This window comes from Megalops cyprinoides, chromosome 20 (assembly GCF_013368585.1).
Source record: "Megalops cyprinoides isolate fMegCyp1 chromosome 20, fMegCyp1.pri, whole genome shotgun sequence".
Lineage (NCBI taxonomy): Eukaryota > Metazoa > Chordata > Actinopteri > Elopiformes > Megalopidae > Megalops > Megalops cyprinoides.
The window spans coordinates 7,235,274-7,307,362 of record NC_050602.1 but is presented as its reverse complement, the minus strand read 5'-3'; the positions used below and the strand labels follow the sequence as shown (position 1 = coordinate 7,307,362).

Here is a 72,089-nt window from a genome sequence, read left to right as displayed (position 1 = left end):
CTGATGTCACAATGTCAGTGGACATTGACATTCTTCTACAGTGAGAAGGGTACTGACTCTGTTTGGGTTGTACAGAAATGCAAAATGACGATGAAAAGCAGTTTAATAGCTGAAGTGCGTACTTAACATCAGTGTTAACAATTGATACCTTAGCTGTCGTTGCAGTGAAATGTAGCGCCCCCATGCCGCAGTGATGGACATGACCATTCAAACCCTGAGTTTTTTTTTTTTTTCTTTTTAACAATGTATATGCAATGCATGGGCAATGCCCTGAAGGTGGGGTTCTCTTTTTATAGGTTCCTGTCAACTATTTCAATGAACTATTAATATCCCCTCATGAAATGACTAATAACATCAATTATAAAATAGAAGTCTTTACTCTTCAGAGTAGAAATGAATTTACAATAAAATAAAATATCACCAAAGCACAGAAGTTGTTTTCTTTCCTAATTCCCTTCTACTAAAAAAATCAATTTTCTGCTGACTACGTACCAATCTACTTAATGTTTTTAACATGCAACTCACTTTAAACGAACCCAGCACACACACAATACTTAACTGGATAACACACAGAAAATACCAGCTGGCAAATATCACACATCACATTCAATGTACAGCCCAAACACCTGTCCCGTGCATTAAATGAGTTCAAATCGCAACCCCTTTCAGTCCAAGTAAGTCAGTCAACCAAAAGGATAAATGTAACATACGCCGGCAGTAATTGCAAAATCAACCGTGGGGGGCCTGTTACGCTGCTGGAGTACGTTGAGACCACAAACTAAACAGCCGCTTCACTCAACAGACCAAACAAAAAATGGCATGCCAGGTACTTCGCTGCAGAGGGATGGTAGCAGAGTTCCGCCGCGTCGGTCAACGTTGTGGCAGGGGAGGCCAGCAGACGCGTTGCTCCTCGCACACACACACACAGCTCTCTCGGGGGTCCGTCGAGTTATTCATTCTTTCTGCTTAACTATACGATATGCACTGTCACTCACAACGTAGTTATCTACCCGACAACTTATCAGTTACCCTCCACTCCAATAGCCTAGAGATGGATCTTATAACAGTGAAAACTTTCTCTCAACTCCGCAGGATTGAACTAGCCGTGCACTCCCCTCCCTCTTCTTCTCCCCCATAACCTCCACCTCAGCTCCTTCCCTCGCAACAGGTTACGGTTCAGTCATCTCATTGGTCAGATTAAACTTCTGTAAATTTATTGGCTGATAAATCAAAATATTCGAATCTTCAAGAGTCAATTCAAATACAGACTGTAAAAATGAATGCGTTTCGGCACAGTATATTCACAATACATACACAAATAGAAACAAAGAAAAATAAACAAAATATTTGCATGGGCTACAGAAATCTATCTGACCATCTACGTTAGCATTAGGCTACAACAGGTGTCTGTGGGTCTCATCTTTTGCTCTAAGAAAATCTTTCGGAATAACTAACCGTAAACATATTGCCAAACACTGTTCTGGATAAATGGATACTGGTAGTTGGTCATCTTTTTTATGTTAGATGTTAGCATACGCACAAGTCTCTCAAACTGCCCCACAGATATTCTGAAGTAGGTCTCGAAGCGACTGTACTAATGTTAACTACAATCAGCTCTTAGACAAGCTGAAATTCCCTGTGCCCTTGCCTCTTTTTCAACTTGGGGTGGCCCAATATTGTCTGCTTTTTTGTTGCTTGACAGCAAAATTATGATCAATTCGTCATTGCTGAGCATAAGACTCCATTTTATCTATGCATATGAGACGCATCAGATTGAATGGTTTTGTGTGTCAATTTTAAGACAATAAATTTGCATCTGACTTGGTGTGTAAAGTCCTTTCACCTGCAAATGTGCTCTACAGCAAAAAGGTTAATCCAATCCACACATTTAGTTAGCTGTGGATTTGTGGAAATGAAACCAAAAATGCTCCCTCCAATCCCTCCGGGTGGCTGAAATCACTGTTACAGGTGCCCCAGGAGCATTGTTTAACCGTAATGTTCAATCTACCTAACGTATTTGCTGGATAGTGGCGGGTGTTATGCATGTAAATGCTTCTACTGTTTGGCTAAAAAATGGCTGTTAGTAACCATTCCTGAGATAGAATTGGACAAGTGCTATTCAGGCGTGGGTCTTAAGTGTCTGTTGTGGTGTACAAACTGGTGTTTGCCTTTTCCTCACAAACAGGTAAAGTCAGGTCAGTGTTATGCTGCCTTCCGATGTTAAGTGGACAAGCGAACATGAACAGTTCCACATTTAAAATGATGTGACATAAGTACATACAGCACTTGCCAAAAGGTGCTATTCTGGAGTTCATTGACCTTGTTTGTGATAAGTCGATAATCAAAACTTCTAGGGATGGTTTGTCAAAAGCAACATGAGATAAAACATTTATACCTTCTTGTTCTTTTAGTTTTATTACACTAGCTCTCTAATCAACTGACTAGCCAGGTCACTGCCACTACCTCTAAAGAGGTAGGCATTTTTTATACTATCACTTGCTGCATTGATATACATAATAACTACAACAGATGTGACAGATCCTTACAGTTTAGACCTGTCAGATTTGTCAATGTAGCAAAATTCTAACCAAGACCTTGGCACACGTAAGGCTACCCTCTATATGTAAAGCCAAGTATATACAGGCCAATCAATACTCATAATTAAAAACAGATTCTCTGCTGATAATGTGAGAAGACTGCTGCATCTATTTTAGTTGAATTGCTCAGGTATGGCCCCAATCACTGCTGGACTGGGTGATGAGGCACAGGGGTACAGGTATAAAAGGGCAATGATTCAGACAGTCGGGGAACGGATTGCTCAGGAAAAGGAAGGCTCTACTTGCTGGTTTTACGGAGAGAATTGTTTTTGTATCGTTTGTTTTTTTTTTGTTGTTGTTGTTGCTTTTACGGTTATTTTTGGTTTTGGTTTGTTTTGCATTTTCGGCCGGTTTTTCCTTTTGTTCGCGATTACTTTGTTAATGTTAAGTTTCGTTCTTTTTTCTTTTTGGTGTGGTTTGGGGCAAATCCCAGGAGGGGATTTCTTTTTAAATCGTAGTGTGCGTGTGGAGCAGCGCTGCGGACCTGGACCGCTTCCAGGAGTGACGCACGGAACAAGCAACAGTGTTGAAGTTCCTGCTCCCAAGCTGTGTGAGGAGAACAAGCAGCAAACATCAGCATCTGGAGGCAGCGGTCTGGACCGAGAACACCAGCAGCACTCCATTCTTTTATTTTTTTTGGGGGGGGGCGTAAGCAAGGCCTGGCATTGAGGCGTGGGCCGAGTTGCGCCCCACCCATTTTTTATTTGTATGTGTGCATGTGCGCGTGTACATGAGTGGACCTCCTCCTCCCTGGTGAGGGTACCCCCCCTTGGGCAGCCGAGAGGGGTCTCGTGAGGGCTGGCAGAGGAGACGAGATGGAGAGTGGTCATCGTGTGCTGTGTGTGAGTGTGCACGGGGGATATTTTCTTACAGTGTGCCTAGGCATGTGGTGCTGTGAGGGGGAGGGAAGCCTTGCTCCTGGTGCCGGACTCTTATGGTGAAAGGACGGGATGTGGGAAGGGCCGCTGTGGTGAAGAGGGCGGTCTGCAGAGCGTGAGCCATCCGTTTATGAATAGTGGTGTTTTTGTTCAAAAAGTTTTCATACCTGTACTCCCGGTGTCCTGGTTGTCTGTGGCGGGCGGATCTATTGGGGGAACCTGTGCTGGAGTAGCCGGGGCCCCTGTTAGACAGGAGCTCCAGCAGCAGGTGCAGCGGCAGCCGGCCCTCACGTTTCATGAGGTGAGCCGGGAAGCCCGTTTTGTTTTGGGGCCCACCATGACCAAAGCACTGGTTGTCTGTTTATGCTGTTTGTGTCACTGGTACCCACAAGGTGACATTTCGGGAGTCACCTGTTCACTGTCGGTTCTGTGAAGCTGGTCGTTGGACTGTTGCCGCCGTGTCATCATTTTTAATCAAATTAAACAAACCACAACTGAGGACTCCTGTTGGAGTGCATAAGACAGAGCTGGCCCATGAGGAGATCCCCAGAGTCAGTAAGCTCACTTGTGCTGCCCTGGACTAGAAAGTACACCTCTTTTTGAGTTTCTTTGTTTTACACATACTCACACCCACACCACACAAATGGGTTTGGAAAGCTATTCATTGAACAGCCATTTTCATCATTTCATCTTGAGCCAGGGAAGGCTTGTCTTAACAATAGTCATTTTGCTTGTAACACTTTTGTCTGGATAAACAAATTTCACTAACATCTTGGTGCTGCCTATCGGTGAAGCAACCAATTTGAACTAAATCACATGGTGATACTCATGTGACAAGATATGACACCATACAGACCTCCTTAAAGGACCATTACAGTATGGAGAAAGGTAAGTAAGTCTCTTAAATGTTTAACATTTCCAGTCCCTGTTATGTACGCGTGAATTGAAGGCCAGGTCCTCACACAAGTGGCAGAACAATTGCATGTTAAATGATTAGAGAGAACAAATTCACATTGTTCACAAATGATACATTTTATTCCAGAAAATGCAAGGGTCACATTTATTCACACCGTGAGCACCCTTTTATTGAAACCCCAACAAAAAACAAATCTATACAAACATTGTTTTATACTTTTTACTCAGTGATCAAAGGCCACTGATTGATTAGGCATAATATAGACCCTGAGCCCACTCTTGCATGTAGGAGGATGTTAAAGGAGAAATGCTTCTCGCCAACTCCAACGTCTCCCATTAAAAATGCATTGTTTATGAATGAAGTCTGGGAGGTTTTTTTTTTTAATAAATGGGGCATATGTTTTGGACTGACACACTAATTTTATCTGATAAAACTGGACATCATGCAGTGGCATGTACACATTTAAGAGCCCTATGTAACCTCAGCTGGCATAGCCGTCCTGCTTTGTGTTCAAGGCCTCAGCCAGTTCTGGTGTAGATGACTGTGGATTGCTCTGGAACACTCTCTGGTTGTGCTGGAAGAAGTGAAATTTCCTCCGGGGTGAAATTTAGTTGTGCTTCTGTAGGAATAGTAGATAGAGATTGCATCGTTTTTTTACAATTATTCAAAGTGTTGTATTTAAAGTGTGTTGATAAAAGCTGTTGGCAGGTGTTTAAAATGTGTTCTTTAATATTCACCCTGAACGGATATGCTCCGCTTGGTTCCACTGTTTCTCTTCTTGAAAAGGAAAACTGATGTTCCAGTGAGGAATAAGGCCAGTGTTAGAGCCCCCAGAAATAGTATCCACCTCCAATCAACTGAGTGGGGAGAAAAGATAAAAAGTGATTTTAATTATGAAATTAAGTGTTCCTTTGCCTTTCTTATGTAGAATTATTGATCCAATACAATACAATATATTTTAAAAATGTACTAGGAATCATAAAAACCGTTAATTTTGAATGACAAACTTAAGCACAGAGCCAAAAGTAGCAGGGCTGAAACTAAATTTGCAAACTAAAACTGTAAATATGTTGTTAATAATGGCAACAAATCACTGTGCCCTCCTTTGACAGACAACTCCAAGTCCATGGATACTGTGAATGAAGGTTAATATCAAATAGTATTCCAACAATTAATGATGTATTTTTTTAGTCCTGCAACCTCCTCCCCCCCAGGGGGTACTAGACTTGTGGTGTTTTGATGGAGCACACTCCCAGACCTATAGCATCTGCATACTGCAATCACCTGGCATTCCAAGACATTATTTATCAAGATTTACAATGTAACAACAGTCACAGTGTATCCCCCTTCCCCAATAGGTATTTGACTTTACCTTGTATACTTTGGATTGAACACACTCCCAAGTCCACAGGGTCACTGGTGTCTCTGCTCACAGGGTTCTGGGCTGTACACCTGTACATTACTGAGTCAGCATGAGGGATGGAGTTCAGCACCATTGTCTGGCCCAGATGCACACAGTTGTCATTACCACAAGGGGGCAGTGTTTCCCAGCTGTAGGTCACTTCACTGCCCTGACTGCTGGAGCAGCTCAGACTGATGTTGTTCCCCAGACACTCAACTGTGATGCTGGGACTAGATACAGGCTCTGCAATGGAAATTAAGGGAACACTGTGTAATATGTTAAATGCAGTGTGTGAAGTACCCAGTGGCAATCGGGGGGGTCCCCCCTTCCCATACCTGCCAACATTTAGGTTTCAAAATATGGGAGGTTCAGCAGGGCTTTTCTGGATAGTAAAGTAAATACATTATTTTGTGTTTATTTTTCATATGAGTCAGCCCTATGTTGGAGACAATGCAGAAATTTGCTGTGATTTCAAAACCGGATTACTTGACAACACCTTGTCTCACAGAGAAACTATCATCGTAAAGGGTAAGCTGTAAAGCGATAGGGACTTCATGACTTATTCAACCGAGAAGCAGGAGTGTGAAAATGGGTGAAGAAATTAGTGAAGATATTACTTAGCAAAAGTTTGATCTGTCTTCATAACGTGATTACTTTGGTATGTACAAATATGTGACTAGCATCATTACAAAGCTCCAGTTCCACTCTTTCTTGTGATATGTGTTCCATATCTATGCAATGATGAGTTCATGAGTAATTCAAACAAGAATAATGGGTGTGGAGATGGACACAGAAGTGTATGTAGATTGTAACTATGATTAAATTTGTAAATTCAAAATTCTTTTTCTCACCATCACTTTGTCACATAGACAAGCAACTAGCATCATTAGCAATAAATACTTTGTGAGCAATTTGTGAGCAAAGAAGGGATGTGAATTTGGACACAGGCTGCGTCTGTCAGGCTTTAAGGATTAAAACTAAAGACATTTCTAGTGACAATTGCAAGTGACAATTTTTTAAAAAAAATTTCCAGAGACCCCCCAAAATTTTGCTGTTGAGGCTTTAAGGGGGTCTTAAGTGTCAATCAAGGGGTCTCAGACCCCCCAACACCCCCCATATTTCTCACCCTGGTTTAATGTAAATATTTCACAAAATAAATTCCTACATATACAAAGGTTACATTGTGGCATGTCTTTCATAGTACAGTTACACTTGACATTGCCAAGGGTTATACATTGAAACAGGGTTAAAAGTATTAATTCACAGTCAGTCATATATCAAACTGATAAATGAATCCTGGGAATGAAATTGAAAATAACATAACAGGTTAAATAAACATTTGCTCAAAATATATATTCCATCTTATACATGAAAACTATGAAGTAACATTGTGGCATAAGGTTCAAAATATAGGTCTCTATTTGACACTGCCATGGATTCATACATTAAAATACTGTTAAATGTTAACAGTCAAATAATCAATCAACCTGATGAGGGAATCTTTAGAGAAAAGATTTGAAAGTCTAAAATCAAACAATCCACTGGTAATAAAATGCTGTGTTCAGCCTGACAACCAAATACAATATTTATTACTACAACTACTGTAACATAGTAAAAACAGTAGTACTGCAGTTCCAGATACCTTCAAACAAAGTAAGACCCTCCATCTGCATACTTACCAAAAACCTGCAGGTGAAAGTCTGAGTATTTTGGTGGCTTAGAGTCTCCTGAGTTGTACACTGTTTTAATCTGATAAAGCCCAGAATCTGACAGGTGTACTGTGTTCAACCATACTGAGCCATTATCAGCCATGCTGACTCTTTCCTTATACCGGCTGTGAAAAAAAGGCTGTTTTCTTTCAGAATGCCATGTTAATATAGAATTTGATTTAAAAATCAGTTCAACTGTACAGCTGTGGTTCCCCTCAGGTGAGACAGGAAACAGAACGCTCTCCCCCACTGTCACATTGGTGATGGAACCAGCAGCTGCCACTGCCAGCCCCTCACTCCCCCCACACAGGAACCCTGGAACAGCACAGAGATGGGGGTTATACACACTGGAACACAGCACAGAGATGGGGGTTATACACACTGGAACACACAGAGATGGGGGTTATACACACTGGAACACAGCACAGAGATGGGGGTTATACATACTGGAACACACAGAGATGCTGGTTATTCGCACAGCTGGTTCATATAGGGGGGTGTTTTAATATTCTGACCTGTTATAAGAGCAATCACTGGTAAAACAGACCTCCTGATGTTGCCCCTCCATTTGTACTGAAGTGAAGCCATTCTGTTTAAATAAAGAAATGTTATACAGGAAAAGTCAAACCCAGGTCTGTTCTACATTACATCAGTCTCTTGGAGCAGCCTCTTTTGATTAAAAACCCTACCCTTTCACCAAATAAAGGATGTAATTCCATGCTTAATAAAGAAGTGAAGGCAACAGGCCCTCGTTTTTATGTATGTATTTTCCTTTTGTGCCTTTTTCACTTCATTCTCCACCTGTACCGTCTATGTTTTTATTAACATGCCTGCAAGTTATTTCTTCAACAGTTTATCACCCTTGCTAGAAACACGTTGTTTACAATAGGTCAAAATTGAGTCTAAAAAGTGCACCAGTTCAATGTGACAATGTCCAGCGATACACACAAAATTGTGAATAATATAGGCTTACCTTAGAAAAGAGTTAAAGATTTAAAGGTTCATGCTGCCATGCAGTGCTTCATTGGTATTAGTAATGAAAAAATCAGTAACAAATGTAACAAAAAACAAAGTTAGATTCGACTCTAAACTAAAATAATCAAAGGGCAGTGTAACTGAAAAACATAATTAATTTAAATGTTCCTGCTGGAACTTTATTTTTGCTATACTTATAATTTTGTACTGTATAATTTTTAGTTGTTTTGTTTCTTTGTTTTTGTTTAGTTAGTTACTATCATTTTTGAAAGTTAAGTCACTCACCTCACGGTTGTTCCGTAGTCTGTAGATTGAACTGGCCCGTAATGCTGTAGGTGCTACTCCTTTCAGTGGCGTACGGGGGTGGGCCGAGGTCTGCGCTCTCGGTTGTGTTCGAAATGTAAAGGTTAGCGATGTATATTTTGGTTTCGCGAGGTACAACCCCCACACCCTTCACTACTGTTAACAAAGCCTTTGGAGGCAGGTATGTTAGTGATATTACCCCCCCGAAAGTGTGATGTTCTCTGACCAGCTACATACCGACATACATTTTATCCACTGAAAGAGAAAAACTGCATAGGCTACTTAAAAATCTAACTTGATGGTAATGGCAGTACATTTTAAGACAGCGTAGCTGTACTCAGCACGTCTTATTTTGGCAATAATAGTTGTAGCTTGCTTATCATCATACAATACTTAAAGGTTTCCCGAATCTCCCCACCGCAGTATATCTGGTAGTATGTCGTCTGGCAAAGAAATCGACAACCTTTTTATTTTTTCTGTAATATTGTCATTGAAACTTTGAATGAGGTTCAGTATTAATTGCTAATAGCTATCTGCAACAAAATGTTGTTATTATCAAATAATAAATGCACGGAAATGATTTAAATAGTTTAAGGATAATTTATACTGATGTATATCTGCATCATAAATACAGGCTTATCTGAGACGGCAATTTTTGACGTTTTAATACTTATTTTGTTTAGGATGTAAATTTCAGTAGATTAGACAATTTTATGGGATTTGTTGGCAGCCTGCTGGTGAAAATTGAACCCGTATAAGATCATTTCGAAACGCTGCAAATCTTCAAATCTTCGCTCAGAAAGTAAAGTTAAATGGTTTGCGGTTTTGCTGTTGTTGCTTGCCTTCACAGCACGCACGCTTCATGTATATTTGTGAACAGCAGCATCGTCATCATCACTTCAGCACAATGCGCTCGCTTCTCCCTCAAACCCACAGACTTTTTCTGAAGTTAAACCAGGCGTGAAAGACCTCATCATTTCCACCAGTGTCCGGCAGTTATAGAGTAGCTGCAGCCCACCGCTGTTTTTGCACTGAAGCGACCGCTGTGCTCTCTGTGCGAATGACATTTCCTTTCCCCACTCGAAAATGAGATGTCTGTAAGAACGCTATCATCATTTTACCTTACACTTACGTTTGAATACGTTGGAGCTTACAAAGAATGTAAATGTTTTGTTTTTTTTTCTTCATTTTTTATGTAACCGCCCGAGATGCCTTAATCAGACAGAGACATGTGGATCAAAGGTGTCCACATGAAAAAAATCATATACTACATATTTTAGAAATTTGCACTTTGTTTCAACTGTCTGGAAACAGGGCAGCCAAACTAAACGTCGTAGACACATTTGATCACCTCAAATAATACGTGGAATGATTGTTATGCCACTGATTTTCAAAGATCACACATTCAGACCTTACAAAATATTACATTTGCATCGGTATTAATCCCATGGATACTGTACCTCCAGATCTTGATGGAAAAAGTTATCTTTTGAACAGCAGACTATATTTCTGAGATCTGGCTTTGATATGTAGGCTTTGTGGATGAAAGACGATTGAAAACTGGGTCAAACCCAACACATACTGAAGGTCAGAGCTGATATATTTCCACATTTAAATATTCCATATCAAGCAAGCATGTATTTGCCAACGTGATCATTTGTAATGCATGCAGATTGAATATCTTTAAAAATTATTTCCAATATCGGTTCTTTCTTCTTCACATATATGAAGGTAAGAGGATAAAGGTTAAGTAGTGAAAGTGCATCATTACCAGTTATTTAATTCAGTCTGCCTTGTAGAGTGTATTTTTGGGTGCTTGTTTTTCGTTAAACTCAGGCGTATGATATTGGGAATTACAGGAGTCTGGATAGTATTTCAATTTTAGTAGTATTCTAAATAATAAATAAGTATATTTCATGGGGAAATTTGCCTTTAATGGGTGGCAGTGTAGCCACTTAAAAATGCAGATTAACAAGTATGGATTTGTTGTCTGGCAGTGTTCTTAATTGCCATCTGCTTAAAACAAGACATCTAACACCCATTCATATTCTTGTTATTGTAATTAAACTAAATCAGATTTTAATACATTATCAATACATGTTGTATGTATGTATATGTTTAAATGCATGGGATAAATGATAGCAGTAAAAGGTTTTCTTCAGTTGTTGCTAGTGTGTCAGATGTCTGTGTGAAAAGGGTGTGAAGTGTATAACCTCTGTAGCTGCTTTGTTATTTGTGTGGGAGTCATGTTGTTGTTGATTAGGTTTGCTTGTACAACTTGAACTCCAGTATTATGCATGATATGCATTATGTTTTATTTCATTTGCATAGTTCAGATGACCATTTACATATATTACGTGAAGTTTACCCAGTTAAATAAAGACATTTAACTGTATGCTGAGCTTGTCTGTTAGTGTAGCAACTGGTTAACCATGGCCAGCGTGTAAACAGTACAGCATATATGCGCTACGGACAATGGAAACTTGCTAAATGAGTTTATAGCATCATACTCTGCACTCCATTAATAAATGTCAATTTTTCTGAAATATGTGTGACCAGACCGCAACATGCATGTTTAATTATCATTATTATTAAATACAAGCTAAATTTCAAGTACTTACTGATAATTATATATCTTCATGTTTCACATTTGTTTTAACGCATTAAAAAAGATTAGGGCTTAGAAAAAGGTTAAGTATGAACTGATTATTATCATTACCATTATTGCATGGTGATAAAGAGAAAAGAATTGATCAAATGCAAACTTTGAATACACAAGTTGCCCCCCTCCCCATTAAAATGGAGGTGGGTTTGCGTGGGTGTTTCGGTTTTGTTTGAACAGAGCCTTGCATTTGCTGTTGAACCCACAGGAGTATTCACTTGCACAAGTGTATTGTATTAGGTGACCACAAAATGTTCCATCTGACCCCCAACCTTGGGGCCTTGATGGCCTTTGTTTATGTGGCAAGCTGAACAACACCCTGCAACAGATCTCTTATGGGTGTCAGAAGTCAGTGTTATTTATGAGTAGGACAAAAACTACTTCATAACAAAAAGTAATGAAATCACTTTGTTGTTTGTTAAGCTTGTAAACAAACTGATAAACATCTCCACATATTTACAGCAAAATGCAATCTGTTTTAATGAAACCTTTATTGTATCAGCCATTTAACAAAAGAAAAATACAGTGCACTCCTTAAGCATTATTGACACAAGCATTAGCTGCATATTGCAATCAAAAACAATGCAACAGAGTCATGCCATTACTAACAGTTTTAAAATATATTGTATTTATAAGAATAAAATAATTCACTCATAAGAATCCTTCTAGGTTCCCTAACAACATACCATGCTGAGTCAAAACACTTGCATGCTACCAACAGCTATTTTCACACTACAAGTCACACTGTACACTGCAGATGTATGTGTTCTCATCAGAAGAGAGGTGCTACTCTGCTGATGTCACCAGAGCAGCACACAGGCACTTGACAAATCGCAGCGTTTCTGAGAGCAGTAAGGCAAGGGAACCAGGGCCAGTCTATGCACCCCTATCCCCAGCACAGGGAAGCCAGTTTTTTATCTGCAGATTTATATCCGCACTTAAAGGATAAATGGTGCTCAATTTTATTTCATTTCATGAATTTCAGCTTTATTATTCCACTGAGCAGCACATAAATATTTTTCAGTAAAATTCACATTTTGTATATAATACTTTTAAAGAGGACTTACTCATTAACAAGCTTGTTTTCAATTCAGGCCACCATATAGGCTGTGGCTATCTTCAACTCAGCCTCTTTTTCCTAGTGCACTGTGGGACTAGTGGAATAAAGTAGCAGTATACACTTAAATACATTACATTGCATTACAGTCATTTAGCAGATGCTCTTAACCAGAGTGACTTCCAGCACAATAGAACATAAGTACAGGATTGCATTTGCCACGTCTACATGAGACAAGCCTAATGTACAATTTCCAATTCCAAAAGTTGGGTGAAAGTTGGGTGAAAAAGCAGGGAAGAAAAGGAAAAAAATGATAAAAAATATTAAACCCATGATAGTAAGACTGTTATTTAATAACTGCTGCTGATTGCCTTTGTATTCATCTGACTGCAGAGCATCTGAGAAATCTTTTAATGCCCCCAGCCTGTTAGCTGCCTGTTACCCACATATTCACAGGTTGTTATTTGCTGCTGAGGTAAATTGCACAGGGCTGGGTCACGTACACTGGCTCAATGAGGGGTGCTGGTGATGGTTCCTCTTCTGTGCCTGACTGTTCAGTTTCAGCTAAAATAACAAAACATTTCAAAATTCAGTGTCACAAATTGAATAGATTGCAACTTTAAGTAAAATAAAATACATTGCACATACTATCTCAGCCCTTGGTAGCGGAGAATGATCATAACTACCTTCATTTGTTTCCCTTTCACTTGTGTTATTTTTTTTCCTCTTGGAGAGACACATCAGTGCTCCGATGAGGAGTACGGTTAACAGCGTGGCACCCAGGACCGACACCCATCTATGCGCTAACAGACAAATTACAAGTTACTCACAGCCTGTTCAAAATCAATTTTTTCTTGGTCAACTTTTCAATTAGGACAACAGATGTAATACAATGAACAGAGGTAACTAATTATATATAGTTTTTTGCTATATATATGTTTGTGTCCTCTTCATCCAACCTGCCTCTTTAAATCCATTTATGAGCATTTTGCATTCTGGATTGAAGATACAAGTTCATCCAGGTCTAAAGTAAACTACCAATATCCACTATTCAAGAGAAATATTTCTCACCCTTGAATGAAACCCACAGATGGTTTGGTACGATTTTTTGCATACTGCAATCACCTGGCATTCTGAGACATTATTTATCAAGATTTACAATGTACCAACAGTCACAGTGTATCCCCCTTCCCCAATAGGTATCTGACTTTACCTTGTATACTTTGGATTGAACACTCTCCCAAGCCCACAGGGTCACTGGTGGCTCTGCTCACAGGGTTCTGGGCCGTACACCTGTACATTACTGAGTCAGCATGAGGGATGGAGTTCAACACCATTGTTTGGCCCAGATGCACACAGCTGTCATTGCCATAAGGCCAGGGTAGTGTTTCCCAGCTGTAGGTCACTTCACTGCCCTGACTGCTAGAGCAACTCAGACTGATGTTGTTCCCCAGACACTCAACTGTGATGCTGGGAGTAGATACAGGCTCTGCAATGGAAATGATGTAAAAATTATATGTAATACATTAAATGTATATAGTATCCAAAAATATACTCCAAAATATACAAAAGTAAATATGTGGCACATGTTTCATAATACAGTTCTCCAATTAGCACTGTAATGGATTTATACATCAAAACACTGTTAAATGTATTAACACACAATCATTCATCAACCTGGTGTGTGAATCTTTCGAGCAAAGATTTGAAAGTATAAATCAAACTATCTGATGCACTAATAATAAAATGCCTTGTTCACCCTGACAACCAAATACAATCTTTACTATTACAACTAACACAGTAAGAGCAATAGTACTGCAGTTCCAAATATCTCCAAACAAAGTAAGGCCTTCCATCTGCATACTTACCAAAAACCTGCAGGTGAAAGTCTGAGTATTTTGGTGGCTTCAAGTCTCCTGAGTGGTACACTGTTTTAATCTGATAAAGGCCAGAATCTGACAGCTGTACTGCATTCAGCCATATTGAGCCATTATCAGCCATGTTGACTCTGTCCTTATACTGGTTGTGACAATGAGGCTGTTTTCTTTCAGAATTCCATGATATTAACAAAATGGATCTAAAATTCAGGTCGACTGTGTAGCTTTGCCCTCCGTCAGGTGATACAGGAAACAGGACGCTCTCCCCCACTGTCACATTGGTGATGGAACCAGCAGCTGCCACTGCCAGTCCCTCACTCCCCCCACACAGGAACCCTGGAACACACAGAGATGGGGGTTATACACACTGGAACAGCACAGAGATGGGGGTTATACACACTGGAACACACAGAGATGGGGGTTATACACACTGGAACACAGCACAGAGATGGGGGGTTATACACACTGGAGCACAGCACAATAGGTGTTACAGACACTGGTAAACAGTACAGAGATTGGGGGATATTCATTCTTAAATCATTTCACATTGCATAACTGTAGCTACTTTAAAAAAAATAATTGAAATTTAGTGAAACAATGTTGTTAATATTTCAAAATTACCTATTAAATAAAGGAGTGCATTAACAGCAGATGCCCATCTTGATATTTTCAGATGTTCACTTTGATTGTTCATTCTTTATAACAGAGGAGACATTCTGCAATAGGAAAACAGTCAGCTGCTAACCCACATTCACCTCTAATGATTCATAGGACTGTAGTAAATATTTACTGTGACACCAATGCTGGCCTCATACAGAAAGGTTCCATTATGAGATACAACTTCAAATATTCAGTCTCTGAAATCTAATCCAGAAACGATATTTGTCACTAAACATAAAATATACCATTTATTTCCAATTATACATTTATATTTGATGTAGTTATGTATTGTAGAATATACAATATCTTAATATCTTCACATATAAGGTAATTGATATATTCCATTTAATATTAACACATATTTGTAATTAAATGGCACCCTCCATCACATATAAGGTCATTTTAATGAGTTACCACTCAGATATACCCTCATGATATACAGCCCAACTAACTTCCACATGAACTTCGTTAAGAATGGCCAATATTTGAATCCAGAAACTATATTCGTAATTTAAAAAGACATTGCATGTACACGATCGCATGAGTTATTTTAATAATACAGTTGCTCTAAATGTTTGTTGGACATTCCAAATACCATACTACTTGTAAATTGCAGTTTTTAAGTGAAGTACATGCATATGAATAAGTGAAAAAAAGAATCTGAGTTTCAGTAACCTAGTGAATTTTGATAAAATATTCTGGCAGAAAGGGTTAAAGGGTGCTGAAATGAGACAGTAATTGTTCAACTGTTGATCTGGCATCCGGATAGGTTTTTCTTTTTCTTTTGTTTTTTTTTTTTCTTTTTTTCTTTTTTTAAAATAAAAGTCCGTGTAGCTTAATTTGGATAGATTCTTGTCTACAACATTGCTGAAAAGTAAAATTTACATTTAATGCTACAAACAACGGCACGTGAGGTCATCACGACTGGAAATGTATCTATCAGCCATAATATAAATTTACATTTATATTGAAATTCATCTTTACATTATTTCAACATCTAGCAGATGTCTTACTCAGACTGTTCCTCAAGTTCCACAATCGCGCACAAAGTGTATCTGACAACGTTACACGAACAAGTGCCAACACAGGGCCATGGCCCCAACTGCAACGCAATATAGGCTACCCGTATTATATTACACTCATACATTTGTTTCATATATAATTTAAACCAATAGTGTTGATTTAATTGCACTTAAAAGAACTATTATCTTCACTCACCAGACAAATCTCTGTGCCTGCAGCAATTTCAAGTCCTCTCACCATCAAGTCCCTTGATTTGTGAGTTGTTAGTACGCTACGTGTAGGCTATTCGCTTGATCCAAACATTAAACGAATCTTGCGTTATTAGTCCGCAGGGATTCCAGAAACACAACAGGAAATGTACATTGACTGGATATCCGTTACATTGCTTCGTTGCTATTACCAGTGTAATCTAACCTAATCTAATAATGAAGCGATTGTCGTCACTTCCAGATACACGTACCTTGATAAATATACAGTAAACAAGATAAACAGACAAAGAACTTTGGCAAAAAGTTTACCCCTTCGACCGCGCTTTTCGTAGCAGAAGAGTGTAGGTTATTGCATGCAATGAGGTAATGCATAAACAGAAGGAACACGCCTACCGCTACACAAACTCGTGTATCTTATATGACAGCGCAGAGCGGGTTTTTACAATAGACGAGGAAGACCCGAAGTCAAAAAGGATCGAAAAATGCCCTTTCACTGCCTATCATAGCTGTAGTCTATTCATAATTGTTGCTAAAAGATAAAACGTTGATGGCTCATTGTTGATTAAAGATAGCCTAGGTTTGAAGGCAGTTCAGAAATTAATCCTGCCTTTCCGTGTGAACGGGAGAAATCGGTATATTGGAGTTCAATTTGATTATAACACGCACCTCATTCAAACATAGCCCTTACTTTCCAGCTACTGAATCCGAGCAGAGTCCCGAATATTACACACCGATTTAGTCTTTTGAATATAGCTTGCTGACGTGGGCGTGAAACGTAGTTTCGTTATTTTAAATGTAATTACTTTGAAGTATCTCATTATAGATTAGTCGGTAGACAAAGGTATCAATGAAACGTTTAAATGTGTGTAGTTGAAGACATTACGTTAACCCAACCAGAACCTGAGAAAACGTGTTCGTACAAGTGCGCGACGCATGAGTGCGAAACAGGAATGCTCAACACGACAACACGAACACATTAAGTTAATAGTTAAGAAATTAATGTAGGCTATTTATGACCCAATTTACGGCTGCGCGGACTGCACTGATATTCTTAATTGTAAAGAAAGGTTGTAGAACAGCAGCAGCACTCATGAAGAATAATGTCATAAGTAAAGTTGTAGGTTATACTGTGGACATTAACCCAGGCCCGGCACATTAACCAAACGTCTTTTCGTCATGTAGTCGAGCGTAATTTTGCCTCCTCAAATGCTTATCACCCTTTAGAACACACACACACACACAATTCCCAAAAATCATTTCATTGAGCTCATGTAGGCATAGATGAGTTTTAAAGAGGGTTGATATATAGCCTATGTATTCCAATTTTTAAACAAATGTAAGACGAAACGATTGTTTAGTAAGGCTGTGTAATATCTAATACAGTGTAGATGTATTTTATGTAACTGGCTATTTTCTATAGTTCTCGACGAGTGCTGTGGAATATAAACTATAATGTCAGCTACGCGAAGTAGTTATACATCACGCTCTTACAACCTTATCTGAGTTGCAGTGCCACAACCTATTAATGTCGTCCTGTTTACTCTTGCAGTTTTCTCAGATGAACTCTAAGAATATACCTATGAGAGACTTCATGTTAAAGGGAAGTCTCAAAGCGATATAGATGGGATTCACTTTAGGTATCTCAGAAAGAGATGCATTTCTTTGATTCATGAGGTAAATAAGACGTAGCCTACTGGAAAAGCACCACTTAGACTTGAAATAATCCAACAAAATTCTGAAGGAGTTTATGACGCCATCTCGTGGTGATATCGGGAAGCACATGGCCGTAAAGTATACCCCGCAGCTTCCGCGAAGCGGGAGGGGGCCGCAGTCCAAACGGGCCCCACCCCCAAATGTCAACAACAATTATGATAAGAATTTACAAAAAAAGATTTTTATTATTACAATTACATAGAGTGGAGACTGCGTTGGTCAGTGTCCGAGCAAGTTTCGAACCTGAGTTCTCAGTTCTCACTACCAACCCTTTACGGCCCAGCGTCGTTGCCAGTTGAGCTAAAGGCAAACTGCCCATAGCCTACACAGTCGGCAACAACGCTAGTTATCCGTGTCTCAGGGAGTAACGTAACCGCTGCAATCGTTTGGCTACCTGCTACCCGCAACCCGCAACCAAAGCTCTTAAAATGCAGGGCTCACAAGAGATCACTAATCACTACAGCTCTGCCACACTCACCCCCCTGATCTTTGCTGCAGGAAAGGGGCCCACTCAGCGTTAGCTGCGGGGGCGCTTCACGTGTTTGCGTTGCGATGCTGGGGAAACAGCAGCCGAAATCCTGACAACTCCTTTCTTATGAAAAGAATGTCTCGTTAGGCACTCTTTTAATTGTTTACTATCAGCTAATGCTATTCTAAGCGAGTTTCAATCTGGTTTTTGAAAGCAACATAGTACTGTGGCTTTAAAAATGGCATCATACATGTTCTTGACAATAAACGGTTCCATGCTGAATTGTTTTTAAATTTATCCAGGCCTTGATGCTGTTTACCATGGTGTTATGCTACAAAGGCTAATTAACCTCAGTCTGTCTTCCAAAGCAGTGTGAGAACTATCTCTCTGAAATAAGACAATATGTCCAACTTGATCTAAAATTTGAATTTTTCGATGAGCATAATGGTGTTCCTCACGGTTCTAAACTAGGCCTGATTTTGTTTACTATAAACAATGTGGGTCTAAGGATGGATCTAATACCAATGCACAGGTTTATGGAGATAATACTAGTACACGTTTGCATCCTTGCTACACAAGGCTATGGGAGAATTACAGAAGGCTCTTAATGTTGTTCAGGTTGACCTTTATAGCTTGAAATATATTTGCAATACTGATTAAACCATTATGATATTCTGAGGACATGAAAACATACTAACACTTAGCTGTCCACCTTGACTACAACCCCTATTTCAAATATCATATAGCACATTTTAAAACTATGATTTAAATTGGGTTTCTTCTACATAATTAAATCTTGTTTGTCATTTCAGCCCAGAAAGCAATTTCTTTTATTGATTATGAAGAATAAATACTAATGGTTGGGCATACTATTGTTTCTTGGCTAAGCATGCTTGACATAGTCTACCATGCAGCACTGAGGTTTGATTACTAGTTTGATGTCAGAGTGATTGTGTCATATCACATCAGTGAATAGATCTGACATTGCATGCGGAAAACCGATTTCAGTGTTATCACCATTAAGGTCATAAGTTCTTCATAAGTTCTAAGTGACAGACTTTTCCTCCGTTAAAGATATTATGTCAGAGAGGTTATGGACGTATTAGCACCATTATTATTAACACAACCCATACATTCATAGTAATCTTTTAAGTTATTAAGGATGATCTTCAACTTCTCCAAAGTTCATAATTACATCAAACCAAAGGAAAGTTTTTGCTTTTTTCCCTGAATCTTAAAATAACTTTGTTATGACCACAGGGTGGCAGTACAACATAAGTATGACTCAGATACCAGTGAATTGAAGCAACACAAACACAGCAAGACAAAGATCACCAGAGACTGGCTATAGACAACATACTATAATTTATGTTAATTTGTAACCCTATGGTGAGGATTTGCCACTTCACACTGGCAATGTAGAGGGTATGAATATCTGTGTAGTGTAATTTGGTTCCTTTTCCTCAACAGGAATAATAAGACTCCAACTGCAAGATATTAGAATTTTCAGCAATATTAGAATGTAATATTACTTAGGCCAAACAACCTCTTTTACTCATGTTTGTTGAGTCACTGGTTTCCCTACTTGCAAATTTCGGTAGTACACATGTACATGCTTTGAACTCGGAGCAAGACGATCACATAATTATATGACATTGCAATAATATCACATCATATTGCAACAAGAGCATTGTTTTTCCCTGCCTTTTTCACTTCACGAAAAATTCTTTATATCTGAAAAATGTAAAATTTTTAATAGTAAATTATTGCATGCTCTGCACAAAAGACTGGGATACAGAGAAAATTTCACACAAGCACAGTTACACATTTTGTATTAGCCGCTGTGAAAAGAGGAACTAATTTTGCAGCAGCACTTAATAGTTTATTGAATCTGTAAACTGAAGCTGTAGTTCCTGTACAAGTTGTGAAGCTAGCTCATATCTAGGAGCAATTTCAGTGGGGAAATTGATCTTGTCTTTTGAGTTTTGAACATATTGAATCTGCCATTTTGTTGAGAACAATTTCGCCTGCTTGAACATGAAAGAAAATAACGTGCATTCTCTCTCTTTAGTCTATGTGCACAAACAAATAAATGCAAGTCAAAATAAAGTGAATATCTTCATATAAAAATACTTCTCTGACTTCACTTACCTGGCAGAGAAGGGTGTAAAACTGCTCTTTAGGCTCGTCCCCATGTATCCCCACACCACTTAAACAAGGCTGTAAAATTTAAATAATAATAATAACTGTTTATTCAGTTTCATATTACAGGTAAAATACACAAAGAATATTCATCTAAATAACTGACACAATGCATTTAAGAAGCAACAAGCACAACATGCCTCTCCTTATCAGATAGTCAGACAACCTGATGCCTAAAAAGTGAAAGAAGCAATTTCAGAGACAAGAACAAGTAAAAGAAAAAGTGTTTATTAATCAACAGTTTACATTAACAACATGATATGTACTACTTCTTCGCTATATAGAACTTTATCTAATTTTTATTTCATATTGCAAAGTTTATTACCATTCGCTGTAACGACTGTATTAACAGCCTTTCAAGAGTTGCCTTATGCTAAACCTCCTGACTGTGACCGTTGGATGAGATCCTTTCACCTCTTTCAGATGTAATTCAAGAGGATATCACCGAACAAGAGCAACTTCCACTAAATTAAGCCGTTCCTGAATAAAATTCTCTCTCTTATGTGACACCAAATAATCTATACATTTTCTGTATTTTCCCTGTAAACCTTACTTATTATAGCAGTGGTTGCCAGCACTTCTACTCATTTTAGGTCAGCACAATCTTCAAAATTGTAAAAATGGAAAATTGCTTATAGAAGGGAGAGTTCATTTAAAACAGCATAGTGTAAATTTTAAATTTGTATGCACACATGCCAAATATGCTATATAAAAATTTTAGAGGCTGACCCCAATGTTGTGTCATTACATTACACTAAATTCAATTAACATATGCTGTTATCCAAAGCTACTTCCAGCGCAATAGAATATAAGTGTATCCATTCAAGTTGAATAAGCAATCATGTCAGACCAGCCTAAAAACAGACTAGTGTGTGAGCATAACTCTATTCAAGTCTTACAAGTGCAACCCGACTAGACAAGGGAAGCCAAGTATACTACCATCAGTCACTAGATCACAGAATCAAAAACACACAGCAATATTACACATAAAGTAATACAAATAGCAGGTGTTAGAGGGCAGGGATTGAAGTAGGACAACGTTTAGTCAAGCTCAATGGTGCATAGTAAGTGAAGGAAAAGTTTTTTAGAATTTGAATAGTGATACTTACTGTATGCACTTTTGTAAGTCGCTTTGGATAAAAGCATATGCTAAATAAATATATGTAAATGTATAAACTATCATTTTTCACGCTTCTTTCCCTTTGTGCAATCACATTTGGGAATGGCTTATTGTATACTAGGCTCGTCTCACCACAACAACCTCTGCACTGGTGCTGGAGCACTGAGCTGAGACGAATGTCATCCTTGGATACACTCTCATGCAGAGTAAAACAGCACACTATAGCAGAGCGGGCATGAATTGGTAGATAGACGCTATTCAGCTGCTGTCATATGAGCAACTCAAAGGTTCCTGATGAGTTGCAAGATTCCCAAAAAGTACAAGGTGAGGGAAGTGTGGTCGACATACCCATCCCTCCTCCTGGTGGAATGAAGCCAATTTGTTCTGCTGCCATGGGCTTCTGGTCATCATTGCCTGATGATATGGCTGGGTTTGAACCTGAGCCACAGAGCTCAGCATGTGCTCACAGTAAGTGGCTTATCCACTGATCTATTCAGCAGCCCCAATGTAAACTATATTGAGGAAAAAGTTCTATATCAGGGTAACTGCTACTCAAAAATGCAGGAAAAGATATTCTGCCTTAAGAGCAACCACAAAGATACAAATGAGAAACTGGCTATTCCAGTCCACAACATCTAAGATAAATGACAAATAGGATTATGAGGAATGTAGAAGACTGTGAACTTGCAGACACATAAAACTGAGGCTGGTCCATTCAACATCTTTTTATTAATTTGGAAATCACCATTTACTTTAAGGATTTACAAGGGTATCACGACAAGATACATTAAAAAACTATTGCTGGAGCAACCAGAACACAGCTACAGAATGAATCTGCTCCCTCCTTTTCTGTGGCTGTTTACTTCAGGTTCAGCTCTCAAGCCTCAGTACAGGTAAGGTATATTTCAGCCAAAGCCTGAGTAAGTGTGACCTCCTCATGAAATGATCATTTAATTTCAAGGATTTCAACTCCTCATTCCACTGAGTAACTCATGTAGAGGTCTTACACTTACTCATGCAGGGCACCAATTATGTAGGGGACATGCCTATCCTCAGACAGGGAAGCAATTATATATGGAATATTACTACTCCCATAGAGGCACCCGTTATTTGGCAAGGATACTTAACATTCCTCAAAGAATATAAGATAAAATGAGGTCTTTAACAGCTGTTAGAGCCCAGTTTTTCAAATAAAAAACTGACAAAGCCACAATGTGATTAGTAAAACAAGTTTTTAACACAAGGCAATCAAACACTGACAAAACAAAATCAACTATAACAGCCAAACAAAGGAACAAGAAATGAATTAATTCATGAAAGAAGTTTTTGCTGGACAAGGATGGAAAGAGGAGTGTAAAGATAACGCTAACTGTGAGATTGGGCTTTGAGTAGCCGAGTCAAACTACAGGAGATCAAAACATTAGACATGTATATAACTGTACAAGTTCTTATTTTAACATAAGCCTAACAATTGTAAATTAATCAAATCAGTTTCAAAAGGTAATTGTAATGGGAAGAATTAGTGTTGTACAAATCATGCATATGTATGAGATGTATTTAGACAAGATAAAATCAGCTAAGCGACTCACGATGCCAGTATTAAAAAATACTCATCTTGTTATTGAAGAGGGCCAGTCCATTAGATTTAAGGGGATGACAGCTCATTGGTTGTAATCCTCAGCTCGTTTTCCACCACAGGCTTCTGGGCTTGTCGCAAGAGTAGAGAGCCGTGCAGGGGAGATCCGTTGCCCGACTATCGCTGGGAAAACAAACGTGGTGTCCAGGTCCATTACTGGAGGTCTGCTCCTTCTGGTTTCCTTGCCAGACACACATTGTTGACATGGGGGGATGTCAAAGAGATCTGGTCGTCTCCGCATCCATGATACCCGTCTTTGCTGACAGCCTCCAACTTCGTGTTGGGTCACACTCATGCATAAGGGAAAGCACTTCTCATTATCCACAGCGTGGTCTTCTGGCATTCTTGCCAGACAGAAATGTCATTGAAGGAGGGGAATGCAGAAAGGACGCAGTCATCTTTGCATTCAATGACATAGCTGTCTTTACTGAGGGTGCGGGGTTTATTGTCCTGGAACTTGCTTCCAGAGCGGGTTGTGGATTCGTTATGGGATGTATTGGAAAGAGCATGGCTGTCCAGAAGTGAAGATGAGTTCAGCGTCGGTGGTCAAGGAGCCTTCCCCTTCCAGAGCTAGCTTAGTAAAAAATTTGGTGCATCTGTTTCAGGGGAAAAGGGGGGACATCAGACAAAGTACAAAGAAGAGTACAAAGAAGAGCTTTTTCATGTCTTCATTGATTACATGATTTCAAAATCTGCCTGACTGTGGATTAGTGAGAGGCTGAAGTCTTTAGAAATGCTTTTGTTGCCCTTTCCAGCCTTATGAGCCTCAACAGCTCTTCTTCTAAGGTCCTCTGATCAGGACACAGTTCATTTCAACAGATCTCTGCTGTGAAAAGCAGACTCAGTTGGTACTCAAGGTTGTGGGGTTTGTTATAGGGCAGGGCACCTGTAACCCACACTTTAATTTCAACTCATTGAATGGAACACCTGACTCCAATTACCCTAGCGGTTCATATACTTTTTCCAGCCTAGACTGTGATTGTTTAAACCATGTGTTCAATGAAGACAAGGAAAAAGTACATTGTTTTTGTGTTGTTTAATCAGGTTGTCTTTATCTATTATTTTGACTTACATGAAGATCAGACCACATATTAAGAACAATTAATGTAGGAATGCAGGTAATTCCAAATGGTTCGCAAACTTTTTTTTACAGCTACCCTATGGCTGTCAGGTACAATAAGGATTGATAATAATTACCTTGATTTGTTTCACTTTTACTTCTGTTACTTTTGTTCTTCTTGTAGAGACATATACCTGCTCCAGTGAGGAATAAGGTGAACAATATTCCACACAGGGCTGGAAACCATCTGTCCACTAAGAAAAAAATCAGAGCAAGGTGAACTAGTTACATACCAGTTTAAATCCAGTGCTTCATTTATAAACCTTACAGTTAGCTTTTAGATTATTTTAATGCATGTAAAATTATTCTTAAAATATATATTTTAAGAACAATTGAGTGTTACCTAACTTTTTCAATGTTCGAGAGATAAATCCATTATTAAATCGTCATCTATATTGGTGTTGCACATTGCGGCAACGAAACTTGTCTGGTGAAAAGAGGAAACTAAATATATCAATATCTATATTTGCATCATAAGGCTTTTTTCTGACTAAGGTCACATTCGCCTCTTCTCATCTTCATGCTATCTGTCCCTTTTTCATTAATTCTGACTTCTCAAGATACGTTTTGGAATCACAAGCTGATCCAGACCTTAGTTAAACTACAAATATCAACCCATCAAGACTAATATTTCCCACCCTTGACTGCAACACACACATCTTTTCTGGTGCTAGAGACTTAAACTTGTAATTGTCTGCTGTTCTAGCATCTTATCATTTACCTGCAGTTTCAATATGCACTCCTGCCACTTCACCTTTTGCTCCTTGGGTGGAGCACCCTTGCAGGGCCATAGGGTCACTGGAGGCTCTGCTCACAGGATTTTGGGCCGTACACCTGTATGTTACAGACTCAGCTTGAAGGAAGGAGTCCATCTCTATTGTCTGGCCAAAACGAATACAGCTCTCATTGCTACAAGGCGATAGTGTTTCCCAGCTGTAGGTCACTTCACTGCCCTGACTGCTGGAGCAGCTCAGACTGATGCTGTCCCTTTTACACTCAACTGTGATGTTGGGACTAGAGACAGGATCTACACAGGAAATAATGGAAAAATTACACATTAATAATACATTAAATGTATATTGCACAAAGAACACATTCTAACATACAGAAAAGTGACAATGTGGCAAGGGTTTCAAAACACAGTTCCAATGATCTCCAAACAGCATACTTACCAAAAACCTGCAGGTGAAAATCTGAGTATGTTGGTGGCCTAAAGTCTCCTGAGGTGTACTGTATTTGAATCTGATAAAGGCCAGAATCTGACAACCGCACTGTGTTCAGCCATATTGAGCCATTATCAGGTATGTGTACTCTATCCTTATATTGGATGTGAATGAAAGAGTCTTTTGTTTCAGAATACCATGTAACTATAGGAAAGGATCTAAAAATCAGCTCGACTCTATAACTGGGGTTCCCTTCAGGTGAGACAGGAAACAGGACACTCTCCCCCACTGTCACATTGGTGATGGAACCAGCAGCTGCCACTGCCAGCCCCTCACTCCCCCCACACAGGAACCCTGGAACACACAGAGATGGGGGTTATACACACTGGAACACACAGAGATGGGGGTTATACACACTGGAACACAGCACAGAGATGGGGGTTATACACACTGGAACACACATAGATGGGGGTTATCCATACTGGAACACAGCAGAGATGGGGAATATTCACAAACACTGACATGGGATTTATTAACTTAGAGATCTGAAGTGAAATCTCTGGACTCCCTCTCATCTATCTCTTCTTCTGAATTTCATGCTGTTACTGTCAGTCACCCCACTAGAATATGCACTGTTATTTACAGACCACCTCAGATCTGAAAGTTATCCCCCTCTACTTCTCTGACCAATAAATTGCCTCCTTGTCATTACCTCCTCCTCCACGACCAATCCCTGTGCCTCCCTCTGTCACTTATTGCCAAACGTAAGCAACATCTCACCTTCAGCTGTCTCTTCTGCAGTTCTCGCTTCTCCCCCGCCCCTGGATTCTTTCACCAAACTTTCTACTGATTATGTCTCATTTACCCTTCTCTCTCTCTGTCATCTTCCCTTGATTCTCTCTGTTCTCTTACTTCCAGACCGGCACGACCTACCCCACTGTGTCATTGGCTAACGGATTCATTCTCGCACCTCTCTGCTTTCTCTTCAAGTGTGATTTTTGATAAGTCTTCCTTTAATGAAACCATGATTCAAAACTCACTTTCCAACCCACAGAGTCTGTTTTCTACCTTCCCTTCCCTCAATCCTCCCTCTCTCCCCACCCCTTTCTGACCTCTCTGCATATGACTTTGCAGACCACTTCAACATTTGGAACTCCCTCCAGTCACCACAGCCCTCATCTCTCACCTCTTCCTCTTTTTCCTCGCTCCCACTCTCCACCCATCCTTTCTCTAAATTCTCTCCACTTCCAGATGTTGATGTTGCTCACATCACATTGACCTACCACCTGAATCCCATTCCCTCAGCTCTCCTGCAGACTGTCATTCCCAGCCTTCTACCATTCATCTCTGGTCTGATTAATTTCTCACTCTTCGAGGAGGCGCGAGTCACACCACTGCTGAAGAAAAGAACTCTGGACCCATCTGCTGTCCAGAACTATGGACCACTCCTTCCCTTTCTCTCTAAAATACTTTTAAGCATTGTGACTAACTATCTGCCTTTCTCTCCCAGAGCAACCTTCTTGACCTTTTTCAGTATGGCTTCAGAGCTGGTCATTCCAGAGTCTGCCTTATTCTCCATTACTTCAATCAGTCAGAGCATCCTCTCACTCCTCAGTCCTAATTCTTCTGGACCTTTCTGCAGTCTTTGATACAGTTCACAATGCTCTACTTCTGTCTACCCTAGCTGTGTTTGGGATCGCTGACACCACTCTTCTTTGGGATTGATTCTACCTCTTTGGACGCTCTTTCAGGATGTCCTGGAATGGTGGGTTGTCTAGACTCCACGGACTGCTTATGGGTGTCCCTCAAGGCTCTGTACTTGGCCCCCTCCTTTTCTCTCTTTACATGCAATCTCTTGGCTCTGTCATCTCCTCCCATGGCCGTTCACAACACTTCTATGCTGATGACCTTCAACTTTTCTTGTCTTTTCCGCTATCTGACAAACAGGTCTCTGCACGCATCTCAGCTTGCCTGAAGGACACTTCACAGTGGATAGTGGACCATCGCCTAAAGCTTAACCTGGCTAAGACTGAGATGCTTTACATCCCATCCAGGTCCTCCCCGTTTGAAGACTTCTCCCTCAGCCTAGACTCTAGAAGCCTTTTCACCAATAACACAGTCAAAAGCCTTGGCATAATACTTGATAGTCCTTCTCCTCTCAGGTTGCAGCAGTGAGTCGGGCATGCAGATTCTTTTTGTGAAGGATCCACCCCTACCTCATTATGTATTCTACACACCTCCTTGTTTAAGCCCTGGTCCTCTCACACCAGGACTACTGTAAATTCCTCTTTGCTTGTCTTCCTGTCTGTGCCATCAAACCTCTACAATTAATCCAGAATGCAGCTGCACAACTTGCCAATAATCTCCCTAAACATAGTCAAGTTACACCCCTCCTCACATCACTTTATTGGCTTCCTATTATTGCTCGCATCAAGTTCAAAACCCTGATGCTGGCATACAGTCCCCTCATACCTACAGTCAGTCTTTAAACCGTCTATTCCACTAAGATCACTACAGTCTGTAACAACGGGGCAACTGACTGTCCCATCCCGATAGTGTCGCTCCTCTCAGACACGATGCCTGTTTGTACTCGTCTCCCAGTGGTGGAATGAATTCCCTACGGGGGTCAGGACAGCAAAATCACTAATCACCATCCAACACAAACTCAAGAGCCACCTCTGCAGACTGCATCGCAGTTCCACCTCAATCCCCACCCCCTAGCACTCACTACTTGTATTATTTGCTGTTTATTTTACGTGTAGTATTCCAATGTGTTTTGAATTCTGTGACTGATGGTAGTATACTTGGCTTCCCTTGTCTAGTCAGGTTGCACAAGTTAACTTGTGGTAGGGCTTGACTAGCAATATGCTCACACTCACTGATCTGGGAGTGCTGTTAGCTTGGTTTTGACACTGTTGCTCATTCAACTTGAATGGATACACCTCTGTTCTTTTGTGCTGGAAGTCGCTCTGGATAAGAGTGTCTGCTAGGTGAATGCCATGTAATGCAATGAAATCACATGCCTAAATTTTGCCTTGAATACCTGTGTATTCAAGCTTTGTGAACCAAAATAAGATAATCTTGTGGATACTTTAACATCAGGTTCAGAAGCCCACAGCAGAACAAACTGGCTTTGTTCTACCAGGGATAGGGCTGGGTAGTTTGGCCAGAGTTCTCACCCTGGAGCTGACCAGGAGCCTGCAGTTTGGACGATGTCATCCAAGGAGCACAAACTCTACCATAGGGCACTGTGTGACTTGTAGTGTGAAAAATAGCCATTGGCTGCCTGCGACTGTGATTGCATTCATCTTGCTTCAATACTCCAGCACAAGGCCAGAGGTTGTCACAATGAGACGAGCCAAGTATACAATTTCTTTTCAAAATAGGCTTGTATAAAGGGTTAAAAAGCATTTTAAAATGTAAAAATTACCTATCATATGAAGGAGCACATTTATCCATCTTGATATTTTCAGACGTTGACTTTTCAGACCGTTCATCCTTTGCAATGGAAAAAACATCCTGCAAGAGAATAACAGTTAGCTGCCAGTCTACTCTCCTATCACCTGTCATCTATTGCCTAAATATTCACCTAAAGATACCATTACCAGAGAGGTGTCATTATGAAAGATAATACTATAAATATGTTCATAATCAGTATAAAATAATACAGAAAAAATATTTTCCCAAAATAACTGGAATTTGACATTTTTGATGTTTTGACATATTTCACCTGTATTAACACATTTCTGATGTAATTTTGTATTTCAGATTCATTCAGTAGTTAACTGGTGTCCAACCATATAATCACTGTATCTTCCTCTGCATTCTTGCCATAATAAAACGTCCCTTTAATTATTTGTCCCCTTAATTTTAATCAGTGTTCAATTTATAATGACTTGAATTCATTTTTCAAAATCCCTAACACCATGCAACAAAAGAAACATTTGTGAAAAAAGAGAAAAAATTGTAGAACAGCTGCATGCAAACTGTGTGTACCCAGCATGAGTACTTTTGCCAAAATCACACAAATACAACGTGCATCAGCATCAAACATGGGATACTTTTAATCCCTCGTTGTTGCCACTGTGGGCTCACTGACAAGCTGAGCATCAGAGTGAGTAGCTGTAACAGCACCCTGGTCTTTGAGCATCTTCTAAATCACTTTACAAACACTCTGCTCCAGATGAGCCTCCTGGCCCCTTTTCTGCACCTCTGAAACAGTATTCAGTGACAGGGATATTCTCACAGTGTATTCTGGAGCACAGGCTTCATTACCCAGTAGCTTTCCTGATTCTGCATAAAACTGGGAAATAGGCTGTGCCATCTTAACAAAATCAATTGACATGGTATGGAAAAGTGATATCAAGAGTTGTATTCAAATACTGATTTATCCCTGTATTTATTTTGATATTAATTTATTACAATCTGACAGCTTTTTACACTTCTTTCACACACTTCTGTGCATTGACATATGCAAAATAATTAAGTATCTATTATTTTTAGTTCTTTGTGGTCTTGTAGTAATATTCTGTCTCTGTTATGAAAAACTCAATATTTTACTACAGTCCATCAAAGATGGCAATACTTTACATCCTGCTCTTAACCTTCATTGGAAGGACCCATTCGCAATCTGTCCAGCTAATCAAGCACAATGTACAAGAAAGAATAATAGCCTACATATACAGCTGGGATGGATTATTAGGTCTTGTGTATTGTGGTTACTGTTGTGAAATGTGAATGTTTTATTAAATACATTAAAAATCAGGAAACAGTAACATTTCATACAGGGCTGATAGGAAGACATTTAATTGTTCAGTTAGAAAAATCAAATAAGGACATGTAACACAGAAAGATGAAGCTTGGAATGGGTGAATGTTTTGTGATACACCAGTCACCTCATGGTCAAATATACAAAGACATTTAACATTAGTCTCTGTACATAATAAAAACAGGCGCAGTTCCACTACAGCCAAGAGTAGCTACATTTTACTTCTGTATAGACTACTACAGAACCTGTTCGTTGTTGCCAACCAGAGGTGGAAAACTCGTTTGAAAAGCTTCGCTGAAATTTGTGGTTCCCAGAGGTCAAGGCATGTCTGCGGATGATGTGTGCTGCAGAGTAGTTGGCAACAGAGGTGGAAAACCCCGGCTTCAGAAAGTAAAGGTCCTGCCGCGTATTTGTCCCACCCATGCACTACACCACCTGAATTTAATTAGCACAACTCTTCGGCCAGGTAGAGGAGCTAATTAGTGAAATCACCTTGTTTAGTGAATGGCTAGAACAAATACATGGTAGGACTTTTACTCTCTGAAGCCGGGGTTTTCCACCTCTGTTCCACCTCCACACATCATCCGCAGACATGCCTTGACCTCTGGGAACCACAAATTTCAGCGAAGCTTTTCAAACGATGCATTTACTCGTTTTCTCTTAGCCTCGCTTGTGAACTTGATGTTGCTCTGGTGGTGTTTATATTTATGTATAGAAACGGTAGCTTTCCCTGTTATACTCTCTTGCTATGGTGTTGAATACTCTCAATCTCTCTAGTTTCACAATGGTGCTCGTTTACATTTAGTTTTTTGAAGTTATAGTGCATTGCCTTTATTTCTTCTACAATGCAGAGAACGCTTAAAAAGAACAATAAAGTAGCAAAGGATTTGATTTAATTGTAAAAGACACATAAACACGTACTTACAAGTGAAATTATGCCTGCACCTGCGTTTCAAATCTTCCCGCTTCTGTTGCTGTTTTCTTACTTTCATTTCACTCAGCCAATCAGCGAGTGAAATAAACATTGTAGTATTTTTTAAAGTAACCGTGTCAGAGTTTTTTTTTTTTTTCAACGGAAGAAATTAACGTCCCGGGCTGGTGGAGGACAATTTCATCTTCATATCCCGGGCGCATGTTCATTCATACACGGGAATGAAATAATGTAGCTTAACCAACGAAACACAAATGGATCCCAGAAACTCTGCTCACACGTTTCGGAGAAGAGAGATTCTCATCATTATCAAGGTGGTTTTTCTCCTCTCCCCTCGTGCTTAGTGTGTGCAATTCATATAGCAGCTCGGAGTGATTATGGTCTCTGTGTCTGGTGATTTTTTCCAAAAGCATTATCGAGCCAACAAACATGCTAGATGTAAAAACTTATTGGGAAGTACACACACTTGAGTCTGCATGTTTCACAAACAATGAAACGCTCACGCGCACAAAGGAAGGAAAGCATAACCTTCCACTGGGCAACCTGCAAGCATATGCATTGTCATGTTGGAATTAATTTAAAATTACAGTGAAAACAATCTCTTCCAATCAGTTGGTAACTGTAAAAAAAAAAAAAAATCTGAACCAGATTGGATATGCATCCACGGATTTAGAGTGAACAAGACAGAAATGGAACTGGCTTGAGACAACAAAATTTATAGTTCAGTGTAGGGGGCGTAATTTACTAAAGGACTAATTGTAAGTATATAAATGATATAAATGAAATCCACTTTTCTCACTTTTATTACTACTTTTATTTTATCACATTATCACATTTAGTGATTCTCATATGCTTATATTCACTTTAAGACGGACATACAAACCTCCCACTGCAACAAACCTCCCGCTGCAACTCCCCCATTTTGTGCCATTTGCCATTCCTTAGTAGGCATAAAAACACTCCAACTACAACATATTACACAGGCAGCAATGGTAATTTTATCTGATGTAATCAATCAGGGTCTTTGACCCCTTTACACGTATGTCTATTGGGTCAATTGTATCTGTACTTTTAGGGTTCTGGGAGGTACACACATACACATGTATATTATGAGCTTAGAGGACAACGATCATGCAATCATGTGACATTAGTCCACATTATCATATTGCAAATGAGGAAAGTCATTCCCCGCATAGCTCCCTTCATGAAAAACAGTTTGGAGGCAAGACTTGAGTTTATGTAATGATAAATTCTGTCACATGCTGCAAAGAATCTGGGGATATGAGGTGAATTTCACACATGGACAGTCATTCCATCACCACTGTAACATACTGGTTATGAAGAAGCTGGTAACAGTTTACAGTGTACAGTATGCACTGCACATATGGTACACTAGGGCAGGGTTCAAACTCAGGCTGTGGAATCAATTTGTACTCAAGGCAAGAGCTTTAACTGTTGAGTTCTATGAACATACAGGCAGCAAACAAGTGTTAACTGTTAACATATTAGCCTTATTTATCTATAAGCTTATATGCAACTTTGAGCATTAATATTCAAAATTATCAGCTATAACATACAATATCCTTCAACTATACAAAACATCTTCATGTTTTTTCTTTAAACATTTTAACACATTAAAATTATACTGACAACAGATCAATATGGACTGATTATAGCCACAACAATTATTAAGCTAATACAAATGAAATAATTGATTACCTGAACTAAAAATGACACCCTGAAACAGCTCTCTAGAATGATATGAATGGAAACTAAAAGGGAGGCATGAGTCAGTGTCATTTCTGAGTAAAACAAACATGTTTTCTAACACAAATGAAATCACTGTGGTACTGTATTTTACAATAAGTCAGAACATAAGTCAGTACTGCACATTGAACTGTCTTTTTATGATAAAATAAAGTGCCAATCTGCACTGTACACAGACAAAATGAATATTGATATTGTTTGGAGGCCAACAATATCAATATTTATTTGTCTCAATGAAATGAAACAAAAGAATAATTAATTAAAAATACAGTGTACTCCCTCTGAGAAAAAAAAACTACTACTACTAAGAAACAACTGCATACAGGGATCAAAAACACTGGGACAGAATCACTCCAATATGAGCTGACTGTTACCCACACGCTCACAGCCTGTTAGTCACTACTGAGGTACAGAGTGACTGTTTTGCTTCCATTTGCTACTAAAAATTCTTTTGTGCTAATAAAATTTTGCATACAGTAACACTTGAGCGAGAAGCTGAGAACAAGTAAATAACATATCTAACTTCCAGAGCAATGTGCAAAAGTGCATAAAAGAAGGCTGGGCAAAGAGCAGATAATGCTATCAATGCAACAGTGGGAGCTGTAACATTACATGCTACATTCTGTTATCATACTAGGTGCAAGAGAAAGCTTGAGGATGTAGCAGTGTACATGAATATAGTATGAATGTTCTGACTTTAGGATTAATTGTACCAAGATGCAGTTTGAACAGGTGAGTTTTAAGTCTTGTGGCAGCAGATAGTCAGTGATCCAGAAGTGCTGACTGTTGTGGGGAGCTCATTGCACCAGTAGGGGGCCAGAGTAGAGAACAGAATAGTCCAAGAAGAAGGTCCCTTTTCCAGAGGGATGCCAAGGTGACCACAGGTTACGGAGCAGAGTGGTCTGGCATGGGTGTAGAGCTTGATAATGGATTGAAGGTAAGAGGCTGCGGTTCCTTTTGCTGCTCCCTGGCTGGAATTTGTCTTTTATTCTGGCCACAGCTGGTAACCAGTGAAGGGAGATGATACACCCCCACCATGCTGCTAGCTTTTCAGTTTGCTCACAAAAGACAACATACATTCACACTTGCCTTATCAGGACAATGCACCATGGGAAATGTATTTCAGGGTTGCATTTCTCTGTTAGGCTACAGCAGTAAAAAACTAAATTCCTGTCTATCATTGTTGATGTGACAGTGAAGCTGAGCTGAACAACTGCAAGTAATTAATTGGCTGAGCTGGTGGCTGTCAGCCGCCATTAATGAATGAGCATACATGGGCAAATTAACACATTTCCCCTGTGTTAATAGTGTAATATCACCAAGAGAAGAGTCACACACATCAAAAAGAGCCTGCTTGAAGGATGAGACTCCACACCCCACCTCTTCAAAATCAAACCCTTAAGAAACTCACCCCAATACCTTGATATCTAACATTAAGCCGATGGTCTCAAATCCTGGGTCATCTAAAATGTATTCCTTTAACCCTTGTAATGTGTTAGAAAGCTGCTCACATCTTTTGTGTTAGCGGGTCAAATCTAACCCATGACTTAACTCAGCCCAAAATACTCAAAGAACAATGATAATCATCCAGTTTTTCACCTCACAGCTAACTTGTTATGCATTGATATCCATGTAAACACTGTTTTAAATGTTATTTTTTGGCCCCATGGACCTTTCATCTTACAATATATTACTCGTTTGCATTTAAAAAATGTTTAAATTCACTCACATTTATTTTTAACGTAATATTATTAACCATAGTGACATCTGTTGTGTTACAGGTCAAAACTGACTCGCACAGATTTATGTACGGAAAGAGATAAAAAATCCTTTCTTTTTCACAAAACCAAACTTTATTTTGCTCAAAATTGCAAATGTAAATAGAACAAGACAAGATGTGTGTGTGTGTGTGGATGTGTTTACATGCATGAATCACAGTATGTGATTTAGTGTGCTCCTTACAGATATGTTTCCCACATGTGAGGCAAGTGGTACTGGTTTTTCTGTCCTTGTTGGCAGGGCAGGTCTGGCACCTCTTTTTCTTGATCCCCCTGGCATCCCCTGGTTGGTTCCTTGTGCGGGTTGCTGGTATGGGTGTAGCCTGAAGCTCTCTCACTAAATTGACAGAGGCTTGGGTTCGGGGCAGCCACTGCGTCGTTCAATGTGGGGATTCACCAGAGACCTCCCCAGCTCCTCCCAAAAAAGCCTCCTCTTGTAGGGTTTTCCAGTGTTCCATCCAGGATTTATTTTAGTCCACACTACAAATGCACTGTATGCAGAGACATCCAATATACTGTAAAAGACAGCCATTGGCACCTTTTGGTCTTCCGTTTGCATGTGTGTGTGGCAGTGACCTTGTCTAGATTGTCAACTCCTCCTTTGTTTTTGTTGTAATCCAGGATAATATCTGGCTTTTTGTCTTCCCTACTGCTCACAGCAGCATTCTTGTGGAGAGTGGACATCACAATGACATTTTTGTTTTTTTCTGGGACAGTATGACACAATTGTCTCAAAGCAAATGAGACACTATAAGGGAAGACTCCCTTTGTCACAGGGAACTATAGTCTCAAAGGTTTTTTTTTTACCAATAATATGTTTCTTTCTACATTGCTTCACTGGTTCCAAAAGGTTTCAAATTCAAATGTACCACAGTTATATCAATTATATATAACTTTTCATGAAATAAACAAGTTTATAACTCTACCCTTTTGTGCTACTGAATCTTTGAGCTTCTTAGCATCAGAGCTATCGTCACAAAAAGGCAGCATACTGTTTTAGTGCAGGTGATGATTCCTCTTCTGTGTTAGGTGATTCAGTGCCCCTAAAATAATACACATTTTATAAATTAGTATTCCTTGCTATTGAACATGCAGAAAAATAAAACAAATTCCACATAATGTGTGTATAAGTTGTAATTGGGCTGGTGATAATTACCTTGGTCTTTTCCTTTTTCCTGTTACTTTCTTCCACATGTAGAAACATGTCAGTGTGCTAATGAACAATAACATGGCACACAGAACTGCAATCCATATACCACCTGAGAGACAAGTCATGGGTCAGTCATAGCCCTGTTCATGCCCTGTACATCACTGACTTCCATCTGTGTAGTGATTTCTGAAGACTGCAATTACCTGGTGTTTCTATTATTTCTTAACATATACAGTTTACCAGTAATTACAATGTATCTCCCTTCCCTAGCAGGTATCTGACTTCACCTTTTGGTCCTTGGACTGGGCACACTGCCAGGTCCACAGGGTCACTGGAGGCTCTGCTCACAGGATTCTTGGCCGTACACCTGTATGTTATGGACTCAGACAGAAGTGTGGAGTAACATTCCATCCTTTGGCCCAGATGCACACAGCTGTCATTCCCATAAGGGGACAGTGTTTCCCAGCTGTAGGTCACTTCACTGCCCTGACTGCTGAAGCAGCTCAGACTGATGTTGTTCCCCAGACACTCAACTGTGATGCTGGGACTAGATACAGGCTCTGCAATGGAAATGGAGGAAAAATATATGTAACACATGCAAATACAGTACAAAAATACACTCCAACATGTAGTAATAATATGTAGCATGTGTTTCATGATATATCTATCTAATACTGCCAAAGATTTACACATCAGAACACCACTAATATCTGCTAATATATACAATATACAGTATGTATTTACATGCATATATATTGCTAATTTACATCACTGTTACGTATCAGCAGTTAATGTTCAATTTTAATCAATTAATCAATTACAAGTAACAGTGAATCATCATCCAACCCCATGAGGGAGTCCTTGCAGTTTACATTTACATTTATTTATTTAGCAGACGCTTTTATCCAAAGTGACTTACAAAAAGTGCATACAGCAAGTATAGCAAGTATAGCGACAGTTATGATTTGAAAATTGAAGGTCACATTCCATCCACTGGTAATAAAATTATTATTACCATTAATAAAACAACTGAATACAATTTGTACAGTTATGACCAACATACTATGAGTATAGTACAGTAGCAAAAAATACCTACAGATAAAAGACCAGCCTTCTGCATACTCACCAAAAACCTGCAGGTGAAAATCTGAGTATGTTGGTGGCCTAAGATCTCCTGAGATGTACTGTATTTTAATCTGATAAAGGCCGGAATCTGACAGCCGTACTGTGTTCAGCCATACTGAGCCAGCATCACGGATGCTGATTCTGTTCTTATATTGGTTGTGAACATAAGAGTCGTTTGTTTCAGAATACCATGTAACTATAGGAATGGATCTAAAAATCAGGTTGACGCAGTAGCTGTGCTCCCCCTCAGGTGAGACAGGAAACAGGACGCTCTCCCCCACTGTCACACTGGTGATGGAACCAGCAGCTGCCACTGCCAGCCCCTCACTCCCCCCACACAGGAACCCTGGAACACACAGAGATGGGGGTTATACACACTGGAGCAAAGCACAGAAATGGGGGTTATTTACAGTGGAATACAACAGAGATGGGCAATATTCACAAACACAGACATGGGGTTTATTCACTGAGAGCGTTGAAGAGTCTATCTCTTACCTTGTATTGTGCACGTTTTTGTCTAGGTAGTATAGCAGTCCTTTATTGTCCCTGTGATTGTATTTGATATATGTAATCCTAGATCAGGTTAGTTGGCCCACTACACCGACCTTGCACTCAACTTCAGCACTATCTGCATTGTATGACCTGTGCACATCCTGTCCTTGTGCCTGTTTGCCCACTATATGCACTTTTGTACGTCGCTTTGGATAAAAGCGTCTGCTAAATGAATAAATGTAAATGTGAAGTGAAATCTCATGCTGACATTTTACATTGCATGTATTCAAGCTATGTGAGCCAAAATAATAATTATAATAGCAATGTTGTGTATTCTTTAATATCTAAAAATTGTCCAGTGAAAAACAGCTGACCTTAACCAGAAGCCCACAGAAGAAACTGGCTTTGTTCTACCAGGGATAAGGGTGGGTAGGGTGGCCAGAGATGTCATCCTGCAACTGACCAGATGTGGATGATGTCCCATTCTACTGTAGTGCACTGTGTGACTAGTGTGAAAGATAGCCATTGGCTGCCTGTGAATGTGTTGGAGGATTGGATTCATCTTGCTTCAGGGTTAAAAAGCATTTTAAAACATAAAAAATTACCTGTCATAAGAAGGAGGATGTTTACCCGTCTTGATATTTTCAGACATTGACTTTTCAGACTGCTCATGATGGAGAAAATATCCTGCAAGGAAATAACAGTTAACTGCCAACTCACACTCTCCTTCTACCACCTAAATATTCACCATGTGACACCAGTAGCTCCTTACCATAGACGCTTCATTATGAATATAATAACTACACAAATGTTCATGATCACTATGAAATAATACAGAAAATATTATTTTTCCAAATTAATAAGTGGACTTTGACATTTTGAAATTTTGAGATATTTCATCTCCATTAAAATAAATTTCTGCTGTTATTTTGTATTTCATATTTAGCGACTAGTTAACTGGTACCCAACAGTATGATCACTGCATCTTCTTCTGCATACTTCATTTCTTAAGTCTTTTTGACTGCCCCTAACGTCATGCAACAAAATTGTAGACACTTATGTGCAAACTGGGTGTACCCAACATGAGTACATTTCCCAAAATGTAACAATCACACAAATACACAGTGCATCAACATCACATAAGGGATACTTCAGTCCCTCATCGCTGCCACTGTGGACTCACTGACAAGCTGAGCATAAGAGCAATTAGCTGTAACAGCACCCGGGTCTTTGAGCATCTTTTAAATCACTTTACAAACACTCTGCTCCAGATGAGCCTCCTGGCCCTCCCTCTGTGCCTCTTCAGCGGCATTTAGTGACAGGGATATTCTCACAGCCTTATTCGGCAGCACACGCTGTATTACATTGTAGCTCACCTGATTTCCTGCTGATTCCCATCTTTCATAGACAGGAAATTACACAAAGTCGGCATAAAATTGGGAAATTGGCTGTGCCACCTTAAAAACATTACTAGGGAGATGGTATGGAAAAGTGATTTCAACAGCTGTATTCAAATACAACTACAATTCAAACGATGCGCTTACTCGTCGACAATCCGCGGTTTAAACAGCCAAATTTGCCCTGCTGGTGTTGATGAGAGAAACGTTAGATTTCCTTGTGTTATACTGTTGTTATGGTGCTGATTCCTGTCCCTCTCTCTAGTTTTGTTATTTCAAAGTTTGGTTTTGTTGCCACTAAACTGAACTGTCTATTTTCTGCATTTATTGCGTATTTCCAGTTTCATACATGTTCGGATGACCGAAGTGTTCGTAACTCAGAGGTTCGGATATTTCAGATGCTATTGTATTGCGTTCATCTTTTGTACAATGCAGAGAACGTTTACAAAGAACAAGAAGTTTTGACACAATATCAGTCGTATACTTATCAAAAACTTTAAGAGGAGCAAAGGATTTCATTTAACTGTAAGAGAAAGATGAACATATGCTTACAAGTAATGTCATTCCTCTGCATCTGCAATTGAATCTGCCCACCATCAGGTATGAAGCATTCCTGTTACCTTATTTTCGTTTTACCCAGCCAATCAGTGTCTGTTATTCTTTAAAAATGTAACGTGTTAAAGTTCCTTCCCAGGGGCGTGTCTACAGGGGTGACATGGTGGCACTGCCCACCCAAAAGGGTCGTTTGCCCACCCTATGAAAATACAGGGGGTGGCCAAGGCTACTTCAGGGGGTCCATAGACCATGACATAAAATTAGTGTGTAACCCTAACCTGGCATCTAAGGAGCATGAATGAATCCTATGATTGCTGATTAGAGGTAGAAGTGATAATTCACTTAACCCTTAACACTTAACGTGACTCGTGTGCTGTGCTCTCTTCCTCGTTCTCGATTTGAAAAAGGCGCCGCCGGATGTCAAAACAAAGTCATAGCGAATGAAATTTTATGGCTGCACCCGGGATGGCCAATCAGATATCAGAGGCTCTGGCTCCGCCACTGCTAATGAGTCACTGGTTAGCTCAGAGCGTTTTCATTCAAACGAAAAAATGCGATTGGCTAGTTCTTGTGAACTAGTTAGTTTTCCCGAATGCAAACTTTTGAATTGTTCATAAAAACTTTTATTGTTTTGTTATCAAATTTTGTCGTTTCCTCATTCGTAGTGTTGACTAGTGTTTAGTGTCATTGCTTAGGTTAAAGCCTACAGCTGCAGCTAAGGCTTTCTTGACCAGGTTAGTCGCTAGTGTTACGACCACCTGGCTCTTGGTGGAGCAACGTGAAGGGGAGAACACACCAAAGTATGTTTAACTAAAGATCCAAGGCTCCTTTTATCTCCTCATTAGCCTTCATTTCACACCTGAGCAGCAACTCCTAATACAAATGAATGGCAAAAGTAACGTCATTTGTCCTAGGAAGAATGACGTTGTGGTTAGGAAGAATGTCATTAAATGTTAAAACGGCCACTTATACTTATGATATCTTAAATTTAGTTTTGACAAGTACAATCAAAGTTGTAGATCTTGAAATACAATTTATACTAGTAAGAATGTGAATATAAATGTAGTTGGAGACCTAAAGCCAACCAGAGCCTACAACAACTTTGTAGGAGAAATGCATAGATCATGGCAATACACGAGACATGTATGTACAACAGTACCCAACACTGCAACTGGGAATCATCTTAAATTGATTTTAATCCAGCTGTGGGTCGATGGTGTGTACACTTTGTGCCCGAATGTAACATTTTACAAGCAAAACGAACGATTAATACATACACATGTGATGCATTCTATCTATTTTCTATCTCTTTTATTGAATTCCAAAAGTGTTAATGAATACATTCGTGGAGTTTTAGCGTCAGCCTATCAAGTGCAAAAATTGTGCAGTGTAACTACACCTCTACAGGCAAATGCAAACAACTAAAGTGCCATTAAAATGTCTGATATCGTGATTAAACTATGATTTAATTATTGTGGCACGACTTTGTTAGAGTTTATAAACAATATTCTGCAATGTGGTTATGCACACTCCTTATGCATGCGAACACTTAATTTCAGGTTTTATCTGCCACGTACTGCAACAGTATTATGCAGCTTGGGAAGCCTCTCTCAGGTACGCATAAAAAGGTGGTGACCGGAAGAGGAGGCGGATGAGAAAAAAACATTGCGGCAATTGTGAACTTCACGGAGACGTTAGTGACTAGTTTGGGTGTTGTCTAGATAGGGAGATCAGTTAGTAGTAGTTAGTTTTTGTAAGGGGGCTTACGACGATTTTATTTGTTTGCAAAAGCAGCCTGTTTTGCTAGGAACCGGTATACAGTGCTTTGTTTTGGGGCCCACCATGACCAAAGCACTGGTTGTTTATGCAGTTTGTGTCACTGGGACCTGCAAGGCAGCATTTTGGGAGTCACCTGTTCACTGTCGGTTCTGTGAAGCCGGACATTGGAGTTTTGCCGCCCTGCCATTGTTTGTAATAAAACGAAACAAACTAAACGGAACAAACCACCACTGAGGCTCCCGTGGCTGTTGGAGTCCATAAGACAGACCTGGCCCATGGGGAGAGCCCCAGAATTGCTAAGCTCACCTGCACAGCCCTGGACTGGAAAGTCTGCCTCTAGCCACTTTTTGGGTTTTTTGGTTGTTACACACACATACTGCACAAATAGGTTCAGCTATAGCTACTCGTTGAACAGCCATTTTCATAATTTCATTTTGAGCCAGAGAAGGATTGTCGTAACAATTGTCACTTTGCTCTGAACACTTTTGTCAAGATAAACAAATTTCAGTAACATTGCTCGATGCTGCCTATCGTTGAAGCCACCAGTCTGAATCCTTCCAATCATTAGAGAGAACAAATTCGCATTGTTCACAAATGATACATTTTATTCCAGAAAATACAACGGTCACATTTATTCACATCTTAAGTACCATTTTTTTTAAGCCCCAACAAAACCAAATCTATACCAACATTCCTCTTTCTGTGGTCTTCGTTTTTAATGGTTCCAATGAGCCAAATTCCATCCCCTGTTGATAAAATGAATGTGGTGGTTTTGTGTTTTGTTCTTGTTACTCATTGATCAAAGGCCATCAGTTGAATAGGCCTAATATAGACCCTGATGTCAGGGCTCCGCCCCCTTAACTGTGGTGTTTTGTTCTTCCCTGTCCATGTGCTTTTTGTTTTCCTTGTGATCCAGCCCCGCCTGGTCTCCGCCCGCCTGATTGCCTAATCACCTTCACCTGCCTGCCTGCTCACCTGCACCCCATCTCCTCATCACCCCAGCCCTATATCTTCCCTGCGTGGCTCTGTTTTGTTGCTAGTTCGTTTCAGTGTTTCGGCCTGTCTCGTCCCTGTTGTAGGGTTTTTTTTCCCCTGTTTATTGCCGTTTCGCTTTTCCTGCCTGCATCCTGACCACGATTCTGCCTGCCGCCTGGACTCGATCGCTTGTTTAATTATCTGCCTGGTTCCTGACCCTGTCTGCTCCAATTCCTCGACTTTGGATTTGCCCCTGGACTGCTTCTGTTTTGAACCCTGCCTGTCTCTTGTGTCCCAGTCACCCCTGTGACACCTGAGGCCACTCTTGCATGTAGGAGGATGGTTCAGAAACGGCTTATAGTTAAATGACAAATCCTACTTGCCAGATCCATCATCTTTCATTTGAAATGCCTTGTTTATGCTGAATGAAGCTTGGGAGGGATGTTTGTAAATGGGGCATATGTTTTGGGCTGACACACCGTAATTTTACCTGATAAAACTGGACATCATGCAGTGGCATGTACACATTTAAGAGCCCTATGTAACCTCAGCTGGCATAGCCGTCCTGCTTTGTGTTCAAGGCCTCAGCCAGTGCTGGTGTAGATGACTGTGGATTGCTCTGGAACACTCTCTGGTTGTGCTGAAAGAAGTGAAATTTCCTCAGGCATATAATTTAGCTGTGTTTCTGCAGGAATAATACATATAGACTGCATTATTTTCAGTTATTAAATATGGTATTTAAAGAGTACTGATTAAAGCATCTTCAGATGTTTAAAATGTGTTTTTAATATTGACCACGAATACCCATGTTCCACTTGGTTCCATTGTTTCTCTTATTACAAAGGTGTACTGATGTTCCAGTAAAGAATGAGGCCAGTGTTAGAGCCCCCAGAAATAGTATCCAACTCCTATGAACTGAGTGGGGAGAAAAGGCAAAAAGTGTTTTTGTCTTTAACTTGTAATTATGAAATGAAGTGTTCCTTTAGCTTTTATGTATAATTATTGATCCAGAGGAATAATAGAAGGAATAATAAAAACAGTTAAGTTTAAAAGGCAAATGTAAGTACAGAGCCAAAAGTAGCAGGGCTGAAACTAAACCTACAAACTAAAACTAAATGTTTTTAATAATTAATACATTGTGCCATAGGTGGCTTGTGTTTTCCACATTGTTTTCCCCACATCTTTGAAGGATGTCAGATGGTCCCTATGCATTAAATGTTACCACTACAATTTAGACATATGAATTGTGTTGTGGCACTTTGATGTTTGTATTTAAGGACCACAACAACATAGACTGGGTCTCATGGGAACTTTGCAAAAATGGGCATGATAACAAACATCTCTGTACCCTCCTTTGACAGAAAGTCCACATCCATGGATACTATGAATGAAGGTTGATATCACATAGTATTCCAACATTTTATGACTTGTAATTTTTTTTTTGTACCGCAATCTCCTCCCCCCAGAGGGTACTAGACTTTACCTTATGTTGTTTTAGTGATGCACACTCCCAGACCTACAGGGTCTGCATACTGCAATCACCTGGCATTCCAAGACTGTATAATTTATCAACATCCACAGTTTACCAACATTCACAGTGTATCTCCCTTTCCCAGCAGGTATCTGACATCACTTTGTATTCTTTGGCTTGAGCACACTTCACACAAGCCCACAGGGTCACTGGTGGCTCTGCTCACAGGGTTCTGGGCCGTACACCTGTACATTACTGAGTCAGCATGAGGGATGGAGTTTGGCCTAGGTGCACACAGCTGTCATTACCACAAGGGAGCAGTATTTCCCAGCTGTAGGTCACTTCACTGCCCTGACTGTTGGAGCAGCTCAGACTGATGTTGTTCCCCAGACACTCAGCTGTGATGGTGGGAGTAGATACAGGCTCTGCAATGGAAATGATGTAAAAATTATCTAATACATTAAATGTATATAGTAAATATACAAAATATACAAACATAAATATGTGGCATATGTTTCATAACACAGTTCTCCAATTAGCAGTGCCATGGATTTATACATTAAAACACTGTTAACTGTATTAACATTCAATCATTCATCAACCTGGTGTGGGAATCTTTTGAGTAAAGTGTAAAATCAAACTATTTGATGCACTGGTAATAAAATGCCTTGTTCAACCTGACAACCAAATACAATATTTATTACTACAACTAACACAGTAAGAGCAATAGTACTGCAGTTCCAAATACCTCCAAACAAAGTAAGACCCTCCATCTGCATACTTACCAAAAACCTGCAGGTGAAAGTCTGAATCTTTTGGTGGCTTCAAGTCTCCTGAGTTGTACGCTATTTTAATCTGATAAAGGCCAGAATCTGACAGGTGTACTGTGTTCAACCATACTGAGCCATTATCAGCCATGCAGACTCTTTCCTCATACCGGCTGTGAAAATAAGACTGTTTTCTTTCAGAATGCCATGTTAATATAGAATTTGATTTAAAAATCAGTTCAACTGTAAAGCTGTGGTTCCCCTCAGGTGAGACAGGAAACAGGACGCTCTCCCCCACTGTCACATTGGTGATGGAACCAGCAGCTGCCACTGCCAGCCCCTCACTCCCCCCACACAGGAACCCTGGAACACACAGAGATGGGGGTTATACACACTGGAACACACAGAGATGGGGGTTATCCACACTGGAACACAGCACAGAGATGGGGGTTATACACACTGGAACACACAGAGATGGGGGTTATACACACTGGAACACAGCACAGAGATGGGGGTTATCCACACTGGAACACAGCACAGAGATGGGGGTTATACACACTGGAACACAGCACAGAGATGGGGGTTATACACACTGGAACAGCACAGAGATGGGGGTTATACACACTGGAACACAGCACAGAGATGGGGGTTACACACACTGGAGCACAGCACAGAGATGGGGGTTATACACACTGGAGCACAGCACAGAGATGGGGGTTATACACACTGGAACAGCACAGAGATGGGGGTTATACACACTGGAACACAGCACAGAGATGGGGGTTACACACACTGGAGCACAGCACAGAGATGGGGGTTATACACACTGGAACACAGCACAGAGATGGGGGTTATACACACTGGAACACAGCACAGAGATGGGGGTTATGCACACTGGAGCACAGCACAGAGATGGGGGTTATGCACACTGGAGCACAGCACAGAGATGGGGGATATTCATTCTTAAATTAAGTCATTTCACAACACATAATTGTAGCCATTTTATCAAAAATAAATGCAATATAGTGAAATAAATTTGTAAATATTTTAAAATTACCTATTAAATAAAGGAGTGCATTAACAGCAGATGCCCGTCTTGATATTTTCAGATGTTCACTTTGATTGTTCATTCTTTATAACAGAGAAAACATCCTGCAATAAAAGGGTCAGCTGCCAACTCACATTCATCTCTAATTATTCATCAGATTAATAAGAGTGTAGTAAATATTTCCCATGACACCAATGCTGTCTTCATACAGAAAAAATGTGATAAATACCTATAAATATTCAGTCTCTGAAATCCAACCCAGAAACAATATTTGTCACTAGACATTAAATGTACAATTTCCAATTATACATTTATATTTTACTTAGTTGTCATAAGTATTGTAGAATACACAATATTTTAATATCTTCAGAGATAAGGTGATTCATATATTCCGTTTAATTTGAAGACATATTTCTATTAAAATGACACCTACCATCACATATAAGGTCATTTCAATGAGTAACCACTCAGATATACCCTCATGACATACAGCCCAAAATTCATATGAACACCGTTAGAAATAGCCAAAATTTGAATCCAGAAACTACATATTCGTACTTAAAAAGACATTTGTACACGATCGCATGAGTTATTTAATTTTCCAGTTGTTCTAATGTTTGGTGGACATTCCAAATACCATACTACTTGTAAGTCGCAGTTATTTAATTCAAATACCTGGATATGAACATGTGAAAAAAGCGCAATGCTGAATTTGTATAGTGATAGTGAATTTTGAGAAAAAATTCTGACAGAAAGGGGTTAAGGCGTTCTGAAGTTTGGGAAAGATGAAATAGCAATTGTTGAACTGTTAATCCGGCATCTAGAAAGGTTAATTATTTGAAAAAAGAAGTCCGTGTAGCTTAAGTTGGATAAATTCTTGACTACAACATTGCTAAAAAACATAATTTACATTTACTACTACAAATAATGACATGCGATGTCATCGTGTCTGGGAATTAAGAACTTTTATCAACCATAATTTAAATTAACACTTGTATTGAAATTTATCTTTACATTTTTATAAAATCTAGCAGATGTTTTACCCAGAGTGATTCCTGAAGTTCCACAGTCAAGCAAAGTGTTTCTAACAACAGTGCCAACACAGAGTGACCACAAGTACAACGCAATATACTCGTATTATATTTTACATCTATAATGTAGGCTACTTTTGTTTCATATATTATTTAAATTTTAAAACACCAATAGTGTTGATTTGACTGTACATAAAAGAACTATTACCTTCACTCACCGGACAAATCACTGCGCCTGCAGCAATTTCAACTCCTCTCACTTTCCCGTCCCTTGATTTGTGAGTTGTTGGTACGCCAGGTGTATTCGCTTGATCCAAACATTAAACAAATGTTGGGTTACTAGTCCGCAGGGATTCCAGAAATACAGTAGGAGAGGTAGCTACATTGACTGGATATCCAGTGTATTCTATATTACCAGTGTAATCTAACCTAATCTAATAATGAAGCGATTGCCGTCACTTCCGTCACACGTACCTTGATAAATATACAGTAAACAAGATAAACAGACAAAGAACTTTGGCAAAAAGTTTACCCCTTCGACCGCGCTTTTCGTAGCAGAAGAGTGTAGGTTATTGCATGTAATGAGGTAATGCGTAAACAGAAGGAACACGCCTACCGTTACACGAACTCGTATCTCATATGACTGCTCAAGCGCAGAGCAGGTTTTTACAATAGACGAGGAAGACCCAAAGTCAAAAAGGATCGAAAGATGCCTTTTCACTGCCTGCTACCATATTACACAGTAGTGATGTGTCGGTCGCGAACGAGTCGGCTCTATGAGCCGGCTCCTTTACGTGAACGATGGGAGCCGGCTCCAGTCTGAGAGCCGATTTCTTTGTTTTTATTATTATTAATACAAGACAGAATAATAGGATGATCTTTTGCCACACTGCTCGGCCACAGGCACTCCACGCACTGACTGAATGTTAGAATCGTGACATACATTTGTGCACGAGGACGAGATGCATTGGGTGTAGTGTTTGTAGCGAAACGCTAATTTAAAACGTTCAATATAAATAAAACGTTCAATACACATGTGTAATCGTGTTTGATGATTTTACATTAATGTTTTTATACCAAACATAATGTAAAATAATGGTATTCTGGAAAGTCATATACGTGCACACATACCAATTATAAGTCAAAACATTTGGCTGAATTATAAAAGCCAGAAGTGGTACTAAATGGAGAGCCGTTTGGGAGCCGAAAGAGCCAGCTCTTATTGCTGAGCTGAGCCAAATGATCCGGCTCACTAAAAAGAGCAGTAATTCCCATCAGTAGTACATAGTTGTAGTCTCAGTGGCGGAGCCAGAGGTGTGTCCAGGGTGGCACTGGACACACCTGAAATCTGATTGGCCACCCCGGGTGCCACACTAAAATTTCATTCGCAATCACTGGCAGTTTGATGCTGATTGACATCTAATTTCACCCGTAAGCTGTGGAGCCGTGAGCTCTCTTTCTCGTCCTCGATTTGAAAAAGGCGCTGCCGGATGTCAAAATAAACACTTCTTACAAGAAGAGGTGAAATGAGATGTCAATCAGCATCAAACTGCCAGTGATAGCGAATGAAATTTTAGGGTGGCAGTCAGACCTGCGGCGAAAACAGAGTGACCCAATTTTTTCCAGTATGTGAGTACAGTACAGTGTGTGTGTGTGTGTGTGTGTGTGTGTGTGTGTGTGTGTGTGTGTGAGAGAGAGAGAGAGAGAGAGAGAGAGAGAGAAAGAAAGAAAGAAAGAATGAAATTGAGCTGCAGTTCTGAGGAGGAGACACTGGCTATTCATGGTATGTTAAAGAATTCTAGTGAAGTAACCCTAATGGACCACACCATCTGCCACATCGAAGAACTCCGGGTTAAGTGAATTATCACTTCTACCTCTAATCAGCAATCCTAGGATTCATTCATGCTCCTTAGATGCCAGGTTAGGGTGACACACTAATTTTCTGTAATGGTCTATGGACCCCCTGGACACCGATTTAGTCTTTTGAATAGGCTGCTGATGTGGGTGTGAAACGTAGTTTCGTTTCTATTTTAAATGTAATTATTTTGAAGTATCTCACTATAGATTAGTTGGTAGATAAAGGTATCAATGAAACGTTTAAATGTGTGTAGCTGAGGACATCACGTTAACCCAACCAGAACCTGAGAAAACGTGTTCGTACAAGTGCGCGGAACATTACAATTCGCGACGCATGCGTGCGAAACAGGAATGCTTAGCACGACAACACGAACACATTAAGTTAACAGTTAAGAAATTAATGTATTTATGATCCAATTTACGGCTGCGCGGACTGCAGTAATATTCTTAATTGCAAAGAAAGGCTGTAGAATAGCAGCAGCACTCAAGAAGAATAATGTCATAAGTAAAGGTGTAGGTTACATTGACATTAACCAAACGTCTTTTCGTCATGTAGGCTAGTCGAACGTAATTTTGCCTCCTCAAATGCTAATCACCCTTTAGAATACAAACACATACACACACACAGAGAATTCCCAAAATCATTCCATTGAGCTCATATAGGTGTAGATGAGATTTAAAGAGGGTTGATATATTTGTGCTTCAGCAGTTAAACAAATGTAAGACGAAATTATTGTTTAGTAAGACTGAGTAATATCTAATACAGTGTAGATGTATTTTATGTAATTGGCGATTTTCTACAGTTCTCGACGAGTGCTGTGGAATATAAATGAATAATGTCAGCTACGCGAAGTAGTTATACTAGGCCTACTTCTCTTACAACCCTATCTGTCACATGCTATTAATGTCGCCCTGTTTACTCTTGCAGTTTTCTCAGATGAACTCTCAGAATATACCTATGAGAGACTTCATGTTAATGGGAAATCTCAAAGCGATATAGATGGGATTTATTTTAGATATCCCAGAAAGAGATGCATGTATTTGATTCATGTGGTAAATCAGACGTACTGGAAAAGCACCAACGAAGAATTGAAATGAGCCATCAAAATGACGCCATCTGGTGGTGATATCGGGAAGCATATGGCCGTAAAGTATACCACGCAGCTCCCGCAGTCCAAACGGGCCCCACCCCCGCCTGTCAACAACTATTATGATAAAAATAATAATAAAAAAGTTTTTATTATTTAAAAAAAAATTACAGTTACATAGGGTGTAGACTGCGCTGGTCAGCGAGCGAGCGAGTTTCGAGCCTGGGTTCTTACTGCTCACTGCCAACCTGCTGTGGGGGCGCCTCATGTGTTTGCGTTACGGTGCTGGAGAAAAAGCAGCCGAAACCCTTACAACTCTCCCTTCAGACAAAAATGAAAAGAATGTCTCTTTAGGCACTCTTTTAATTGTTTACTATCAGCTAATGCTATTCTAAGCGAGTTTCAATCTGGTTTTTGAAAGCAACATAGTACTGTGGCTTTAAAAATGGCATCACACATGTTCTTGACAATAAACGGTTCCATGCTGAATTGTTTTTAGATTTATCCAGGGCCTCGATGCTGTTGACCATGGTGTTATGCTACAAAGGCTAATTAACATCAGTCTGTCTTCCAAAGCAGTGTGAGAATTATCTGTCTGAAATAAGACAATGTGTCCAATCTGATGATCTAAAATGTGAATTTTTCGATGAGCATAATGGTGTTCCCCAGGGTTCTAAATTAGGCCTGATTCTGTTTACTATATATAAACAATGTGGATCTAAGGGTGGATCTAATACCAATGCACAGGTTTATGGAGATAATATTAGTACACGTTTGCGTCCTTGCTACACAATGCTATGGGAGAATTACAGAAGGCTCTTAATGTTGTTCACAGTGACCCTTTTTGATGAAACTTGTTTGTAATACTGACAAAACCAAACTGATGATGTTCTCATAATCTAAGAAGGTGCTAATTACAATCAGCGTATAGTTACACAGAAAAAGAAATATTCTGATATGAAAACATACAAACACTTTGGCTTCCTCCTTGAGTACAGCCCCTCTTTCAAACATCATATAGAATATTTTAACTTTATTATTTTAATTATTATTAACATTATTATTTTAACTATGATTTGAATTAGGTTTCTTCTACATAAATAAATCTTGTTTGTCATTTCAGCCCAGAAGGCAATTTGTTTTTATTGTTTATGAAGAATATATACTAATGGTTGGGCATAATATTGGTTCTTGCCTAAGCATGCTTGATACAGGTTACCATGCAGCACTGAGGTCTGATTCCACCTATCACTTTCATCATTGTTTTTTGTATCTGGGTTATTTTGCCTAAACAGCTTTCCCAAAAAAGATCATTGATCCATCCTCCCCCATTGTATCTTTGTTCTCTTTTGGTGTGGCAATCACCCAATACCCAGACCCCAGGGTTTGGTTTTGGTCAGCATTGCATGAACCTGTACTGAGTGAGAAATCACTTAGCTATTTTGCACCTTGGTCGGTGAAGTAACCACAATACAAAATTCATCTTAACTGTTTAACGCCCCTGGATGGCTTTAAACTTTTAGGAAGATTTGATTACTGATTGGGCTTGCCGCTAGCCTTTTTTCCTATTCAGAATTTATTTTTGTCTTTATTAGTCTGATATATTGATTGGCTGCTGTTATACTCTAAGTCTTTTACTGCTAAATGTTACAGCTGAATCTCAGTAGCATTGCAGAGAGCAAATTCACATTTTACAAATAATACAATTTTATTTCATGAGGGTCACATTTATTCACATCTTTTAAGTAATCTATTATTTAAAACCCAATAAAAATGTATCTACACCAACATTCTGCTTTTTGGAAGTTCAATGGAAACTTTTGCATGTATGCAAAGGCGTCAGGATGAGTTTGGCTTTCCTGGGATATCAAAATTCGTAAAACAGACAGAAAAATGTATTATTAGAATGTATTTTCAATGTTAAGGTCACAAAGATCCCTAAAGACTGCAGGGAAATGGTCACCACAAGCTGGAAATGAAATAAATATAAAAGTTAAATCACTTTCCACTGTTGTATCCATTTTGAAGAAAATTTAATTCCACTAGTACACTGGCAACCCACTAAGATGATTCAACTGGAGGCACATGTTACTGCAAAGGCAACACCTGAAAATGAAAACAAACTGGAATCTTGACTATATAAAGTTTTAAAAAGTAACAAAAGTCACTGAGATGAATTTGGTGATAATGTTACTATGAAAAGCAGGGTTGTAAGGAAGTTGCCTCTACTGAAGGAAAATCCCCAGAAGGGAATGTCTGCATGGCAGGGGATCTGTTATGTTTTGCAGCTGTGGATGTTGGAGCTCTTGCTAGCATAGAGAGATTCATGAACTCTGACACATACCGGCAGGACATTTTGGCCAAAATCCTGTTTCTGCCAGGAAGTTTAAGCTTGGATAAGAATAGCCATCATAAAACAGAGGAAGATTTACCAAATTCTAACAGCAGTGGTGTGAATAAATGTCACACTTATGTTTTCTGGAGGAGAATTCATGATTTGTGAATAATATGAATAAAATTGTTATTGTATCCCATAGTAAATTCAGCAGGTAAGACTGCATCTGAAATTATTCACATCGTGCAATGACCAGGTAGACATAGATGAAAATGATTGAAACATTCATATAAATTTCATTTTGAGTAAAGGCATTACACATACATTTTTAGTAGATTGGTTTTGATTATCCTTTTTTCTTTAGCTTTAATTTCTTTATTGCATACAGGTACAGTAACATGCAAGTACAGGACATGCAAAACCCTGAGCTATTAGCATGCTGTGACTGTATTTCTTCAGAGGTTATTATGGTTCTTGATACAGGTATTTAATTCTAGTATTGTGAGTCAGCAGCACTAAGCACTTGGCCACCAGCTGTGGCCAAGTGAGCTGCATGGAAATATGTATAAAACACAGATCCTTTCTTATATTTCATTGAGGATGTCTTCAGCCTGCTTTGTGTCTCTCATTAGAAAATAGCATTGTTTAAATTCCCTACATGTCAGCCTTGTGAAATGGCACTCACGATGCCAATATTAAACAATACTCATTGAGTTATTGAAGAGGGCCAGTCCATTAGATTTAAGGGGATGGCAGCTTATTTTTGTAAGCTTACTGGGAAGGCTTACAAAAAAAAAACACAGTCTGTTTTCCACCACAGGCTTCTGGGTTTGTCACAAGAGTACAGAGACGTGCAGGGGAGATGCGCTGCCCAACTATCGCTGGGGAAACAAACGTGGCGTCCAGGTTCATCACTGAAGGTTCACCTTTTCTGGCTTTCCTTGCCAGGCACACATCATTGACATGGGGGGGATGTCAAAGAGATCTGGTCTTCTCCACATCCGTAATAGCCATCTTCACTAACAGCCTCCAACTTCGTGTAAGGGAAAGTACTACCTATTTCCCACAACTAGGTCTTCTGGCATCCTTGCCAGGTGGAAATGTCAACACAGGGGAATGCCGAAGAGACATACTCAGTGATCGAGGAGCCGAATAAAAAATTTGGTGCATCTGTTTTTGGGGAGTGAACAAAGAAATACTTTTTCATGTCTTCACTGAATACACGGTTTCAAAAGAGATTTCTGAAACTGCCTGAATGTGGAAAAAGAAATTCTTTTGTAGCCCTTTCCAGCCTTATGAGCCTCAACAGCTCTTCTTCTGAGGTCCTCTGAAATCTCTTTTGATAAGGGCCACATTTCATTTCAACAGATCTTTGTTGTGAAAAGCAGGCTCACTTGGTACCCAAGGTTTTGGGGTTTGTTGTGGGTTTTGTTAATTCCAACTCATTGAATCAACACCTGACTCCAATTAGCCCCTTGCAAAAGTATATGAACCTCCTAGAGGTTTATATACTTTTTCTAGCCTATATTGTGATTATTTATACCATGTGTTCAGTGAAGAAATGTTAAGTAAAGTTGTTTATGTGTTGTTTAATCAGATTGTCTTTATCTATTATTTTGATCAGACCACACTTTAAGAACAATTAATGCAGGAATGCAGGTAATTCGAAAGGGTTCACAAACTTTTTCTTACAGTTATCCTATGTGTGTCAGGTGCAATAAGGATTGATAATAATTACCTTGATTTGTTTAACTTTTACATCTCTTTTTTTCTTCTTGTAGAGACACATAACTGCTCCAGTGAGGAATAAGGTGAACAATATTCCACACAGGGCTGGAATCCATCTGTCCACTAAGAAAAAAATCAGAGCAAGGTGAACTAGAGATTCATTTATAAACCATTTATAAACCTTCCAGTTAGCTTTTAGATTATTTTAATACATATAAAATTATTTTTAAAATATATATTTTTGTCACAACTGAGTGTTACCGAACTTTTTCAATGTTCAAGAGATAATTTCTTTATTAAATCTTCATATATACTGGTGTTGCAAACTGCAGCATCGAAACTTGTTTGGTGAGAAGAGGAAGCTAAATATATATCACTATTTGCATCATTTAGTTAAAGGCTTCTTTCAGAGTAAGACCACAGTTGTCTCTTCTCCTCATCTTCATGCTATCTGTTTCTTTTTCATTAATTCTGATATTGGAATCACAAGCTGACCCAGACCTCAGTTAAACTACAAATATCAACCCATCAAGTCCAATATTTCCCACCCCAGGCTGAAACACAGACATCTTTTCTGGTGATGCAGACTTAAACTTGTAATTGTTGCAGACTGCAATTGTCTGGTATTCTAGCAGTTTCAGTATGCTCTCCTGCCACTTCACCTTTTGCTCCTTGGGTGGAGCACCCTCGCAGGGCCATAGGGTCACTGGAGGCTCTGCTCACAGGGTTTTGGGCCGTACACCTGTATGTTACAGACTCAGCTTGAGGGAAGGAGTCCATCTCTATTGTCTGGCCAAAATGAATACAGCTCTCACTGCTACAGGGGGGCAGTGTTTCCCAGCTGTAAGTCACTTCACTGCCCTGACTGCTGGAGCAGCTGAGACTGATGTTGTTCCCCAGACACTCAACTGTGATGGTGGGACTAGATACAGGCTCTGCATTGGAAATGGAGGAAAAATGCATGTAAAACATTACATATACAGTAAGTACAGTACAAAAATACACTTCAACGTGTACAAAGGTAATACGTAGCAAGTGTTTCAAGATAGTTATCTATCTGATACTGCCAAAGATTTATACATTAAAACCACTTATATACACATGAACACTGTTAATCTTTAATCTTTAAAAAATTTAAGGTCACATTCCTTCAAACTGGTAATAAAATTCTGTGTTTTCTCTGACAACTGAATACAATATTTTACACTTATGTGCATTGTAGCTAAAAGTACCAACAAACAGAAGACCAGCCTTTTGGTTATACTCACCAAAAACCTGCAGGTGAAAATCTGAGTATGTTGGTGGCCTAAAATCTCCTGAGCTGTACTGTATTTTAATCTGATAAAGACCAGAATCTGACAGCTGTACTGTGTTCAGATATATTGGGCCAGCATCATGGATGCTGATTCTGTCCTTGTATTGGTTGTGAAAATAAGAGTCGTTTGTTTCAGAATACCATGTAACTATAGGACTGGATCTAAAATTCAAGTTGACTTTGTAGCTGTTCTCCCCCTCAGGTGAGACAGGGAACAGGACGCTCTCCCCCACTGTCACATTGGTGATGGAACCAGCAACTGCCACTGCCAGCTCCTCACTCCCCCCACACAGGAACCCTGGAACACACAGAGATGGGGGTTATACACACTGGAACACAGCACAGAGATGGGGGTTATACACACTGGAACACACGGAGATGGGGGTTATACACACTGGAACACAGCACAGAGATGGGGGTTATACACACTTCCAACTTAAGAGTTGGAAATGTTACATTGCCTATCTGTAGCAATTTGATCCAAAATAAATGCAGATTAATTTTAGTATTTTGAAATTTACCCATTAAATGAAAGAGTGCATTTACAGCAAAGACCTGTCTTGAGATGTTTGCGTTGTTTCCATTGTTCATTCTGTATTTTGGAGAAAACATCCTGCAAGAGAAAAACAGTCAGCTACCACCCCAACCCATAATTAACCTCCATTCATCAATTTCAGATTCAGGGACATTTCTAGCTATTGAAAAGATCTGGGGTTAAGTCAAGTTTGCCTGGGGCTTGTTTTTTTTTTTTTTTTTTTTGAAGGGAGATCGGCATCGGTAGGTTGGGGAGGTTATATCAACCTTTATAATAAATATTATCACACCTTTGGACGCTGCAAGTCAAGTTCCAGTCTGTCTGTTGTTTTCTTATAAACACCTTTTTCAGGGCGAAAATATGCAGGGCTAGGCTTAAAATATTTGGGGCTATAGATTCGAATGATTGGACCTAACGACGTCACTGTTCAGATTCATAGGGCCGCAGAGGAAATATTGAATATGTAATATCAGTGCCTCCTTATTACAGCCATGCCTCCTTAGAGATTCCATTATGAATAAATATTAAAACTGTGAAATTCACAGTGTGGCCAAATATGACCCAAATTATATATTTCATCTCTTCTATACTATACATCTCTTGTATACTAACATTTTCTGTTACAATTGCATCTGCCACCCTACTCTCACAAATATTTCAATGACTGCCCTGTAACTAAAGCGTTTGTGGGACCATTTGTAAAGCATTGGTAATAAATCGAATTGCTACACAGCTATACCCTCATACTGACATACAGTCCAGACTTGACATGATTATTGTTGTGCAAAGGAATGGCTAACATTTCAATCCAGAAACTACATAGAATTTTTAATAAAATTCTGAAAGTTATCCCAAAATATTGTGACATATTGACACTGAATAAACATGTGAATCAGTCTCTGGTTCACAGTCACACAAAAATAGGACTTATATAAATCATTTTCACATCAGGTTACAGCAAAGCTGTTTGCAAGGTAGGATTTGCAAGCCATCTTCCAGTTTTTTTTCCAGTCTGAGTAGGAGCAGCATTCCAGTATAGTTTGACAAGAGAAGAAACGTCATGACAGTCTTTCCTAGTAAATTTGTTATTACACTGACTGTCACTGTTTATTAATTTTTTCATACAAATACTTCTTTAAGCCATAGCCATTTCCTTAAAAAAAACAAAGTTTTATTTTTGTATTTCCCATCTCCCAGGGAGACAGCCTGGATACAGTACAGCCAGGAAATGGGGTGCGGACAGGGATTTTAGTTAGTTTAGGAAACTGTGGCAAAATACGACCTAAGAATTTTACTTTACCTGGTAGAATATTGTTAAGATGATTTTTAAAAAATTCATTTTGCCTTTTACTTCACTACAGGTAAACATATTTGCCAACACTCCCATGTTAGTCAGATGCTCTCTTTTTTCATCCTTAATCGTTATTTTTAAATTGTGGTTAACTAAAAGACATTTTAAACATGGACATGGACAAGGTACGCATGCAGTAAACTGTATCTTAAGATTGAGGAGACTGTCTTTGGCAGGGCCGTAAAACATCAAATGAGCTCAAGTGGACAGTCTTGACTCAGTGATAATACATCTGATAACACATCTAAAACTTAAATGTCAGTTAAGACTACTAGACAGTGTATATAAAGTGCATGGACATCCATAGTTTACACAAATCACTCGCTCCCCTCAGAGCCACTGGAAGCTGTCCCTGGAGAGCAGAAAACAATGGAGCAACATGACTAGCAGCAAAATAGAGAGCAATGCTCCTGCACCACCAAAATAACTAAAAAAATCCCAAAACTGACCAGGACACGGACTCAAATTTTTAAAAATGTACCGTAAATGGTTCTTTAAGGGGACGTGAAGAGCAACACACTTGATTCTGAATACTGAACTGCTGTTCAGGCATTGATGACCAAGAGGATCTAGGCTGCTAAAGCAGTGTGGTGACCATGGTATCCCCCCTAAGTTTGCCTCTCTGTCTCAAGTCAACCACACCTCGTTGTGGTTAAGAATGGTAACTCCCCCAGGAGCGGGATGCTGACAAGGCTCTGGCTCAGAAGAATTGGGTCTCTATTAGTTCACTGGTGCAGGCCCACTGGTGAGTGGAACATGCCCTGGCCTGTAATAACCTCAATCTCCACCTATGGGGCCCATCTAGTATGGGTTAAAATAGTAAAACTTCAGGCAGCCTGTTGCAGCCTCCTATCTGAGCTACCCTGGATCAGATGACACGTTCATCAGGCGATGGTTGAGGAGCACTGCTCCAGTGAAAAGAGCACTGCACCCTGCAGATGGCCTGGCTCGCCTTGCAGTGTATCTGGCCTTGTAAATCAATGATGGAATGACCAAAGTATAACACTAGGATTAAAGTCCCTAATAATGATGTGTCTACTGATGCCAGCTCTGTTCCAAGAGTCTCTGAGGACTTGCCCTCAAAGCCGCAAGGACGGGGCAAGTCTGATTCTGGAAGAAGGTTGACATGAAGATTCTTGAGCTGTAAGGAACATGTTATTATGTCTACAATGAATCTCCAGACATTGATAAAGTTTGACTGGCAACCATTACTACAAACAGGCTACAACACAGAGCAACAGGTTACGGAAATTGTAGAGGCGTACAGATGACTTTTTCAGCTTTTACAACAGCCTATGCCAAAGATAAAAAGATTCCATAGGCCTACATTAAACATTGCACGCAGGGAACATTTCTAAGGTGACTGTTATTGGCGTAACAGAACAAACACATATTGTTGATCATGTTGTCATTTAATAGTCTTTCCGGATTAGCACTTCCAAGTATAAATTATATGTTAGAGAACTAAAACAAATGCATAGTTTTTCATTCATTTATTGTTGCTGAATTACAGTTTTGTGTATTTCAGGGCTGTGCCCGCAGTCATATCATGTCTACAGCCGTGTAAAATATATCTATCTTTTGGCATTTTATTTGATACTAATGTAATGCTGATTTGCTGACCTATGAAAGCATGTTAGACAAAACTGAGTAATTAGGGAAATTTTTCATTCCTATCATTGTTAAATAAGAAAATGTAGCTATAGCCAACTACAGTGGAATCCTTGTTTTACGGAAGTTAGTTATTCACAAAGCCAAGTGTAATAAAATTCACCCTGTTTCGTTTGGCAGGGAACTGTCCCTTTATTTCACTGAATTGTACTGAACTGAATCGCTGGTATGCGACATCTCGTTGTCGACGATAGGGGGCAGGAATCTTGCTTTTACCGATCGGTCTGACGTCAGTTCCTGATTGATCGCCTGACTCACTCCGCTGTGGGCGACCCAGGCACCACCCTGTTTCCTAGCGTCACAGATCGTACGGAAACTGCAGGTATTACGCTCGATTCACATTACAACGACATTTATTGTCTTTAGTCTCGCCAGCTCGGGGTTGGAGGGAAATTCCAATCTTCCTATCAGATGTGGTGTCGCGTGTCTTACCATTACATTCCTTTCTGTTCGTGAGTTGGAGGCTGTGTTTTGATTTTCTGTCGTGATTCTGAAAACGTCGCCATGGTAGGTCAGTGCTGCTGCATCAAGAACTGCCATAGTAGGTCACACCATCGTTCAGGAAGAAAACTGTACAATGGAATACGTTTTTCGCCTTTCCTACGTGGGAAAAAACACGAAGGGAAGCAGGTTGAGGAGGTGACGAGAAGACGCCGGATAACGTGGAATCCTGCTGCAGTAAGACGGAGGTCCAAGATTATAGCAATTCTTTTTTATTAATAATGCGACTGATCAAACCCACTGCCTATGACTCAATAAAACAATCACGTTGCTGAATGTTTTTGAAAGTTTTGTATCTTGTTTGGTTTAATAATTGGGCCAAAAAGAGGAGTGCCACTTTACCTTTGCGAGTATGTGCTCTCGCAGTTTGCCGGCTTGTGAATTAGCAGATCTTGCACCCAGCCACTGCAAAACTGTAAAACTGTTCATGAGCTTCTAGGGATTTATAACTTTTAAACTCACGCAGAGTGTATGCACTCAGTCGAAAAACGAGATAATTTACAATGTTACAATGTTAATAAATTTTATTATTTTGCGTCTTGAAGACCTACGTTCCGAGTGCTCCAATTCCCTAAATTGTGCGAGAACACTCAGGTTTAATACTGGCTTCACCACTGCTGTGAAATAAATGTATTATTTGATTTTGAAACAGTAGTCTTGTGTTATTTAGTCTTTCAGAGGCTATTGCATGGTTAAATCAATTTCACTAAACCTACCACCAGACCAATTTTAGGTGGTGACCTGGAAATCTGCCCCAAATATTCCTACTTCATATTATGGCCATGACGCGCAAACACATGGAAAAGGTAGTAGGGAACTGTTCGCATCTAATCGCCACTATATTGCCACCCGCTGGATGAAAAAAATGCAGAAATGCGTATAGCAGAATGATAACCTACCGTTTTTCTATATAAAAAAAGATTTGCCCCCCCCTCGCCATTTTAACTGCCCCCTCAGTCACTTCATCCTGGCGCCAGGCCTGCTTCAATCTCATCACTTCTCCATTTCAGTATTATCCTTAGTTTAAGCACTACTTTAAATTGTCAGTTTTTTTTCCCACATTTCCATTCAACATTTGAACAATCCAAATAGACAAAGCGCATGTAGCACATTTACAGAGAATTAAATACAGCCAACGTATAGTACAACGTACAATCACCCGTCAAGGTAAATTCAAACTTTATCAACCATAGGCCAATTTTATACAAAAGAATCCCCAGAAGGCGCTATAAATTTGACAGAAGGAAAGATTAATGTACTTACTGCTCTTCCACCGACTGCAACTCTTCCCCTGATTGATTTACATACAGTTTATATGTGTGCATGGGACTACCCCACGTAAATTTTTCCAGAAGCCCCACGCTGGGGATGGGGGTTTTATTTCTAGACCTCAGTTACCATAAATTGTTTTTTGTTTTTTTTTTCCAGAAATTCAAAACGTAAAAAATTCAAGAAGTTTATTTTAACCAAATGTAATCCAGTAGTATACACGTACTTTTTATTTACCGATTCAATGAAACCATACTGTTCAACAGGTTATAAACATGACTAGTCAGGAGTGACACTATGCCCAAATAGTTCGCCCTCCTAGGGATCCGCCCGCCACAAGAACGCCAGGACAAGGTGAGTAGGATAGCAACTCTATTCTTTAAAAAAAAAAAAAAAAAAAAAAAAAAAAAGGAATCCCCACACACACACACACACACACACACACACACACACACTTAGCCTCACTGCAAACACCCCGTGATCTGGCGTCCCCGCCCACCTGGACACCGGGAGAGAGAGGACTGCTCAATTTCACCACCGGGGGGAGTGCTGCCGCTGCGGGGGAGGCTCCTCACACGCACGCACACCACACAAGACGTACAAAACGAAACGAAAATATAAGTGGGGACGTAGCTCAGCCCGCGCCACACTGCCGGGCTTCGCCTACGTCCCAAAAAAAATTAAACTCCAGACAAGGCCCCCGCGTCACTCCTGCAGGGGCTGGCGGCTCCGGCGGCGACCCACGTCTTCTCCCCGGTAGTAACTCCGCCGGCTCCGCGGGATCACACTGCGGGGGACACAGAGCAGCAGCCGGTCAGTCCTCCCTCTCCACCCCGTGCTGTTGACCCACGCACTCTCTTGAGGTTCCGCGGTGCCACCTCCCTTCCAGCTAGGGGATCCACCTCCCCAGCACGCACTTCCACGGGGTGGGGGCTCCCTTCGACCCCGGCTGCGTCCGGAACCAAGCGATGTTTTCCCCGCTCCCGCAGGGATTCGCCGCTAGAGCCCCTTCGGTCGCCGCTCTTCTGAGGCCGCCTAAGACACACAAACACACTCGCACATCCAGCACACCAAAGCAAAAAACCGAAAGAAAAATTAAACAAAGCAAACTCAAAACCCGCTCTGGGTCGCGACTCCCAGAGCTCAAAGAAAAAAACAGCAAACCAAAATAGCAAACCCTAAACTCAGCCGTGCCGGCACGTTCAAAAGAAGAAAAAAAAAAAAAATCAAAAAACCTGGCTCCACGCTAAAACCCCGTGTGGCAACCTCCGTCAGCGTCTCTGGCGTGCTACTCCCACTCACCTGCCTAAATAGTCCCGGCGAAATCGCTTACAAACAGGTGCGGAGCACACACCAGGCAGCGAACACCATCAATTGCCAATTATTCAATCCCGAGCCCCCTCGCTCTCCCAGGGAGTGCAGCGCGATCATGTCAGGAGGAACTCCTGACACTAATTTCACAAGAAACATGAATAATGCAGGTCACAACATAAAAGCAAATCGAAGGCAAAAGGAATACTATTCGAAGTCATTTCGTTCGCTGCGGGCGCCCGAAAGAAACAGAATCCATTGTTGGCTATAAACGTAACTGTTTCCACGTAGCTGCTGTATGAATTCATAACCAGTCTCTGTGCGTTGTAAATTTCTGCTGCGGCTCGCATGCGTGTATTTCTCCACACCGCCAGCGTTGCTGCTGCAGCGCTGCTACTGCCAGCCCTATCTTTCTTTATTGAGTTTGCCTTTGATAATGGCCATCAATAACAGAATGTTTGTTTGATTTAATTTCATTAGAAATTTCATTTATATTTAGTTTAGACAGAATTTGAACCAGATACAGGAAGTATTGAGTTTATATTATATATGTGTGTGCTCCACTGGAGGGAATGCAGCCTTTGGGTGGTCCACTGGAGGGAATGTGGCCTTTGGGTGGTCACATAAAGAGTAGGATGTCTCAATGGTTCAGTGGAGGCTGTGTGCCCTTTCTGGTGTCCACTGGATAAAGCACAGCCTCTGGGTGGACCAGTGGAGTGAGTGGAACCTGTAGGTGAAATGGAGTGAGAGGCAGTAGACATACATCTGGGAGAGGAGAAAGTTGTCCTGGCCTGCTTCACTATTTTATTTGCTGTGGAGACTGTCTTGCAACTTCAAGTTTTTTGTTCTTTTGTACATCTTCCTTCTCTTTCTTTCCCTCCAAGTGTCACTGGCACACTGTAAAAAATTACTGTAGATTTTACAGTAATTTACTGGCAATTGTATTTGTCAGTAATACTGTGAATACACAGCATGGTACTGTAATCCATTTACAATTTTGCTGTAAAAAAAACAAAAATATTGTATATCTGTAATTTATACTGGCTGTAAATGGCCAAGATCTTTTGCTTTACATGTATAACATTTTCGGTAACTTTAATAATCACTGCATTAGTGTTGACTTTTTCATCCACCATTGGAAACAACAGTCTGAAATACCGTAAGGTTATTTATATATTTATTTTATTGTACAAAGGGGCATACCTATACCCAATGTTGTCAATGTTAACTGAATGACAATAAGCAGAGAAAGAAAGACCATTACAATTGATTTCAAATGATAAGGAATGTGTCACCATTTATACTATGTGATAACTGGCTGCAATATGGTAAAAAGAGAAGTGTGTGACATTATCACGCCTGTATCACATGAGGGGTACTGCTATCCACCAGCATGTTTATGAACTAATCAAAATCACTGGGATCTAGTCTTAGTTAGCAGCAGTAGGAGAACACATGCACTTGTATTTGCATGTATGTATGTGTGCATATGTTCACCTACTACTGCTAACACACACACGCTCATGCCGTAATACACATTCAAGCACTCCAATACTCACAACAGTGTTGTGCAAATTCACACTTCACAAGAGCTAGCTCAAAGTTCAGTTCAGATCTGATGAGTTGCACTAATAAAAACGTCTCAAGTATGGAATAACGCCGTCCGTGTTTATTCATCAAGCAGTAACTTTAACACATCCAAGGATTCTGAATCTCACGCAAACCTGAACGAGCTCAAGTTCACGTTCTTTAGTTACAAACGGATACATTCAAGTTCACCATTCACCAAAAAAATGAGCACGTTCAGTGAACGCGCTCTTTTAACATGTTCATGCACAACACTAACTCACACTCACACACAACTGTACATCCTCACACATAATGCATGCACATACACAATCACACTCACCTAAACAAAACTCACTGATGCACACAGTCAGGTACACCACATACACACAGACATATGGACACATTACACAGCAAGCCATTCAAAATCCATAAATTTACGCAGCAGGGTGCAGACATGTGGGTTCATTCCACTGGTTTTCTCGTCCCACTTTGATCCCGATTCTGGGTTTATACCCACAATTCCTCCGTGAAATAAAATGCCCAAAAACATGCACTTATTGACAATGGAATAGACCCGTTCACAGTTGGTTATCAAAAAAGCTGTGCGCACAACAGAACAGATTGCAGACTACTGCACTGCTATGGGCTGAACAGAGCAAACTGATCCCCCCAGGCCTGCCAGCTTCACGCTATCTAATCCATAATCTATTCTACAGTGCATAAAATATAACATTAGGATGAGTAGATGATTCTGAGCCCGATAGTTGATTGAGAATTTGACTTACCTTTGGATGAATTCCAACGTACATGTTGATTCCTCCTGGTAGGCGAGATAGTAGCTGTAGTAGATTCAAAACAATGCAGCCAGGCCCTCAATAAATGCCATTGCCCCAGGATCACCTCTCCCTCCACTGCCAGCATCCATCTCTGTGGCATCATTGTCTCTCCTATAAAAAACTAAAAAACTAGTGCTTCTCCTGATAAACATTACCAATACATCAGACAGAGAATGGATGAGAAACACTAATAAAGAAATGGGACACAGCAAGCGATATGGATAAGTATGCAGGAAAGAGGGAGTAAAACAGTAAATGTGAGTACTAAAGGACATAAAATATACATTGTGTAAATGTAATTTTGTACCACTTGCCATTCCTCATTAGGAATAAGACTCCAAGTACAACATATTACTCTAAAATTCTAAGTAATTTTATTTTGGGCAAGCAATCATCAGGGTCTTTGACCCCTTTACAGATACGTCCACTGGGTCACTCATGTCTAGACCTTTTAGGGTTTTGGGAAGCATACACACACGTGCATGTTCTGAACTTAGAGAAATGTGATCATGCAGTCATGTGACATTAGTCCATTTTATCTTATTGCAAAAGGGGAACGTAATTCCTAGCATAGCCCACGTCACTAAAAACAGTTCATGTAATGGTAAATTCAGTTACTCTGTGCAAAGAATCTGGGATTCTCTGGCACAGAGAGACAATTTCACATGGAGATACACAGTCATTCAGTCGACACTGTAAAATAGTGCTTATGAAGAAGTTGAGCTAAGTTGTTGAGCGTGGTCAGCTTGTACTCATGGTAAATGCAAGTCTCCAGAGCTGTACACTATTTTAATCTGATAAAGGCCAGAATCTGACAGGTGTACTGTTTTCAGGCATATTGAACCATTATCAGCCATGCCGACTCTATCCTCATTAACCACGTGACCAAGAAACCTCACAGACCTCCGCAGGAAGAAGCACTTCTTGGGTGCCAACTTCAGGTTGTGACCACGCAGTCTGCCAAAAATCATCTCCAAGTGTTCCAGAGCAGTCTTCTCGTCAGGCGCAAAAACCAGCAAATCGTCCAAGTAACACAGCAAGCTCAGTTAGCTCTGGTCCCCAAAAATGCTAGTCATCATGCACATGAAACTTCCAGGACTATTGCAGAGGCCCTGTGGTAAGTGGTTATATTCATACAAACCCATAGGAGTGGTTAAAGCAGAGTACTTTTTGTCATCTTCGTCATCTTTTGCCTCTCCACATGTCAGGCAGCACAGGCTAGGACACAGTCGCAGACCCAAAAAACGCGAGGGCAGAGAAACACACGGCAGAATCAAAAACGAGTATACAGGCAGGGTCAAAACCAGAGAGGCAGTCCGAGGGCAAATCCAAAACGGGAAAGTCAGAACGGGCAGGGTCGGAAAACGGGAGGGCACGATCAGGCAAACAAAGCAAAGCGGCAGGCAAAAACGGAGTCAGAAACAGGCATATCGAAATCACAAAAACAGCGAGCAAAGAAAACGCGGGGACGAAACAGGCAAAAAACACTGTGACGAACTAGCAATGACTGCACAGCGAGCAGGGCATATAAAGGGACAGACCGACGAGGGGATGAGATGCAGGTGCGCAGGTAATCAGGCGGAGACAGGGCGGAGAGAAGGGCCGGGCAGAAACACAAGGGAAAAAGGAAAAAAAAACCAAAAGCGCAGGGCTAGGAGGCGGGAGTACTGACACCACAATCCAGATGATGTTGTGAGAAGATGTCCTTGTAGCGCACAACCAGGTCAGCCAACTTGCTTTTACACTGTTCAGGCACATCACAGGAGCTTATGTCAATTTCACTTAATCCAACTAACCTGAGCTTCTCATCAGCAGGGGTGGCTATTTGAGAACAACTGACCAGCAGGACCACTGCAGCGCTGGTCTCACCCAAGTCCTCGAGCGCAATACAGGGGAAGACATCAGCTAGCTTAGCATTGCGTCTCACCAAGGCGGGCCTGTCCAACATGTTAATCAACTTCAACGGAACCCATCTGTCTCCCCACAAGGATGTTACTACTCTTGCCACCAGAATCCCTCCCTTACATGCATAAGCCTGTAACACAAAGTGATATTAAAAATTGTCATTGTCTCACATGATCTGCTGTACCTATATTTGGCGACATTAACTCTATGTGTTCTTTGCCTGCAGACACATCACTGATTGTATAAGAAACGCAGCATATTGCAATGCCCTTATGGTTCTAAAAGAAAAAAATACCTCTGATCCAATCAGGATGTGTGATGATCTTACCATGGTGTGCAATTTTGACATTACATAGTAGTATATACTTTCAATAGAAAATAGATGCTTCAGGACCAGAGACAAATATTAATACAATTTAATTTAAAAGAGGGTGGGTCCTGTTCAAATTCATCGTGCCATCAGTTAACTGGTAGATCTCTCATATCATCTGTATCCACAGCAAATCATTACTTGAATATTAGCTGAGATCAAAAATTCTCCAGAGAAAAGCTTTTAATCTATAAGGATGCTTTTTGACATGACATGACATGACCATTTGGTTAGCTATGTGATAACTGATTCTTCCTATGGGATGAATGTTGCTCCCCAGACAAATAGATTGTTCACTGTTAAACCCCTGAGTAACTGTGATTGACTGTCCCTGCCTCTTCCACTATAGCCCTACATCCAGTGGGCTATCCCGCTTCTCACAGCTCAGTTTAGCAGTGAATAAAATGAAATCGGAGAAGCTGAATTTCAGAAATCACAGGCTTATCACATTAGTAACTGAACAGTTCCGATATTGCATGCTGAAAGCCACTGTGAACATAAACACAGTCATACACACAACTGTACATAGGCACATTCTTCATAGGTTCCCAATGATAAATATTTCCCCATTAAAGTTTTTATGTCAGTAGTTCACACATTAGCACTATCAGACCTTAGCATGATCTATATTTTCAGAGGCATTTTCATAAATACTTGAATGAATGATGACAACAGATGAACTGACCCCTTTTGAGGTTATTTAAATCATAGAAATTTGGTGCCATTTGCCATTCCTTAGTAGGCATAAAAACACTCCAACTACAACATATTACACAGGCAGCAATGGTAATTTTATCTGATGTAATCAATTAGGGTCTTTGACCCCTTTACAAGTATGTCCATTGGGTCAATTGTATCTGTACTTTTAGGGTTCTAGGAGGTACACACATACACATGTATATTATGAGCTTAGAGGACAACGATCATGCAATCATGTGACATTAGTCCACATTATCATATTGCAAATGAGGAAAATCATTCCCCACATAGCTCCCTTCATGAAAAACAGTTTGGAGACAAGACTTGAGTTTATGTAATGATAAATTCTGTCACATGTGGCAAAGAATCTGGGGATATGGGGTGAATTTCACACATGGACAGTCATTCCATCACCACTGTAACATACTGGTTATGAAGAAGTTGGTAACAGTTTAGAGTGTACAGTATACACTGCACATATGGTACACTAGGGCAGGGTTCAAACTCAGGCTGTGGAATCAATTTGTACTCAAGGCAAGAGCTTTAACTGTTGAGTTCTATGAACATACAGGCAGCAAACAAGTGTTAACTGTTAACATATTAGCCTTATTTATCTATAAGCTTATATGCAACTTTGAGCATTAATATTCAAAATTATCAGCTATAACATACAATATCCTTCAACTATACAAGACATCTTCATGTTTTTTCTTTAAACATTTTAACACATTAAAATTATACTGACAACAGATCAATGTGGACTGATTATAGCCACAACAATTATTAAGCTAATACAAATGAAATAATTGATAACCTGAACTAACAATGACACCCTGTAACAGCTCTCTAGAATGATATGCATGGAAACTAAAAGGGAGGCATGAGTCAGTGTCATTTCTGAGTAAAACAAACATGTTTTCCAACACAAATGAAATCACTGTGGTACTGTATTTTACAATAAGTCAGACAATTTGTACTGCACATAGAACTGACTTTTTATACCTGTCATATGAAGGAGCATGTTTACCAATCTTGATATTTTCAGATGCTGAGTTTTTAGACTGTTCATCCTTTGTAACCAAGAAAATATCCTGCAAGAGAATAACAGTTAACTGCCAACCCACACTCCCCTCCTATCACCTAAATATTCACCATGTGACACCAGTAGCTCCTTACTATAGAGTCTTCATTCTGAAATATAATAACTATACATATGTTTATAACTACTACAAAATAAGAGAGAATTGCAGTCCTCACTGTGCATATATGCAAAATACCTCAAAATTTCATTCCAGTGCAAACAGATTCACATTCTGGTATCCAGCAGGTATACAAACATTATACAAGAGAATTTGCCATCTGAACCACTAACACAGTACATTTGTGCAACTACAGAATCTACAGAATCTGCATCTGTATTAAATAATTAGACAGGCTGATGGATACAGAAAATACCACCAAGATTCGATATGAAAAAAGAGAACAATTTCATAATTAAAATTTTAAATTAGTAACAAGACATTTGACCCTAACACTTAATAGCTAGAGAGGACTAGATTTCTATGTTATACACAAATATATAGCTATAGCAGCGAAAGTACAAGCAAATACATTAGGTTAGAGTGCTCTTTAAAACTGTACATAACAGAGAAAATTTCATTTCATATTCCATGACTCCGCAGTTACAGAGGGCATTCCGTCCACGAAAGCAAAGGCTGCTTGAACTTTCGTAGACATCAGTGTTTTGCTTAAGTACAAAATTAATTATGTTCATAGGCTATATTACTTAAGGTATGATGTGCACGAACGGGCTTTGGTCCAATACACTCCGTGAGTCAGCAGTTTACGGAATGAATTATGTGTCATGAAATCGCACAGGAATAATTCCGTACACTAAAGCAAATGCTGGTTGAAATTTTGTAGACAGAACGGTTTGTTACATTCATTTGGTCACTTACGGAATGGCGAAACAACACGCCAAAACGATGACGTCAAGTCACAGACATTCGAAGCTTCGTTCGAAAAATGTTGGCTAAAATTCGAATGGCAAAAAATGACATTCGATACAGACCTACAAAACACACAGTACTGGCATCCATCTACCAACTGAGAAACAAACCAGAGTGAAGTTAACTAATCAAAGACCTGTCTGAATCCAGCACTTCATTCACAAACCTTTCAGTTAGCTTTTGCATTACTCTTTCATCAAAGAATACGTAATTATTTGGATGTTACCTTAACATTTCTACCATTGTTATTTTTTTCCTTTTGGAGAAAAAAACATTTCCTCTTCATATTTGATATTTGCTTTTTTCTGTTAAAGGCTTTTTTATTTCCAAGTGAGGCCACAGTTGTCTCTTCCGTCCTCTTTGTCCAACCTGCCTCTTCCTTTTATTTTATGATTTTCTTGCTTACATACAAAAGCTGATCTATATCTCAATTAAACTACAACTGTCTAATAATTAAGAGGAATATTTCCCACCCCTGATTAAAAAGCATGTTTTGGTGTTGTAGATGTCAGCTTGCAGTTGCTAGAGATTCCAATAATCTGATATTTAGTACTTTTTCCATTTATCAGACTGCACAGTTGATAAATGTTTGATCTTTTCTTCTTTGGACAGAGCACACTCCTACGTCCACAGGGTCACTGGTGGCCTGCTGACAGGGTTCTGGGCCGTACACCTGTACGTTACTGAGCCAGCATGAGGGATGGAGTTCAGCACCATTGTTTGGCCCAGATGCACACAGCTGTCATTACCACAAAAGGGCAGTGTTTCCCAGCTGTAGGTCACTTCACTGCTGTCACTGCTGGAGCAGCTCAGACTGATGTTGCTCCCCGCACTCAATTGTGATGCTGGGACTAGATACAGGCTCTGCAATGGAAATGAGAACATTATGTGTAATACATTAAATGTAAATATTGCACAAAAATACATTTCAGCATATACAGTGTAACACTGTGTTATACATGTTTCCATATTCCAGAGGAACAATTTCTCCTAAAATCACCTCCAAGCTCCAGCCTATTTTCTCAATTCATACCTCTCCCCAAATCTGATATCCTCAATCTGAGTTCAGCTCATAAACCAACCACTAGCGCTTTAGTTCCAATACCAACACCTCTCCTCAAAGAAATCGCACCCAGCATCCTTCCATACCTCTCTCATGTAATTAACTCTTCATTAACCTCTGGTATTGTCTCCAAGTCCCTTAAGCAGGCAAGGGTACACCCACTAATTAAAAAACCCACTCTGAACCCCTCACTAGTCAACAACCATAGGCCGGTCTAGCTACTCCCATACCTCTCTAAAGCTCTAAAACGCACTGTGTTTAACCAAATCTCCCACTTTCACACTGTTAACAATATACTTTGCCCTAACCAATCTGGTTTCAAAGCTAATCACTTCACTTACACTGCCCTAATTGCTGTAACTAATGCACTTCAAGCTGCTAAAGCCGCCTCTCTTTCTTCTGTCCTTATCTTCAAAAATAAAAATTCCAAAATAAATGCAATCTGGTGAATATCTTAGAATGTGAAAAGTACTTATAGGTAAAGTAGCACATTTCCAACGACCCATCATGAAATGTTCAGATGTTCACATTCATTGTATATTCTTTTTAATGGCGAAAACAGCCTGCAAGAGACAAAAAGATCAGTTGCTAACCCATTTTCCTATAATCTAGCAGATTGATAGGTCTGTAAATATTCACCATGTGACAGCTGACCGATTGACATTGCTTAAAAAACTGGTTGTCATTTACTTATACAAAAATGAATAAGTTAGCTAGCTACCTTAGCTACGCTGTCAACTTCACATAAGTGACACAGGTCTGTAGGAATAGGATATCACTACAACGAATCAAGCCAGCAATGTCAACAAAGATGATCTGTGTAGTTGTTGATGTTTACCTAATTTGCATATCCGGCCATATAAAAGATGATTTCACGGTCATTATTATTGTAGTGTATTATCGGAGATCACAAAGCGAGAGAATAGTGAGTGTTGTACGAAGTGAGTTTTTTAGTTAGGACAGTGACAGTGAGGAGGAGTTTTTTGGTTTTGAAGAAGAGGAGCTGGAGAGGGTGCTGGAGAGTTTTGGGAGTGAGGAGCTGGCTGAAGAGGAGGGAGAGGAGGAAGGAGAGAGGGCGCTCCATGGCAGCGGCGAGTGGTGTCAGATTGATGCTAGCTTGTGCAGGAGACAACTAGCCACCTCTGAGGAAAGAAGAGGACAGGAGTTTTCAAACCTGCAGAGGCCTGGTCCACAGCGACTATGGAGTAGCAGTGACCCGGTGGATTATTTTCAGTCCATTTTTTCACCTGACATGATCGATCTGATGGTGACCGAAAGCAACAAGTATGTTGAGGCTGTGCGAGCTCTCAAGCTAGGACTGAACGCTCGCCTGAGAGAATGGAAGCCCACAGATGCAGCAGAGCCTCTGCATGGGGACATGTTTACATGGACAATTTTTACTCATCACCTGAACTGTTTTGGAGGCTTCATAGGGCAAACACAGGGGCATATCGAAGGAATGCCTCCCCAGCTGAAGACCCTTCTGTTGTCTTTGAAAGTGGCCCACTCCTAACAGTGTCATTTTGTGACAAAGGAGTAAAGTGTAAGGGGCAAACTGTTTTTAGGACTGTGTAGAAGATGACAATATTTATATGGGTGGTGTGGACAAAGCAGACCAGCTCTACACTATGAATATGAACAATGCAGTGTGAAGTGGTACCACTGGTTCTACCACCATGTGAAAGAAGTGGCCTTAGTGAATGCTTTTATTGTGTACCAGGAGTGTGGCAACCTGTTGGATGCTGTGGATTTTAGGAAAAAAGTGGTGGAGGGGCTTTTGCAGAGAGGGAGGTCCAGGGATGTGCAGGTGCCTTCCCTTGACATGGCAGTAGTACCTGAACGTCTGGTGGGGCGACACTTCTTGGGGCAGAACTCGGCCTCTAAGCCAGACTGCAAAGTCCGCTCTTCTAGGAAGAGGACCAGTGACGGGAAGAAGGGAAGGAAACAGACGT

The 72,089-nt window shown here is 40.0% G+C and overlaps 2 protein-coding genes across 2 annotated transcripts; both read right to left on the bottom strand.

Annotated features, from left to right (window-relative positions):
* Positions 1-23,449: 23,449 nt before the first annotated feature.
* On the bottom strand, positions 23,450-39,702 carry LOC118796054 (carcinoembryonic antigen-related cell adhesion molecule 1-like). The gene is made up of 7 exons (XM_036554885.1): positions 39,652-39,702; positions 38,308-38,389; positions 37,212-37,556; positions 36,373-36,645; positions 25,971-26,045; positions 25,283-25,555; positions 23,450-23,589 (listed from the first exon to the last, which is right to left on the bottom strand). Exons 1-7 carry the CDS (start codon positions 39,694-39,696, stop codon positions 23,450-23,452), a joined length of 1,233 nt encoding a protein of 410 aa, XP_036410778.1. The 5' UTR covers positions 39,697-39,702.
* Positions 39,703-44,946: 5,244 nt separating this feature from the next.
* Positions 44,947-55,669, bottom strand: LOC118796053 (SLAM family member 5-like). The gene is made up of 5 exons (XM_036554884.1): positions 55,570-55,669; positions 55,002-55,346; positions 54,396-54,668; positions 53,744-53,856; positions 44,947-45,009 (listed from the first exon to the last, which is right to left on the bottom strand). Exons 1-5 carry the CDS (start codon positions 55,658-55,660, stop codon positions 44,947-44,949), a joined length of 885 nt encoding a protein of 294 aa, XP_036410777.1. The 5' UTR covers positions 55,661-55,669.
* Between the last annotated feature and the right edge of the window lie 16,420 nt (positions 55,670-72,089).

Bases quoted from the DNA above. Each gene is read 5' to 3' on its own strand.
- LOC118796054 (XM_036554885.1), bottom strand. From the start codon at position 39,696: ATGGTGGGCAGATTCAATTGCAGATGCAGAGGAATGACATTACTT. The intron at 38,390-39,651 runs GTAAGCATATGT...ATTTCCTTGCAG, and splicing joins GCAGAGGAATGACATTACTT to GATATTTTCTCCATCATGAG. The intron at 36,646-37,211 runs GTGAGTATGCAG...TTTCCATTGCAG, and splicing joins TTTTCACCTGCAGGTTTTTG to AGCCTGTATCTAGTCCCAGC.
- LOC118796053 (XM_036554884.1), bottom strand. From the start codon at position 55,660: ATGTTTTCTCCAAAATACAGAATGAACAATGGAAACAACGCAAACATC. The intron at 55,347-55,569 runs GTAAATTTCAAA...TGTGTGTTCCAG, and splicing joins TGCACTCTTTCATTTAATGG to GGTTCCTGTGTGGGGGGAGT. The intron at 54,669-55,001 runs GTGAGTATAACC...TTTCCAATGCAG, and splicing joins TTTTCACCTGCAGGTTTTTG to AGCCTGTATCTAGTCCCACC.